This window comes from Dipodomys merriami, unplaced genomic scaffold, assembly GCF_024711535.1.
Source record: "Dipodomys merriami isolate MVZ:Mamm:240054 unplaced genomic scaffold, mDipMer1.0.p SCAF_89, whole genome shotgun sequence".
NCBI lineage: Eukaryota > Metazoa > Chordata > Mammalia > Rodentia > Heteromyidae > Dipodomys > Dipodomys merriami.
Window position 1 is genome coordinate 1,625,927 of NW_027206501.1, and position 72,089 is coordinate 1,698,015.

Sequence of the window (72,089 nt, forward strand, 5' to 3'; positions counted from 1 at the left end):
ATGACCTGTACTTCTTGTCCAGACAGAGTGACTGATGGCTAGGCTAGAGTCTGGGATTGGTTTAGGCTTGAGCAATCTGGACTCTCCTTTTGGGCAAGGCATTACCTTGTTCCTTTTGGTTTGAAGCTGCAAACTGTTAGGTTTTTAAAAAGAGGTGACCGAGTAAGAACTGAAACTGCACCACGCACGTGGTATTCAGGTAAGGGGTTTATTCAGTAGACCTGCTGGGACCAGGCAAGGTTGGCACTCCACGCGGCTGGCAAAAGAAAAAAAAAGAGGGCGGTCTGGCGGCGGTTTAGGCCTTATATAGGGTAGGGGGCGGGGAAGGGTGTGTCCAGGTAAAGGGAAGTGGGATCAGGTGGGAGAAAGGTGTGGCCACATCAGGTTAGGATGTGACCTCAGCAGATGCGGACGTGACCTCTTCCAGGTATCCCAGTTGCCTAGGTAACGCTCAGCAGATGCGGACGTGACCTCTTCCAGGTATCCCAGTTGCCTAGGTAACGCAGGTACTGGGCGAGGTCTGTTCGTCGTCCAGGAATGGACCTTACATTCCAGCCTTTTGATAATTATGAAAAAGGGCGAAGACTCTCTCTGGCTACTTCCTGCTGGCAAGGGGCGTCGTAGGGGTAAAAGGCTGGGATGTGGTCCATGCTGGGAGAAGGCAGCAGGCTGCAGCTGTCACTTGGGTGTTGATTCCTCGATGAAGTCTGGAGGAGGCGAGTCTGTTGGACGGAGTCTGGAGAAGTTTCATGAGGCATTGACGGAAACCTGAACAAATGGAAACTCTGACAATTTTTAAACCTAGAATGGCTAGCCTTTGAGAGGGAACCTAGAGGGGAGGGTCCCCGGGACCCAGCCTGCGTCACACTCTTCAGGGCACAAGCCAAAAAGTAGAGTCAGTCTGGTGAGTGAATAAGAGCTGACCAGGCAGAAGCGGCGTCCCGACTTCCCCCAGAGCCCTCTAGAGAGAAATGGCCAAGCCCCCAAAGCCAAGCGTCCTCGGCTTCAGAGGTGACCGGCCTTTCAGCTAAAGGCCGTAGGAGCTCTCTGGCGTGGCGCCACGTCTGGACAGAGACTGAGTGACAGAGAGCCGTAGAGTAGTTTCACTCACCAGAGTAGAGAAGTGGTGTGGACGTGGATGTGAAGGCCAGAAATGGTATTGGTGAAAAATCTCGCATGGTGTCAAGGCACTTTGGTTCACACAAAAGGGGTAGTTATTGGGTAGATGAAAAGAACACCATGCGCTATTCAGGCAGGAAAAGAAGTTACTGAACTGTAGTCCCACCCAGCATGGTGGAGAAGCATGGCTGAAAAAGGAAAGGGGGGGGAAGAGAGGTGACCTAGTAGGAGGTGACTGCTTCCTGGTCTGCCAGTTCCATGATGTCTGCAAGAAGTGAGTCTCTTCGATGAAGTCTGGAGGAAGTCTTCTCAGGCAGGGGGCTGAACAAAGATGAAAAGCAAATATATTACTGGAAAGAAAAGATTGGATGTCCATGGCTTGGAGGTGACCTAAGGGATGAGGTAGTGAGGTCTTTGGGGAGGAGAGCAGTTAGCTCAGTGTTACTCACCCGGATCTTCAGGGATGCGAGATAGCCTTACCTTGGTAGGCCCAAGGGGGGAACAGGTGTACCTCGAAGTCAGTGTTGGCATAGAAGGGGCAGGAGCAGGAGACCTTTTTATTCTTGACAGGTGAATCCACTGTGGCTGTCCCTTGAGCTTGACTGCTGTGGGGGTGGTCAGCAGAACCTGGTGAGGGCCTGTCCACTTAGGGTGTAAACCAGATGGATTAAGGGTCTTGAGAAACACTTGATCACCAGGCAAAATTGGGGGAGTGGGAAAGGGGCCTTGATGAGGCTGAGGGAGACACTGGTCAGCATGTTGGCGCAGCATGTGCCTAAGAAAGGTTAGGACGGGAAGGTAGTCTATTAGTGGAGTTTTGGTATTGTCAGTAGGGAAATTACCTAGGAGAAAAGGTCTTCCATACATTAACTCAAAGGGGCTGAGGAAAGTAGGGCTGCGGGGAGAAACACGTAAGCGGGTGAGCGCCAGGGGTAACAGTTCTGGCCAGGATTGTTGGAGCTCTAGAGAAAGTTTAGTAAGTTGTGTCTTAAGGAGCGCATTAGCTCTTTCAACCTTTCCAGAAGACTGAGGCCTATAAGGAATGTGAAGATTCCACTGGATGTTTAGAGAGGATGCCACCTGTTGGGTCACTTTGGAGATGAAAGCAGGTCCATTGTCAGATTGAAGTGACCTGGGTAAGCCAAACCTAGGAATAATTTCTTTAATAAGGACAGAGGCAACTGTGTCAGCTGTCTCCGACGTTGTGGGATAGGCTTCAATCCATCCTGAAAAGGTATCAACCATAGTTAGAAGGTATTTGAGCCGCTTACATCTGGGCATGTGAGTGAAGTCTATCTGCCAGTCTTCCCCTGGGGTGTGTCCCCGTGCTTGGTGTGTGGGGAATGCAGCTGGTCGGAGACCACCCTGTGAGGAAGTAAGAGAACACGTGGGGCAGGCTTGGGTAATAGCCTTTAGTCGAGTAGTTAGGCTAGGGCAATGGATTAAAGGTTTAAGAAGGTGGGAGAGAGGCTTGTATCCAATATGCAGCGCCTGGTGAACCTGGGAAAGAAAGCTGTCTGCTTGTGTCTCAGGAAGAACAACTCGTCCTTCCAGAGACCACCATCCCTGTGCTTCCTGGGAGGCTCCCTGGTGCATAAGTTCCTCGATCTCCTGTGGGGTATAAGAGGGTTGAATTGAAGGCAATACCAGAAGCAAGGGAGCTGGAAGTTGTCCCTGGAGTTGTCTCTGGGCTGCTAGCTTTGCCTCCCGGTCTGCTTTTGAATTGCCGACTGTAATGGCATCCAATCCTGTCTGGTGTCCTCTGCAGTGGATGACCGCAACCTGTTGGGGAAGGGAAGCAGCTTCTAATAGTTTAAGAATAAGTGAGGCATTAGTTATGGGAGTCCCTTTGGTGGTCAGGAAGCCACGTTCCTTCCAAATTGCTGCATGAGAATGGAGAATATGATAGGCATATTTTGAGTCTGTATAAATATTGATCTTCCGGCCCTTGGCTAGAATTAAGGCCCTAGTTAAAGCTATAAGTTCTGCCTTTTGTGAGGTAGTGCTAGGGGGCAGAGGGCTGCTTTCAAGAATGGTAGAGTTATTAACGATGGCATAGCCCGCAACTCGGCTTCCTGAAGAGGTAGATGTGGAACTGCCATCGATGTACCAGGTGTCTTCTGGGTCAGGAAGAGGAGTTTCCGAGATACCTGTAAAATGGGGTGTGAATTCCTCCAAGGTCTCTGTACAGGAATGGGAAAGAGGGTTAGAATTGGATGGAAGCAAGGTGGCTGGATTGAGCGGGGAGCAGCTTTCCAGTGAAAAGTCAGGGTTTTGAATAAAAGTAACATGAAACAGCTGTAGGCGGGAAGGGGAAAGGGAAGACAGGGATTTATGAGACAAAAGGTCCTTTAGTCTGTGGGGAGAGCGAATGGTAGTGGGTTGGCCAAAAGTGAGTTTTGTGCTCTCCTGTGCCAAGGTGGCTGCTGCGGCCAAAGCTCGGAGACATGCTGGCCAGCCTTTTACCGTTGGGTCTAGCTGCTTTGAGAGGTAGGCCACAGGTCTAAATGAGGGGCCTGACATTTGTCCAAGAACCCCAAGGCCAATTCCCCACTTCTCAGTGACATAGAGTATAAAGGGTTCCTTGAGGTTAGGTAGAGCCAGTGCTGGAGCCCGAAGAAGCGCTTGCTTCAGAACTTTAAATGGGGTGTCAATGGGCTTTGTGGGGTCTGGCGGCTCCAGTAGGGAACCTTTGGATGCCTCATAAAGAGGTTTGGCCAATGTAGCAAAACCGGGTATCCAAATACGAAGGAAGCCTGCAAGTCCCAGGAAAGACAGAATGTCCTCCTTGGTCTGTGGGACAGAGAGAGACTCAATGTAGGCTTTTCTATCAAGGGTAATTCTTCTCTCTGTAGGAGTTATGGACAAACCCAAGTATGTTACCTCTGACTTTGCTATCTGGGCCTTTGAAGGAGAGACTCTATATCCTTTTGTCAACAGGAAGTTGAGGAGGTCAGCTGTATGTTGGCGAGCCAACTCAAAGGAAGGGCTGCAAAGCAAAAGATCATCCACATACTGGAGAACAATGCTAGGAGACACCTGAAGAGAGAGGAGATCCTTTGATAAAGCCTGTCCAAAGAAATGGGGACTGTCTCGAAACCCTTGAGGGAGGACCGTCCAGGTCAGCTGTTGTGCCCTTGAAGTGTCTGGGTCCACCCAAGTAAAAGCAAAGAAATCTTGGCAGTCAGGATGCAGGGGGATTGTGAAGAATGCATCCTTGAGGTCCAGCACCGAGAAGTGGGTGGTACCAGGAGGTATCTGTGAAAGGAGAGTATATGGGTTAGGCACAACAGGATGAATGGGAAGGACTGCAGCATTAATAGTGCGCAGGTCCTGGACTAGGCGATAGGTCCCATCAGGTTTAACTACTGGCAGGATAGGGGTGTTAAAGGGGGAGTTAGTGGGTCTGAGAAGTCCTTGTTTAAGAAGGCGAAGGATGATGGGTTTTAAACCTTGCCTGTGCCTAAGGGAAATGGGGTATTGGGAAGTACCAGGGAAATGGGTAGGGTCTTTAAGTTTAATGAGGACAGGAGTATGGTGTCTAGCCATAGTAGGAGTGGAAGTATCCCAGATAAGAGGGTTGACAAGATCTGGAGGTAAAGGGAAAGGATTTAGTTGGGAAGTTACAGGTGGAGGTTCATCTAAAGACAAAAGTAGAACAGGTGTGGGCTGTTTGGGGATATGGAATGAAAGGGAGACCTGAAATTTAGAGAGCAAGTCCCTTCCTAGGAGTGGGGTAGGACAGTGAGGTAGGATTAGGAAGGAGTGTGAAAAAGGAAAGTCTTCTATTTTACATGATACTGGTCCCGTAGTTGGGGGACAGGTAGGTAGGCCATCTACACCCACCACCGAGATCTGGGAGGGAAAAGTCTTGCCTGTATATTGACATAGCACCGAGTAAGTCGCTCCCGTATCCAAGAGAAAAGATATTAACTTACCGGCTACATAGAAACACACCCTGGGCTCCGTCATTGTGATGGTCTGGTTGTTGGGAGCAGGTGGCCCTGGGCACCTTCATTCTGTAGCCAAGCAGAAAATCTCCGACCGGTCTGGCTCCGCCTGCCTGGGTGGGCGGGGTGGGGGAGGGGCTGGCCTACCTTGTGGAGGTGAGGAGGGGCAATCGACTCCCCAATGTCCTTGTTGTCCACACCTTGGGCAGGGTCCAGGTGGAGGTCGTGGTGAGGGACAGAATTTCGCCCAGTGGCCCTCTTGTCCACACTTGAAGCATGCTCCAGGTGGTGTTTGTTGGGTGCGTCTCCTCAGAGGAGGCCGGATGGCAGCAGCCAGGATTTGATAGTTTTCCCTCTCACGGGCTGTCTTATCGGCAATCTCCTGTTCCTCTCGATTATTGAAAACTTTAAATGCCATACTCACCAGATCTCGTTGAGGGGTCTGAGGACCGTTCTCAGCCTTTTTTAACTTTTTTCTAATATCGGGGGCTGATTGGGCAATAAAATGAGTATTGAGAACCACCTTAGCCTCTGGTGACTCTGGGTCCAGCCTTGTATAGCGCTGGAGCGCTACTGTAAGGCGTTCAAGAAATTCCGCCGGGTTTTCATTGGGCCTTTGAGTAATGTGGTTTAATTTGTCGTAATTAACAGGAAGATAGGCTGCCTTTTGAAGGCCAGCCACTAAGCAAGTTATCATCCTATTTCTGCTTTCCCGCCCAGGAGCATTATGTTGATAATTCCAATTGGGCTCTTCCCTAGGCACAGCTGTTGCTCCCACTGGAAAGTTAATATCTAGGCGGTGAGCTTCATCGGCATGTGCCTGGGCTGCAGTCCACACCCTTTCTTTTTCCTCAGCAGTAAGGGTAGAGGATAGCATTAGATATATGTCCTGCCAAGTAAGGTCATAGGTCTGAGCCAGGTTCTTAAACTGCTTGACATAATTATTAGAATCTTGGGCATAAGATCCCAGCCGCTTCTCAATCTGAGCAATATCAAACATTGAGAATGGCGCATGCACCCTAATTACACCTTCAGCCCCTGCCACCTCTCGCAAAGGGCACAGGGGGTCTGGTGGAGGTTGTGTGCCACCAGTGCGAGACCGGGTGTGAGCTGCAGGGGGGGAGGAGATAGAGGGTGAAGGAGAGGAGAGTGAAGAAGGTGGGGAAGGCACCAGATGCTCAGCAGGAAGAGGGGCAGAGTCAAAAAGAGGGTCAGGCACCTCAGGCTCCGGAGGGAGCCCTGCGCTAGAGTTGGGTTCTCCACGTGCCAGGAGGAGTGGAAAGGCCGGGCATGATTGGCATAGGGCCGGGTTGTCCCGGAGAGCAAAGAATGGCTGAATATGAATGACCTCAGACCATTTACCATTACGACGGCAAAAATCGTCTAAATCTCTGAGAATGACATAGTCCAAAGTCCCATCTCTGGGCCATCGAGAACGATTATCCAGTTGGTACTGTGGCCAAACTTGAGTGCAATAATAAATCAGGCGTTTCTTGTCGATGCAGTTAATAGACAAGACGTCCAGGGAACGCAGGAGGCATTTCAATGGAGTTTCCTCCTTTGGGCGTGACTTACAACAACCCATTAGAAATGCAAAAGAGAAAAACGTAGGGGGAAAAATTTAGTGAGTGAAGGAGGGCTTACTGAATGGAAGCGGTGTCCCAATTTACCACCGAGCCCTCTAGAGAGAAGTGACGAACAACCGGAGTCAAGTAAAGGCCTAGTAGGTTCTCCGGCGTGGTATCTGTAAAGAGACTGAACGACAGAGACCCCTTAGGGAGCAGGTCACTCACCAAAATGTAGAAGTGTCGAGGAAGATGCAGAGGCCAGCAATAGAATTGATGCACTGTGTCCGCAGCAGATAGACGGGTTCATAAAAGGCCGTCAGAACTGTGGGTATTCCTCAGAGCAAAAAGGGAAAAACAAAAATGAAAAAAAGAAAAAAAACAGAGAGGAATCTCGGCTGTCCTGACTTTAAGCCCTTTATCCGAGTCACGGCACCATTTATGTTAGGTTTTTAAAAAGAGGTGACCGAGTAAGAACTGAAACTGCACCACGCACGTGGTATTCAGGTAAGGGGTTTATTCAGTAGACCTGCTGGGACCAGGCAAGGTTGGCACTCCACGCGGCTGGCAAAAGAAAAAAAAAGAGGGCGGTCTGGCGGCGGTTTAGGCCTTATATAGGGTAGGGGGCGGGGAAGGGTGTGTCCAGGTAAAGGGAAGTGGGATCAGGTGGGAGAAAGGTGTGGCCACATCAGGTTAGGATGTGACCTCAGCAGATGCGGACGTGACCTCTTCCAGGTATCCCAGTTGCCTAGGTAACGCTCAGCAGATGCGGACGTGACCTCTTCCAGGTATCCCAGTTGCCTAGGTAACGCAGGTACTGGGCGAGGTCTGTTCGTCGTCCAGGAATGGACCTTACACAAACGAGTCCTAGAATAATGTGCCAGATTCCTGCCTTCTGGTTTCCCTCACTCTACAAGCTGTGTCCCAAGGCTCATGGAAACAGAACTGAGCACTGATTTTGTTTTGTTCTTATAGCAGCGTCTGTACTCTGAGTTGCCTGGGGGAAACCTGCTCCTTTAGGGTCTTTCCATATGGTAAGAAGAAGGGTAAGAATTTGGAGAAGGGTGGAAGAGAGAGTCACAAGCTCCTGGGATGTAGTGTTTTATGAATCAATTTCTTACTCAGTTATCATAGTGCTTTCAAGGACCAAGACCAAAAATTATATAATATTAATGCCAAGTGCTGATGGTTTATATCTGTATCCTAGATACTCTAGGATGAGATCTCATGGATCAAGGTTTGAAGCCAGCCTGGACAGTAAAATCTGAGAGACTCCATCTTCATAATGAACAGCAAAATTCTGGCTAGAGATGTGGCTAAAATAAAAGAGTATACTAGCAGTGCAAACAAGCTGAATGAGAGCATGAAGCCCTAAGAAAGGAAGAAAGAAAGGAAGGAAGAAAGGAAGGAAGGAAGAAAGAAAGAAAGAAAGAAAGAAAGAAAGAAAGAAAGAAAGAAAGAAAGAAAGAAAGAAAGGAAGGAAGAAAGAAAGGAAGAAAGAAAGGAAGAAAGGAAGAAAGAAAGGAAGGAAGAAAGGAAGAAGGAAGGAAGGAAGGAAGAAAGGAAGGAAGGAAGGAAGGAAGGAAGGAAGGAAGGAAGGAAGGAAGGAAGGGAAGAAGGGAAAGAGGGAGGGAGGGAGGGAGGGAGGGAGGGAGGGAAGGAGGGAGGGAGGGAGGGAAGGAGGGAAGGAGGGAGGGAGGGAGGGAGAGAGAAAGTGAATGCTAATGATTTGAAAAAACAAATCATGGGGGCTGGGAAGTTTGCTCAGTGGTAGAGCCCTTGCCTTGAATGTCTGAGGCCCTGGGTTCGATTCCTCAGCACCACATAAGCAAAAAGAACAAAGCCAGAAGTGGCGCTGTGGCTCAAGTGGTAGAGCGCTAGCCTTGAGCTGAGGAGCTGAGGGACAGCGCTCAGGCCCAGAGTTCAAGCCCCACGACAGGACCAAAAAAAAAAAAAAAAAAAGAAAAGAAAAAGAAAAAAAGAAAAAACAAATCAGGGGATATATGTTTGCTTGCATTCATGAAAAATAAGCTGTATCATTGCAGGTAATAAACCAAACTTGTTTTTGTGTTTCCTTCTTGATTTCATATATTATTGTTTCATAATGTTTATACTGTTTTTTACATTTAAAATTTCTAAATGCTGTGAATTGTACAATGAAAACTGCAAACATTGTGTTTTGAACAAAAGTTAATACTTTTTAAGTATGGCTCTACAGGTTCAATTTATTTGTTTAGTTATGAAAATAATAATTTATTACCAACTTCTTATATTAATTTCAGCTTCTACTGATAGTATGAGCAAATTTAATGTGTTAATTCTAAGAACCTCTTATCATTACTTTAGTAATGAGTTTAGTATGATTGATACAAAGATTTTTATGCTGTGAAAATATACAGTATTGGCTATGAATCTAAGCTTGACCTTTGACTTGTGAACTAATTCTTAGAAATCAATTAGCAAATTAGTTTTTGTGTGTATATCTGATACTGGGGCTTAAACTCAGGGCCTCAAGCCCATGCTTTCCTTTTGTGCTCAAGGCTGACACTTTACCACTTGAACCACACCACTGCTTCTGACTTTTTGCTGCTTTATTGGAGGTAAGAGTCTCAATGGAATTTTCTGTCCAGGTTGGCTTTGAAGAGAGATTCTCAGATAGCAGCTCAGATTATAAGTGTGAGCCATCAGAGCTTTGCATTGTATATGTGTGCTACTCAGGAGGCTGAGATCTGAGGACCATGGTTGGAAGCCAGCTGAGACTGTTATCTCCAATTAGCTAGCTCAAAGTCAGAAGTAGAGGTGTGGCTCCAGGGGTAGTACAACAGCCTTGATAAAAAAGGAAAGTAAGAGTACCAAGCCCCGAGTTTCTAGCCTCACTACCAGCACTCTACCCCCCCCAAAAAAAAAGAATTGAACACTGTACAGGCAAGCTTATTGCTCTCAATCTACCATAAATATTATAACATGATATAACATAAAGTCTATATTATAGCTTTATATAGTATAACTATAAAGTTTATGTTGCATTTATATTTATAAGATTTATATTATATAAAGTTGTAATATTTTATATAACATTGTGTTCTTTAAAAATATATTATATAGGGGCTGGGAAGGTGGCTCAGTGGTAGAGCGCTTGCCTTGCATGCCTGAGGCGCTGGGTTCGATTCCTCAGCACCACATAAGCAGAAAAAAAAGCCAAAGTGGTATTGTGGCTCAAGTGGTAGAGCGCTAGCCTTGAGCTGAAGAGCTGAGGGCCAGCGTCCAGGACCAGAGTTCAGGCCCCACGACTGGACCCAAAAAAATAAAAATAAAAAATATATTATATAAAATGACATGTAATATAATGGTGAACTGATCCATTTGCCAAAAGGTGTAATACAGGGCTGTACAATTACTACTATAAAATTGACAGGAGTCATTGTTACACTTCATTATGTTTTGGTCAGGAGTTTGAGTAGGGCTTTGCTGGGTGGCTCATTTGTTCGGTGTTGAGTCAGTGGAGGTCAGATTGAAAGCTACTTAACTGGTAAATGGGTTAGCTGGAGCAATCCATAAAAGGCACTAAAATCCATCAGAGGATACCAGAAGGAAGGCAAGGCTCAGCTGGGCTGGTGACCAGAGTCCATACCCAGTGTCCTTTCCAGTAAGGCAGTTTCAAGGTCTTTGAACTTCATACATGTCAGCTCAGGGATACTAAAAGAAATGCAAGCTTCCTTATGTCTTAATTTTGGAAATCCTAAAATATGACTTCCATGTTAAAATTGGAGCTATCTTGTAAAAGTAGCTGCCATTCAAGCATGGAGGATTAAACTCTAGACTTTCTACCTCTTTTATTTTAAATGTGTATCAGTACTGGAACTTGAACTCAGGACCTCACACTTGGATTTGGCTTTTTTTTCTTTAAAGCTGGTCCTCTACCACTTGTGCCACATCTCCACTTCTGGCTTTTGCTGGTTAATTGGAGACTAAGTCTCATCGACTTTTCCGCCCAGGTTAGTCTTGAACTGTGTACTCAGATCTCAATGTCCTGAGTAGCTAGGATTACCAGCATGAACCACCAGTGCTCAACTTGGACTCACATTTTGATGGAAAGAGAACAAAGAATGCATGGCTACCAAATAGCAGAGCCCCTGGAGCGCAGCAACTATCCCTAGACTTTCTATATCACAAGCCTGAAAGTACTTTCCCAGTGTGGTCTGTTCCTCTGCCAATGAAAGATGATGATCACAGCCTAAGCTTTCATTAGATTCATGTATTTTGCAACAGTTCCATGCTTTCTTTACTCAGACACTGTTAATCGAAGCAATACTCCTTCAAAGAATTGCATTGGGAATAGGCAAAGCAGCGTAAACAATGGGCATATTCAGGAATGTTGAGGAAAGGGAAAGTTGTAAAAGCAAAATGGGAGAAACTTAATTAGGTAGTTTGATCCAGAATTCATTGGTTTTGGAGATGGGAGGAAAGCACCAGAGGTGAGCTCACGGTGGAGGTAGTGTTCCTGGGAAAGTGTTCTGTTACATGCATTCCATTTTGACTGTTGCAGTCTTATTTGTTAAAGATAAATGGTGTTCTAGAAATCTGTGCATAGTGAGAAAATGGTGCAGAGCCCCGGGGTCCTGTAGAACAAAAAGAAATGTTATGAGCTTTTATAAAGTTTGTGAGAAAATATCCCCTAAAGGCCCACTCATTACTCTCTGCCTACTATTTTGTCTGGGTCTGCCAAAAACAATTTCAGAGTACAGAATCATGCCTGTAATCCTGGCTACTCAGGAGGCTGAGATTTTAGTATTGTGGTTCGAATCCAGTCGGAGCAGGAAAGTCCAGCAGGCTCATCTCCAATTAACTACTAAAAAAACCGGAAGTGGCGCTGTGGTTCAAAGTGGGGGAGTGCTAGCCTTGAGCAAATGAGCTCCAAGACAGGGCCCAGGCCTCAAGTTCAAGCCCCGTGCCTGGCTGGCTCAGATCTCAGCTTCCTGAGTAGCTAGGATTACAGGCTTGAGTCACTAGCACCTGCTCGAACCAAATTATCTGCTCTTAGGCTTCTGATATTTTTACTTTTTAAACACAGAACCCAAATTTGGAGTTGAGTGCTTGTACAACTATTCAGGATTTAGCTGGTTTAGCTGGTTTAGCTGATATTGCTGCTTCTGCTTTAAGAAACCTTTTGCTCTTTAGAGATGGTGAGAGACAGCTTCGATTTTTATCTAGACCACGGGTTCTATGGTGGTTGCTGCTCCCAGGCCAGGGGTAGTGGCTTAGACTTCCTGTTCATATGGTGCCCTGTCACCATTAGCTTTTGCCTTCTGCTCTCGGTAGCTGTAGCTAATTTATCTTCCTCTTGGAGAGGGGCCCAGGGTGTCGGCTAGGACCCGCCTGCTGCTCCTCCCACCATGGTCCCGGACTCTCGGAACTGGGCGGGATCGTTGGGAGGAGCCTGGGCGGAGGGGGGCGCGGGGTAGTAGCCAACCCCGACCGTCTCCAGGAGACCCCAGAGGCCCCGTGGAGGCGAAGGCCGGTCTGCCCGGGGCCACACTGCCAGCCAGGCGCGTCCCGGGGTGCCGGGGTGCGGGCGCCCGTCCTGGGGGCGGGGCGGGGCGCGCTCCCCGGAGACTTGGGCGGGCCTGGCTCGGCGCGGGGAGGGGGGACGGAGCCTGATGGGCGGGTGGGCGCGCGTGCGGCGGCGGTCCCGGGGCGGCGGGCTCCTCCCCGCCAGTGTGCCCGGCGGAGGCGCCCGGCGCTGAGTGAGCCCCAACACGGCGGGCGGGCGGGCGCGGGAGGCGTCGCCTTGCGCCCCGGCCGCACGGCCATGCCCGGGCCCTAGCGCCTGCTGCAGCCCCGCAGCCTGCGCCCCGCAGCCTCTTCAATGGGCAACCTGCTCGGCGGGGTCAGCTTCCGCGAGCCCACCACCGTGGAGGACTGTGACTCCACCTGGCAGACGGACTCGGAGCCGGAGTCCGAGCCCGAGGAGCCGGGGCCGGGTGGAGGCGGCGACGAGGGCCCGGAGCCCGATCCCGAGCCGCCCGCACAGTCTCCGGAGCGAGCCGGCGGGCGGCCGCGCGCCAGCCCCGCGCGTGCCCAGGACGCCGAGGCGGCGGGCGCCGAGCAGGTACGCGACCCCGCGGGGGCCTCGGGCGGGTCGGGGCTGTGCGGAGGGCGGGGTGCCGGACGGGCGTGGGGCCGACCCCGCGGGGGCCGGCGGGGGCCGGCCTGGGGCCTGGCGGCGGACGCCGAGCGAAGTCCCTCGAGGCCGAATCCCACGCGAATAGGTGTTTGCGTTGCCTCTGCAGCGCAGCTGGCGGGTGCAAAGAAGGGTGGGAGGAAGCGGTCTAAAAATAGGGCATTGCAAGAACTCGCCTGAGTGGGGTTCGCGGTTTAACCAAAAATCTGTCTATTCGGGATAAGCCCGCCCTGCAGTTGCCGAGCAGCTCGCGGTCTCTCCCGCGGCGAGGCTCCATCCGTGAAAAGTGTGGGAGACGGGCCCCGTCCAAAGTTACCAAGCCACGAGCCCCACCCCCACCCAAGTGAGGCCTTCCAGCCAGCTCGTTCTTCAAAAGTCTCATTTCACCCAGAAGACTTGTTGATTCAAACATCCGACCCACACAGTTGGAAGGGAGGTTAGCAGAGATAGATGGCCACCCTGCCTCTCGGAGGGACTGAAAAATAACCAGAAACTTTAAAAAAGGAAGACCGATCTAGCCCTGCCCTGAAGACTGCCCAGGATTTCCCATTTGGGCATTTGCATAAGGCCGTCTCTATCAGTTATGGGGGCTCGAGTTGGGGAAGACCGATGTACAGTGTGGCCTCAGGTTTTAGGGAAACCCCCCACATATTCCAGCGCATGCTGAGATAATCCCTCTGCTCAGGAACCATAAAGTCTCAATACAGGCCCTGGCTAAGCATGCTGTTAAAATGAACTGCAGTTTAGGGTGAAGGTTTTTTTGTTTTTAATCTCCATTTTAGAGAAAGCCAAGGCTTTGGAGAAAGAAACTTGCTCAGGTCCTAAAGGGAAAGAAATGAATCTAATGAAATCCTATTGATCCTAAAGTCCATTCACAAATCAAGTATGTCTGTCACCAAAGTCACAGCCTGGGGCCTGTTGGAATCTTGAAAACTCCTATGGCCTCTTGTCCTCTGCTTTGCTATGGTCTCACTGTTGACTGCTAAATCCACCATAAAAAAGTATTATATGCTATCTTCAGTGTTTTCCCTTACATTCTTCTAATTCACTAATCTTTGAAGCAAGTTTGTGATCTCAGAAAGCACCAGCATACAACATACAAACGTGTTTCAATTCATGTTTCATTTATTCATTTATCATTACAGTTTCAGTTAATTACAACCTTAGTAAACAGTGTCTATCTCCCACTCCTCTTTAATGGCTATTTATGTTAGCATCACCATATAACTTCTAAACAGATACACTTTTTGATTTTATTGTATGTGTGTGTGTGTGTGTGTGTGTGTGTATCTGCACATGCATGCACACACTTACTCAGGTAAGTGTACTTGGGCTTGAACTCAGGCCCTGGGCACTGTCCCTTATCTTTTTTGCTTTGGCTAGTGCTCTGTAGCTTGAGCCATAGCTTTGCTTCTGGCTATTTGTTGGTAAATTGCAGATAAGTCTCATTTTTCTGCCCAGGTTGGCTTTGAGCTATGATCCTTAGACCTCAGCCTCTGGTATATCTAGAATTTACAGGTATGAGCAGTAGGAGCCCGGCTGATTCTATGTTTTCTCTATTATTCTCATTGGTTCTGAACTCCTTAAAATCCATTTGCAAGTATTACTGGAGCTGCATTTAAAGTGTGTTTCCGATCTTCTGTGATCCTCATCCCATTGAATAACAGGCCAGTGATGATACCATTTATTGACTTGAGGATGTGTAGAGAGCAGCTTTAGAGATTAAATCCTGTTTGCCATCCAAGTAGAATTGTTGAGTAGTTGATGATGTCTATAAATAGAGGTGTAATCCAAGACTGGAATTGTCAGCTTTAAGATCCATGTTATTTAATGTCCAGGGAAGATAAGTGGTCATGAGAAGTCATGAATGGGAATTAAGTACTGGTCACTCCTCTGTTCAGATGGTGTGAAGAGGAGAAGCCAGAAATAGAGTCTTAACCACCAATGAGTCAAGAAGCAAACCAGAAGAGTGTGATATTCTGAAAGCCAAACTGTAACCATGTCTCAGCAAAGAGGCCCTAAATGGCCCTTTATTGTTGGGAGGTTACTTGTGAGGAATGTTGAGATGTGATTGTTGAGATGGAGATTTGTTGCTCATCCTCCTATGAACCTGGAATGCTTTGACCAGAATCTTACTTTGATGGATCATGGGAAAAGGGGAGAGAGGAAGAATGAGCAATTCCTTGGTGATAATTTACTATAACAAAGAGCAGAGATACAGATTTAAAACTGGGGTGGACTTTGGGCCAAGGCAGATATATACTTACTTTAAGACTGAATTTACCACTATGTATTTGTTTGCTAAGGCTCAGTAAATGGAAATTCTGGTGACTCATAGAACAAGAATGGTATTTTAAGCAACAAAATGCTTTCCTGAACAGATGAAGGAGATCAAGATAGAGTTAAAAGAAAATAATAAAGATAAGTTGAAGTAGCAAGGATAGGTGGTAGCAGGTTGCTAAGTTTGGAGGTTAGAACATACAGTTATTCCAGTTATTCCCTGGAAACAGGGAAAGGTGGAAGTCCACATCTCCATATCACAGCAAGAAAACCAAAATGCAGGTACTGCATAAGGCCTTACAAACACTAACTAAAAGAATTTAGATTCATTTTAATGTCTTGAATCTGTTTTGGACTATTGATCCTGACCTATGGAAACCAAGGTTTCTATATATCTGTCACTGTTACCGGGACTAAAATGGATTCATACTGAACTAGTTGGGCTCAGAAGCTGGCTAATTATTGTGCTGGCATTGGGCTCTCAATCTTGTTCAGCTTCTCTAAGCTTCTGTTACCTTGTTTCTGAGATGGAAACACGAATAATAAATGTGTTGTATGAATCAAGTGAAACAGTATACATGTAAGTGCTTTGTAAATGGGAAAGTGCATTTCTACATAAATGGAGGTCGATGATTCATATAGTTGTAGCTCACACTAAATAGATTCAGAGACTTGCTAGGCAGAGCTATTTTGAAACACGTGGCAAGGGCCAGAACTGAAGTGTTTGCTTGCTTATGTAACATGACGGAGTAACTAATGTTAAGCATTGGAGGAGTTGGTGCTAAAGTAAGTATCTCTGTACTTGGAGTAAGAGTGAGAATCATACCACTGCCAAAATGTGTGAAAATTGCTTCAAAGATGCCAGTCTGTCAACACAGATAAAGGGTAGAAGATGATACAAGATTCAGGGCAAATATCTTAATGAATAACACAGTCTAAACAGTGTTGTCTTAGCATGCTCACCAGTCTCATTGTCCTGCTTGGCACTGGACACAGACACTTTATAATGCATGATAAGACTACGGTTATTAGTTATATTGACTTTGTATCCAAAAAATGACATCATGGTGGTGGGAATTTGGCTTAGGATATAAACAGTGCTAGTAAACGATCACATTTAAATTATGTCAATCTGATGTTGATTCCATGTGAAAACTTTCTATTGCTTTATGTGTGTATATGAATACATATATGTACACACATATCAATGTACATATACAAATATATTTGTTGTTTTGTTTTTTGTCGTTGTGGGGCTTGAACTCATGGCCTGAGAGCTGTCCTTGAGTGCTTCAGCTCAAGGCGAGCACTCTACCACTTGAGCCACAGAGCTATTTCCAGTTTTCTGGTGGTTTTTTGGAGATAAGAGTCTCACGGACTTTCCTGCCCGGGCTGACTTTGAACCGTGATCCTCAGATCTCAGCCTACTGAGTAGCTAGGATTACAAGCATGAGCCACTGGCACCCAGCTTCATTTGTTGTTGTTGGTGGTGGTCATGGTGCTTGAACTCTGGGCCTGGGTGCTGTCGCTGAGTTCTTCAGCTCAAGGCAAGCACTCTACCGCTTTAGCCACAGCCCCACTTCCAGTTTTCTGGTGGTTAATTGGAGATAAGAGTCTCACGGACTTTCCTGCCCAGATTGGCTTTGAACCGTGATCCTCAGAGTAGCTAGGATTACAGGCATGAGCATCAGTGCCCAGCCATACATATATTTTAAACATGTACTATATATATACATATATGAATATATACACATTTTATATACATATGTATTTTAAATTGCTGATTTATATCAGTTTATATCATCATTGAATGGATAAATGAGTATTCTTTCTTTTAGAAAGTTATTTAGGTTGTTTGGGGTTTTTTTGGTCCTGGGACTTGAACTCACCTAGGTACTGCCTCTGAGTTTTTGTACTCAAGTCTAGTGCTGTACCACTTAAGCCACAGATCCATTTCTGGCTGTGCCAGGTGGGGGTGTGTGTGTAAAGGGTGTGTCTGTGGTTAATTTGAGCTAAGAATCTCACAGACATTCCTGTCCAGAGTGCCTTTGAACCAATATCCTCAGATGGCAGCCTCCTGAGTAGCTAGGAGTATTGGCGTGAGCCACTGGGGCCTGGTTATTTCATTTGTTTTAAAATCCTCTTTTTCCTTCATAAATACTCTTTGAATTCCAAGTGCAGCTAAATGTAATTTTGATCACACCTACCTTTATAGAAATTAATTTGTCATCTAAACAATGTTTAATATCACATAAAATATTCTATCTGTGTGTCTGTGTGTGCTGCTATTCTGGCTTGAACTTAGGGCTTGCGCTCTCGCTCAGCTTTATTCACTTAAGGCACTCTACTACCACCTCCATTCCAGCCTTTGCTGGTTAACTGGAGATCAGTCTCATGGTCTTTTCTACCCAGACTAGCATTGAACTGAAAGAGATCTCAGGTTCCAGGTAGCTAGAATTTCAGGTGTCAGCCACCAGTGCTCAGCTTTAAGGTATTCTAAAGGACCCATGTTTAACACCTGGTAAAATGTCTTTTGAATTCATTTTATGTTCTAGTTTTGATGGATATTGAAAGGCATTTGGTAACAGTAAAGTTGATTATTCACTAACATACTTGAAGACCAAAGTTTTTGGTGCAAATGAGAGAAATAAAATGCCAGCATATGTTGCAGTGTAACATTGTTGAAAAGACCTTTATAATATTTCCATTGATCTTGACAGGATGATGATTATTTGAGGTTTCCTTATGGATGTTCATTATTTTAGGCTTGTTCTGGAAATTCTCAGAAAAATTCTGCATGTAAACAAGAGTTTCACTTTTTATTCTAGGCTGGCGATTCCACAGAAGGGACCGCCAAACCAAAGAGAAGTTTTTATGCTGCGAGAGATTTGTATAAATACCGACATCAGTACCCAGTAAGAGTTCAGAATGCTGTTTTTTTTAAATTATAAAACCTTTTCCTTCTGTCTTACTAATTTTATGGTAACTTTTTTTCAAGTAAATATTTGTGTATATTAGAGATTTATTTATTTTTTCTTTAGCAGAACTTCAAAGATATCCGCTATCAAAATGACTTGAGCAATCTTCGTTTTTATAAGAATAAAATTCCATTTAAACCAGATGGTGAGTAATCTATGTTGATAAAAAGCAAACTTTATATAATGACATACACGAGTACTTTTTTGTCTCTTCCATGGTTAGTACATTCATACTGCATTTGTTCATTAGACTACTATTTGGTTCAGTGTGTCCCCACAGTGATAGGCTCTGGAATTGGGGATATTCATGTGATAAATTCTAGAGAAATGATTGATTAGTGATATTTCCCTACTATTCGAATACCACAACCTGAGGGTAGGAGGGACAATTTTTGTGTGTATAAGAGAGAGAGCACAGAGAAGAAAGGGAATTTATACAAGCATAAAATTTTAGATTATAAAGGACTTTAGAGAAGATAGTACTCTAGTATCTCGTTTAAAGATGAGCTCATTGGGATTTAAAGCCTGAATGACTGGCTTGCGGGGCACTCATTGAAATGTAGCCTTGGATCCAGGTCCCAAGGTCCACTGTGTTTTCTAGTATGTGACACCTAGAAATTATTTAGAATGTGAATGAAAGTGTTATGTGAATTTGGAATTGTTTTTCCTGTTACTTTTAAGAATTAGGGCTTAAGCCTATAATACTACCTGTTCAGAATGCTGAGATCTGATGATCTTGGTTCAAAGGCAGCACAGACAGAAATTCCTATCTTCAATTAACCAGCAAAAAGCAGAAGTGGAGGTATAGGTCAAGTTTTATAGTGCCAGCCTCAAGCAAAAATGCTACACAAGAGTATGAGGCCCTGAGTTCAAGACCCAGTACTCGCACAAAAACAAACAACAAATAAAAAACTAGGGTTTAGCAAGCTGTACTCATTCCCCCTGAGTGTTTAAGGACTGTGGGAAGAGGACACAGTAGATTTGTTTTTGCCATCCAAATATGTCTCTCTCAAAACTCTGTAATTTCCCTCATAGGATCTTTTCTAATGTGCAGTGAGAGGGGGCAGGTATTGTGGGAATCTTACCTCAAAAATCACATATTGTTGCAGAACACTGTCTGGGGTTCATGGTGGGCATCCTAATTCTTTCCAGGTCAAACCAGCAAAGCTGATGCTGCGGTTTTCTGTGTCATTTGACCAGGTGTTTTTTATTTTTCCTCTTCCTCTCAATAAACATAGAGGCAAATTTACAACAATGTGAGTCAGGGAATGAGGGCCATAGATTGTAAGAGCTAGCATTCTTTGGCTAATAAACTGGAAGGAGCAGTAGTAAGAACTGGAAGGAGCAATGGTAAGAGGAAATCCCAACATAGTATGTAGCCCTAGAAATGTACCAGTTGGACTTAATAACCTTGCTGAAATGTCAAATCTACAATGTTGAACTATCACAAAATTCTGCCCCGATTTAGAGGGAAGCACAAAAGTGAACTGTTATATTTTCTCGTGTGTGTATGTGTGTGTGTGTGTGTGTGTGTGAGAGAGAGAGAGAGAGAGAGAGAGAGAGAGAGAGAGAGAGAGAGAGAGAGAGAGAGAGAGAGAGAGAGAGAAAGAAATGGAGAATTAAGAGAGAGTATGATACTGAGGCTTGATCCAAGGGCCTAGGAGCTGTCTCTGAGCTTTTTGACTCAAGGCTATTGACCCACAGCTCCACTTCCAGCTTTCTTTTGATGGGTAATTAGACATAAGCTTCTTGGGAACTTTTCTACCCTGGCTGGCTTCAAATCATGATTCTAAGATCTCAGTCTCCTGAATAGCTAAGATCATAAGTGTGTACCACTGTGCCTAGGTAGAAGTACACATTTTGTTAACCAGTGGAAATATGTTAATTAAATTGCTGGAGTTTTTTTTTTAACTTGGAGGTAAAAAAAATCTTTTGAAGAAATGTAGCAATAGAGCATTCATCTAACTGATTTAAATTTCATAAAATCTAGCTAAAGGAATGCCTGCATGTATTAAAAATGTTAAACATGAATTCATGATGATATTTAATTCTATTTTTTGTGTTTCTAGTAGTGAATTAATTAATTAATTAATTGTGTCAGTCCTGAGGCTTGAACTCAGGACTTGGGCACTGTCACTCAGCTTTTTCATTCAAAGCTAGTGCTCTACTACTTGAGCCATAGAGCTACTTTAAGCTTTTTGGTGGTTAATTACCAACCTCCTGCTGAGGCTGGTTTTGAACTGTGATCCTCAAATCTCAACCTCTCTGATAGCTAGGATTACAGGAATGAGCTACTGGCTCTTGACAATGAATTTATTTTTGAAGTAATTACAATACTAAGGTCAAGCAATACATTACATTTTTATATTCTTTATTAAAGGATCTATTTTAAAATCATATGAGATTGGTAAGAGTCAGATATTTTAGATAAGGTCACATAAAATGTTACTCTAAGGCGTTATATGAATGACACCAGCTCACACCTTTTCTCTCTGGTATCTACAACACGCACATACTGCTTGGAATAGTTTCTCTTTGTATGAGCAGAGAGGATAGAAATGTTGTTCAAGTGGTAGAGTGCCAGCCGTGAGAAAGAGCATGAGGCCCTAAGTTCAAGCCTTAGTACATACTAGTACACACACACACTCAAGTGCAAGCATTCATGTGCCAAGTTCTATACATGGGCAGAGAGTAAATAGTTAATATTTTTGCATAACAGTTATTATTGCAACTATCCAACTCTGCTCTTGTAGTAAAAAGCAGCCACTGACAATATATATGTGCATGTGAATGGCTGAGTTCCAATAAAACTTTACAAAATAGCTGGCAAACAATGGTTTGCCCACTTGTGTTTTGAAGTACATTGACCAATGGAATATTCTGTGATTTGATGTGGCACTTACTATTTTTTTCTGTCGGTGGTAGGGCTTGAACTCTGGGCCTGGGTGCTGTCCCTGAGCTCTTCAGTTCAAGGCAAGCGCTCTATCACTTGAGCCACAGCACCACTTCTGGGTTTCTGGTGGTTAATTGGAGAGAAGAGTCTCATGGACTTTCCTTGCCCGGGCTGGCTTTGAACCACAATCCTTCGATCTCATCTCCTGAATATCTAGGATTACAGGTGTGAGCCACTGGCGCCCAACTTATTTTTTAATTAGGTTTATTACATAACAAGTATATGCAAAAGTAGCACTGTGGCTCAAGTAGTAGAGTGCTCATCTTGAGCTGAAGAGCTCAGGGACAGTGCCCAAGCCCAGGGTTCAAGCCCCATGACTGACCATGAGTATATGCCATGGTGTATTCATCTTTTAAGAGCATTAGTCATATGCACAATTTCAGTTCTTTTTTAAGTTTTGAGGTAAAATTTGGGTTTTAAATGTGAAAATGTTTCTTTCTTTCTTTTTTTTTTTGGGTCCGGCCAGGGGGCCTGAACTCTGGGCCTGGGCACTGTCCCTCAGCTCTTCAGCTCAAGGCTAGTGCTCTACCACTTGAGCCACAGCACCACTTCCGGCTTTTTTTCTTTTTGCTTATGTGGTGCTGAGGAATCGAACCCAGGGCCTCATGGATTGCAAAGCAAGCGCTCTACCACTGAGCCACCTTCCCAGCCCATGTGAAAAATGTTTCTATGACGTTGTTTCACTTTCTGAATATTCTCTCTTTAGGTGTTTACATTGAAGAAGTTCTAAGTAAGTGGAAAGGAGATTATGATAAACTGGAGCGCAACCACACTTACATTCAATGGTCAGTTGTACGTTCTCTTTCCGGTTTTATTGTGTGTGCCCTGTTTATTGTGTGTGTTTTCTAGACAATGTTAATAGAGAATTTTTATTTTTTTAATAAACAGGCTTTTCCCCCTGAGAGAACAAGGCTTGAACTTTTATGCTAAAGAATTAACTACATATGAAATTGAGGTAGAGTAAGCTCATTTCATTTATTCATTTTATCATTTTTTAAATCCTTAGGAGCTTTCAATATGATATGTCAGTTTATGAGTACAATGCATCTTGAATAAAATGGTCAAATAATATTATCATCTTATTGTCCTGGTAACTACTAATAATCTCAGTGGACTTTTTCTGTTTCTGTTTATTTTCATACTCAGGAATTCAAAAAAACAAAAGAAGCAATTCGAAGATTCCTTCTGGCTTACAAAATGATGTTAGAATTTTTTGGCATAAAATTGATTGATAAAACTGGAAATGTTGCTCGGGCTGTTAACTGGCAGGAAAGATTTCAGCATTTGAATGAGTAAGTCAAGCTCTGGGCATGAATCAGTCATCTTCCATTGGTCAGAGTTCTCTACAGGAAATAGGTACAGCTGGCTTTTGACCCAGGGATTTGGGTTTAAAAGCCAGTCTCCAAGGCATTTTATCATCTGTTCTACATCCAAAAACCAAACCAAGCAATAGCTAAAAAGAAGGAAATATAGGTAGAAAAATCTGATATTCAACTTCAAAGCTGTTTCTTCCTCAAATTGTTTGCCACAGTTATGTATGGCCTCTGTCTCAGAGCCATATTTCTCAGAATTTATGGTGACTGCCTATTTACAGTTTTTCCTATCCCGTCAACAAGGCTGTATGCTGCTTGGGGTAAAAAATCATTCTGTAAAAGTAAGACATGCCCATACTAAAACAAGGGAAATTGTCATTATCTTCATTGAGATTAAAAGAAAAACACATTTTGGGCTAATAAATCCTAAGACCTATAAAGAAAAAAAATACAGTTTATTTGGATTTTGTACATCATTTTTATTGTTATTATAAAAGTGGTGTACAAGGGGTTACTGTTTCATAAGTCAGGTAATGAGTACATTTTTTTTTAGGCAATGTTACCCCTTCCTTTGCTCTCCCAGTTTTTTCCTTCCATCCCCACCCACAAGTTGTACAGTTCATTTTCAACATAGTGTCTAGTGTATACCACTGCTGCATTTGTTCATCCTTTGTCCCTCCATTTCTGTACTCCCTTCACACCTTCCCCAGATATATAAATGAACAAATAAGTCAACAAATAGGAAAAAAACCCTTGTTTCCATTTCCTGGAATTCCTTTCTATAAATATTATTTTATATGATCAGATCCATTATTTAGATTCTTAAAGCTATATTTTACTTGGATATTTATAACTTTCGTTAGAACTTGTAACCAAAGTTTAGTTTTTAAAATATTTTCTTTATATGTGAACTGGCTTTTTTGATTCCTTTTTAATTATAGGGTGATTATGAGTACTAGACTCCAAAACCAACAGTTTTGAAGCACTTTTTACAGCACATTATAATTAGCTGAGCTGGGCAAGTACTAAGAGAAAAGAATTTAAAGCTAACATAAGCATTTTCTGTTTGGCCAGAATCATCTATGTTGGCATCAGCTGTTTGAGTCCCTGATATTTTTCCAGACTTTTTACCTTATTTTGGTAAAATGAGTATAAATATGAATGTCTAGCTTTTTTTTACTCTGTGATAAACAATACTACTAAAATGGTAACTTGTTCTATAAAAAATTAATGTGCATTAAATCTTTTCAATCCTAACTGGAAGATTCATTCATTTATAATTCACATAAAATATATGTACTTCTAACTAAGAAATGCCAATTACATTGCTAAACAAACTTTCTAAGCATTGTATCACACTTCCAAGGTTCTGGTCAAGAATGTCTAGGCACTAGACTGATGACTATCATCTTAGCTATTTAGGAAGCTGAGATTTAAGGATAGTGCTTGAAAGCCTTCCCAGACAGAAATGTCTGTGAGACTCTTACCTCCAATTAACCACCAAAAATCTAGAAGAGGATCTGTGATTCAAGTGGTAGAATACCAGCCTTGAGCAGAAAAAGCTAAGGGACAGCATCCAGGCTCTGAGTTTAGCCCCAATACCAACACACACACACACACACACACACACACACACACACACACACTGTATGTGTAAGGAAGAACTCTGTTCATATGAAGGATGGTTAAAGTAAACCTTAGGAAAAGCCTTCACAGCACCCAGGCTCTGAGTTTAGCACACACACACACACACACACACACACACACACACACACACACACACACACACACACACACACACACACACACACACACACACACACACACACACACACACACACACACACACACACACACACACACACACACACACACACACACACACACACACACACACACACACACACACACCCTCTCTCCCTCTCTCCCTCTCCCTCTCTCCCTCTCTCCCTCTCTCCCTCTGTCTCTCTGTCTCTCTCTCTCTCTCTCTTTCTCTCTCTCTCTCTCTCTCTCTCTCTCTCTCCCTCTCCCCCTCCCTCCCTCCCTCCCTCCCTCCCTCTGGAAGAACTCTGTTCATATGATCTATCTCTCTCTCTGGAAGAACTCTGTTCATATGATCTCTCTCTCTCTCTCTCTGGAAGAACTGTTCATATGAAGCATAGTTAAAGTAAACCTTAGGAAAAGCCTTCACAGCACCTCTATCAGTTTAGACTTCCACCTCAATTTGTTCCTTTTGATTGAAATAGTAATCTTGTGTAGGCATTTTTGTTGAATGAATAAATCATGAACGAAATATGGTTTTCAGCTTAAATCCTCCTTGGGGTTTAATTGTCAGAACCTGTGATAATTAACTAGAAGCAGCCTTTTCTGTAGGTTTTAATTAAATGAGTTCCTGGCTAGAGGGGAGCAACTAACAGCCCCCTCCCTCCTCTGCCTATCCCTCCCCACCAGCCAGTGTCTTCCATTGCCTTTCCAGCCTATGTTCGAGTCTGCCAGTAAGCATCTTTTCTCCTCTGCTTTAATTGCCAATTTTTTTTATTAACTAGATGTTAAAAAATTATGTGGGATGATGTGAACTTGTCTACTCTATTTTTTTCTTCAGCTGGATTCTTTTCTGATTTATTCTTAAATGTCACAGCATAGACATGCTTTAATCTGTATCTTGAGCTTTTTAATGTAAGCAGGGAACCAACATATTTTTGCCAGCTTAAGTGAAGTGAAATAACATTAGGGGAATAAGAGACTATGCCAAAAGAAGTGAAATATTTTCAGGCATAAAAGTAAAAATGTAGAGACCAACCAGTAGGATGGAGATCCAATTTAACTTGTAATTAGCTCGGGTTACTTATCAAATATAGCTCAAGACTGGGCCATTTCAGAGACCTGGGAATCACTTGTAGCTTTTATTTTGTAACTTCTGTCTTCTGGTTCTTGTTTTTAGTGTATTCTGTCCTCATCTTCTGACAATATCAACACTATTTATTTCCTTCATCACTGTCTAGAATCCCAGCTCCTCTCTTTAACCCATGCATTCAATTTAGACTGATTATATGAAATTGAACTGGCTGCAAATATAGTATTTGTATTTTTTTTCTTTTCCTCAAACATTCTTCTACCTTTCCATACCTCTTTCTCATATTTGTAGAGGTTGCTTAAGAATTTTTACACTGTTTTGAATACACAAACTTCCATAAACTTAAGAGTTAAGTCAATTTTGCTATTAGTGGTACATGATTATAACTTTTTCCAAATTATATTGTCTTAAAAATCTAGTAAACAGCGGGCGCCGGTGGCTCATGCCTATAATCCTACTACTCAGGAGGCTGAGATCTGAGGATCACGGTTCAAAGCCAGCCTGGGCAGGAAAGTCTGTGAGACTCTTATCTCCAATAAAGCACTAGAAAACTGAAAGTGGCACTGTAGCTCAAGCGGTAGAGGGCTCACCTTGAGTTGAAGAGCACAGGGACAGTGCCCAGGCCGAGTTCAAGCCTCATCACCCACAAAAAAAAAAAACTAGTAAACTATAGATTTATAAAACTAAAACACACCAATGTTACATTTTACCTTTGAGGCTTCAGAGTGAACTTTAAGATGATATTTTTTGGTAAACTCCAGAAGGATGGAGATGATTAAAATAAAAAGTATGTTGGGCTTGTCTTTCTCAGTATTTGGTTAGTCCAAATCCATAAGACTTTTGTTTTGTGATAACAAACCACTAAGGTACAAAACCATGGAACTATCCTTTCAAAGCTCAAAGAACTTACCATCACCTTTACCATCCTTCTGAAGTCATTTGATACTTACTTATAAGTAAAACCTGTGAGCGCTTTTAGAAGCTAGGGCGGTATGTGCAATACTTGTAGAGAATTCAGTGGATGAGATAAAAGCACAGGTTTTAGGAAGTGAAAATGTGGGGGCTGATTAGCCAGGTGCTACTAGCTAGCTACTCAGGAGGCTGAGATTTGAAGATAGCCGTTCAAAGCCAGCAGAGTTGGGGAAGTCAGTGACTCATCTCCGATTAACCAGCAAAAAGGTGAAAGTGGAGCTGTGACTCAAGTGGTAGACTGTTAGCTTTTAGTGAAAATGCTAAGGAATAGCGTCCTGCCTGAGTTCAACCACTAGTACCAGAGTGTGTGCTATGTGTGTGTGTATTGGAAAATAAATCCCTAGGCTATTGACAAACATATGATTAATATGTTTAACTGAGGATTCCTTTAGGATTTGGCTGGGCATGTGTAATAAGATGAAGTGAATTTAGTGAGTTGTGCAGAATTGATTTGGAAAGCATTACTCCAATAATTGTCTCAGTTTTGAAATAAAGAGGAAATAAAGAGAAAAGGTATCTCTGGAACCAAGGCCATAAGAAATAAGATTGATATTATCCTGATAGAATAACAAAAGAGAAAAATGGCCAAGGTGGGAGAAAATTAGGTTATTAAGTTGGAACCATTATAAATATGTAGTTCTCAATACTAAATCCCTAGATGATTATAATAATATAATAATTTTAAATATCATCTATCTCATTTTTCATGCATATGTATCATTCATTTGAATTTTTCAACAGTCCAGTAAGTTGTTGTCCACTGTTTTCATTTTATGGATGATACTGGAACTTGGGTAGATATTATAATTTCACATAGTTTCTCAATGATAGAGCTAGCTCTCTAGGGTGGGACTGATTTCCAGGGTCATGCTCAACTGTTAAGGTATGCTATTAAGTCAGTTGTACATCATTTGTCAGAGTTGTTCTAGCCAAGTAGAGTGGTTTGCTCTGTAAATTAGCTTTTATTTTCTTCTATGCTACTAGGGTTTTTACTCAGAGCCTCCTGCTTGGTAAGCAGGCATTCTACCACTTGAGCCATACCACTATCTGGCTTTTTCCTTGTTATTTTGGAGCTAGAGTCTACCTGGGATAGCTTCAAACTATGATCCTAAAGATCTCAGTTTTCTGAGTATCTAGGACTACAGCATGCCCAGCTTAAATCAGCTTTTGCAGTGCCTTTTGCTACAACTTACATCCGCTGTTACTGAGATGAGCGCTGTATACAGATAGGGTTGCACATATACAAGGTCCACCTGTGCACAAGTGGGGATCTGTGCACAAGATCCCCAGATGTATGCTGACACTTTGGATGTCGCAGAATCCTATACATAGTTTGTTCATTTATTTATATGTCCATAATAGAATTTAATTTACAAATTACTCATGGAAAAAGATTCCCAACAAAATCTACTCATAAAATTAAACAAGTATAACAATATAGTATAATAAAAGTTATGTTAATGTAGTCTTATTGGCTCTTCCTAGAAGTCCTATTGTTCTTTTGTTACCGTTATGATTATTGGAGAAGGTACAATGCAGACCACCTATCCTCAATATGTTTAGAAAACTAACCATAACTCAACATCCATGGGGAAATATTTAAATAACTTTTTTCTAATATAAGGAGTGAAGAAATGCAAATTTATTATTTATATTTAACTTCCATGTAGATTAGCATTACATTAATATATAAGAGCTTAGTATCTGATTTATTCTTAATAGTATCTGATGTGACTTTTTTTTAAAAGACACCAGTTATAAAAGTCTTTTTTTAGTAGTGTGCTTTTCCTCTACCTAAGTTCCTTCCACTCATTTTATTTAATCTTCTCTTTTCCAGGTCCCAACATAACTATTTAAGAATCACCCGTATTCTTAAAAGCCTTGGTGAGCTTGGATATGAAAGTTTTAAATCTCCTCTAGTAAAATTTATTCTTCATGAGGCTCTTGTGGAAAATACAATTCCCAATATTAAACAAAGTGCTCTGGAGTATTTTGTTTATACAATTAGAGACAGAAGAGAAAGAAGAAAGCTCCTGCGGTTTGCCCAGAAACATTATATGCCTTCAGAGAATTTTATCTGGGGACCACCTAGAAAAGAACAATCAGAGGGAAGCAAAGCCCAGAAAATGCCTCCTCCTCTAGCCTCTAGTCAAAACAGTCAAAGTTCTATGCACAAGAAATCCAAGGACTCCAAAAATTCCTCCACAGCTGTTCATTTAAATAGCAAGACAGTGGAAGAAAAAAAAGAGCCAGGGCTAGAAACAGACAGGCCCAGCCCAGAACCCAGCAACGAAGCTGCCAAGTCAGGACACACAGACAAGGACAGTAATGCTGAAAATTCATATTCTCAGCCTGAGAAAATAGCCACCAATTCTGCAGACTTAAAGGAAAATGGATCTCCTTCAGGAAAAGATGAAGAAGGCGAAAGTCATATTCTAGACTGTGACAATCCTACAGATTCCAGTAGCCAGGATGAGGTACTAGTACAGTGAATCATTAGAAAACCACAGACAGGCCCATTCAAGTTAAGGGGATAGAGAAAGCACTATCTAAAATTTATTCTAAAGAACAGAGAGGAGGTCATGTTTCAAATATTCACCTTCTGTTTGTGATTTTTGTTGTATTTTGTGTCTTTATTTAACTCTTGGATGACAGATTAAGATACTTAACAAGAAGTTTTAAGACCAGATCCAATAAAATGAATGTATTCTCTAATGGTTTTAAGGATTTAAGTTTTCAAGTTTTAAACTATTTTAAACTATTTTCCAGTATTTAGAAATACTCATGTACTGTCTGATATAGCCAATATACTTTTGAAAAATGTCAGTCTACTCTGTGAAGAAAATCAAGAGTATCATTTCATTATATAGTCATACTTTTGTCTGATATTGAGGTGAGTTCAGAAGCTAAAAGAGACAGTCTAGTCACCTCAAATGTACTTAGAAAGTAATTTGGATCCTGTGATGCCAATACCTCAGTGGGCTTACTTATAGATTCTGATAAGTGAAATGGATGTCCTTGGGAAGGTCTGGCCTCTCTGGTGTTGGTCAGCCCTGCTGTTTCCTCTCCCCGTTTCCTAAGCCCCTTCAGCCACCATCTTTGTTGGCTTCTGTCTGCATTTCTAGTACAGACTAGTAGGATCTCCTATATTGATAACTATGTGGAAGAAATGACTTTTTTTCTGTGGTGGTGTTGCTTGGGATTTGAACTCAGGGCCTTACACTTGTGAGGCTGGCACACTACCACTAAGTCATGCTTCTAATCTTGTGTATCATTGGTTATTTTTAGAACAGGATTTCCTTTCCCACCTGAGCTGTGATCTACCTACTTTTAGGCTTCCTGTAGTTGCTAGGAACATAGGCACTTACCATTGTGTACAGATTTCTTCTGTTAAAATGGAATCACACAGACTTTTCTGCCCAATCTGGCCTTGAACTGTCATCCTCTTGATCTCAGCCTCCCAAGTAGCTAGGATTATAAGTAAGAGCCAGTGGCATCTGGACTCATTTTTTTAAAAAAATGATGGTATTGTGATTTGAACTCAGGGCTTTGCACTTACTTAGCATGAGAGATTTTTTTTTAATTGTGCAATTTTAGGCATTTTCTGTGTTTAAAATAATAGAACTATTTTAAGTGCTTAAAAACAATTTTGGTGCAAAAGTCCAAAAATAAAGAATGAAAGAACAGGAAGGATAGGAAGAAAGAAAGGAAAAAGAGGACTTGGCTTCTTATGGCAATTACATGTAAGTTGGGTGGTTGATTGTGAATGAAAATGTCTGAGGAATTAAAATATGAGAAAAGAAATTACTTATTTTCAGAGGCTTGCTCCTTGCACTGCCACTAAGCAGCAGTCCCTTAAACCATTAATAACTTGGCATTATATGGATCATGAAGTTACTAATATTGCTTGGTACATAATGTCTCTTTAAATCATTTCTATAGTTTACACATCTTTTAAGTAGTCACATGTTGAAATTGAGAACAGTTTACATATATTTAGATCTAGTAAGTACTTAAGATGTTCCATAATATAACATTGATTAAAAACAATTCTGTTTCTTATAGTAGTATTACCAGTTACTATTACAACTCAGAAGCCAATCTGAAACACTGTGATGAGAATTTCCAAAGCATTCATACAAATATAGATAAAACAATAAACAAACATTTTCATTTTAGAAAAGAATTGACTTTTTCCTAGGCATAAACTCGGAGCCTTATAATCTTGTTTGGCTTTTTCACTCCAGGCTGGCACTCTGTCTGCCATGGAGCTCACTTCCATTTCTGTTTGGTTTTGTTTGTTTGTTTTTCTAGTTAACTGGACATAGATTTTCTGTTCCAACTGGCTGTGAATCTGAGATCCTCAGATCTCGGCCTTCTGAGTAGCTAAAATTGCAAACATGAACTACTTGCCTTGACCTTTTTGGAAAAAAAGTTGTTTAAGAAATCACTTTTACCCTCCAGAGAATTTTTAATATATCCTATATTATATCATATAGTAATACAGGTAGTATATTCTTTTAGTTGCTTCAGAATTTACACCAAAATATTCAATTGCTGAAGACTGATTTTTTATATGAACCTTAGTAGCATTCAAGTTATGTATCCTACTCTCATAAGTAGATAGAGAATATTATTTTTAGTTCCAATAGTTTATTATTATTTTGTGTTTTTGACTGTTTTGTGAAATACTAGAATTTTGTTTGTTAGAATCTGTGTGTGTGTGTGTGTGTGCACGTGTGTGCGTGCACATGCAGGCACACACACACACACATGTCAGTATTGGGGCTTGAACTCAAAGCCTACAGGTTGTCCTTTAGCTTTTTTGCTAAGAGCTGGTGCTCTACCATTTGAGTTACAGCTTCAATCCTGGCTTTTTGGTGGTTAATTAAAGATAAGAATCTCATGAGCATTCTGCTTGGGCTGGCTTTGAACCACGATCCTCAGTTCTTGGCTTTGGATTACAGGCATGAGCCATCAGTACCTAGCAGTATTAGGATTTTGAGGTAACAACTTAGGTTTACATTTTAGTGTCTGTTTTACATGCAAGAACCATGCACCTGTTACTGGCGTGTGTGGTAGCATGTCCTTTTAGATTTCAGTAAACGTGTTCACATGGTTGAGGGACAGTAGATTCTCAAATCAGGCTGAATTATAGGAATATGATTGATGCAATTCAAACTTTCATGACAAGTTTGTATCTATGATAATGTTTCAGACTACTTTCTGGATATTTAATTTTAAAAATATGTGACCAGATACAGAAACTGTTTCTCAGTTACCAGATACTAAAGTAAATGAATATAATCTGAATTCTATAGAACTTGTAGTATATCAGAATCCTTTTAGAAATGAAAACATTTCACTTAACAAGTTAGATTTTAGAATGTCATTCCTTACTAGGGATTTTGTTAGGTTGTGTCATTTAGGTTGAGAATACTTAATCTCCAGGGGAGAACTCCCTGGCTTCCATCTAAAATAGTGGCCTTTTCCCATTGTGGTGTTTATTTTTTTAATGCATATTTGTATGTGACAGGATGTTTCCTACTTTTAATCTGTAATTAACTACTGAGAGGATGCTGTAGTGGAGATCCAGTTAGAGGATGATACTCCTTTTGCAGATTAAAAAAATGGACTATCTAGAACTTTTTAAATTAAGAATACTTTGTACATTTAATAGTTTTTAAAAAAAAAAACAAGAGCTATAGCTATGTAAATACATATGAGTGTCTTAGATAGGAACTATCCTCTGGGTTTGACTCCACTCTCTTATATTTCTAAAATTACCATATGCTTGCAGAAATTTACTGAGAAGCTGTTACAGAAAATGCAATGAAGCATGGCCAAATAACTAGAAACATTATGAAATACTTGCAAATAGATTGCCTTTATTGTATCATGGGCTGCAATAATACTATATTAATTATTGATAAAATACCAACTTGTATTTCATGAGATATAGGTGTTATCTTGCTTGATGAGTCTAATGCATTTCTGATATTTTGTGCCTACATATATCAAAGGAGAGACTATGTGAAAATACTTTGACATACTGTAAAGTATACTGTAAATATGTATTTCTGTACAGTAGAAATGTTTCTAACTTTGATTATTGTGCCGATATACATTTTCATGTTTAATCTCATTAGACATTCAAAAGCATAGTAGTAGAAGTGAGCACACACCTGCCTTGTCCAAATCAAGGCAAGATATTAGTTCAAAATGATTTTATAGTTTTACTTTGTTTTAGGTTTTGGGAATACATGTTTTCCCATCTTTAAGGAGAGGAAAAAAAATCTACAACTCAGGAGTTACTTAAGGAAGTGCTAAGCAGTTTTTGCCAAGTATTAAAGATACAAACATGTAAACTACCATAAAACCTATTATTATCATTATATGTCTCATTTTGTCACATAAAATTACCTACTCTGCTTCTAGTTTTTATACTTTAATCTGAGTAAAAGTAGGAAACAGAAAAGTACAGTGCTACATCTGAGTATTTAAAAAACAAATTTGGTAAGTAAGCCTCCGTGTCACATGGTCAAAAATCAGTTAAACTGACAAAGGTTATTTGATTAAATGTTAAATATCATAAATTTATAATACATTTTTGATTGAGTTTATAACACCAAGTAACTAAATCAAACGTGTGTGTATGTGTGTGTGTGTGTGAATACTGAGGCTTGAACTCAGGGCCTGGGCATTATTCCTGAGCTCTTTTGCTCAAGACTATATACCACTTTGAGCCACAGCTGTATTTCCAGTTTTCTTGTGGTTAATTAGAGCTAAGAGTCTTATGGACTTTCTTGCCCAGGCTGGCTTTGAACCTCAATCTTCAGATCTCAGTCTCCTGATTAGTTAGGATTACAGGTGTGTACCACTAGCACCTGGAACTCTGTTTTATTTTTCACTGAGTAAAATTTCTTTGTGGGGGGGCGAGGGGGGATATGGTTGTTAAATATAAAGCAGGCTGGATTTAGACCTGCTGGAATCATCCAAATTATGTGTAGAAATCATCCAAATTATGTGGAGAAATGTGGCCTGAGTCAGCATTGCACCAGGAAATTAGTAACAGTGGCTATTAGCAGAGTTCCTCATTCTTTCAGTGTTGGGCTCTGTACTGCTTACTACAGGAACAGATTTGTGTGGGTTAGCTTAGGGTGACATCGAGTGCTGTCCTGCCTCTTCCTTTGTTCTAGTTATCCAACCCACCCAACAGATTGCAGTTCAGGGACACAGTCTTTTTAGAAGTCTCCTATTACTGAAATGAATAATAATACAGTGATAAGTACAAATGCCCGGAGGTGTCCAGATGTGCCTTAATGAATGCATATGGTTTTCATTCAGAAGTTTACAATTTTACTTCATTGTAAAATCTTTTCATATGAAATTTTCCATAAACATCAGTTATTTTAATGAAATTTATTTTGGTGTTTTATTGTTTTGGAGAAATTGCCATTTAGAGCTTCATAAAGCAGTATATTCACCCCAATACTTGACACATTATATTTGTCAAAAGGCTGAGGAAGTAAGATCGACCTGTGTTGTTTTCTATATTATGCTTTCTTAGGTTTGCTACATGATATTCTATTTACTTTCAAGCTCCTTTAGCTACTATAAGTAATATTTATCTGTTTTGTACTTCCTCTTCTTAGATAAAAATGGATGCAGAAAATAGATTCATATTAGAGGAATTATTAAATGTTTAATTCCAGTAGATGTTTGCAGAAATCTGGAGTGAAACTGAATTTTTTTCCATGCAGTAAGCTTACCTGAAATATTTAAAAAGCCACCCTCTTACTTTTGTTCTAAATTTAAGACCGTATTCTTTTTCATCTGCTTTTCTCTGTTCTGTTGGGAAGTTTAGAAAATAGAAATAGCTGCTGCTGTTGCTGCTGCTTTCTTCTTCCTTCTTCTCTTCCTTCCTCCTCCTTCTTCTTCTTTTTTCTTCTTTCTTCTCTCTCCTCCTTTCCCTTCACCCTCCTCCTCCCTCTCCTCCTCCCTCTCCTCCTTCTCTCTTCTTCTTCTTCTTCTTCTTCTTCTTCTTCTTCTTCTTCTTCTTCTTCTTCTTCTTCTTCTTCTTCTTCTTCTTCTTCTTCTTCTTCCTCCTCCTCCTCCTCCTCCTCCTCCTCCTCCTCCTCCTCCTCCTCCTCTTCCTCCTCCTCCTCCTCCTCCTCCTCCTCCTCCTCCTCCTCCTCCTTCTTCCTGCTCCTCCTTCCTCTTCCCCCTCCTCCTTCTTCCTCCTCCTCCTTCTTCTTGTTCTCCCTTCTTCTTTCTTCCCTCCTCCTTCTCCTCCTCGTCCTTCTTCTTTCTTATTTCTACTGTCTTCTTTCTTCTTCTCTGGGCTTGGGTGCTATTCCCTCAGCTCTTCAGCTCAAGGCAAGCATTCTACTGCTTGAGCCACGGTGCCACTTCCAGTTTTCTGAGTGGCTTATTGGAGATAAGAGTCTCACAGACATTCCTGCCTGGGCTGGCTTTGAACCACAATCCTCAGATCTCAGCCTCCTGAGTAGCTAGGATTACAGGCATGAGCCACCAGCACCCAGCAAAAAATAGCTTCTTAATATGTTTGTTTAATGGAATTAAAGTTTCTGTGTGGAGAATCTTCTGAAGTGTGTGTCCTGATAGTGGAGCCAGCCCAGGGTGCACCCCTCCACTGGCTGGATGGTCCTGAGAGGCTGAGGATTGTAATGGGTGTTGATCTTGAACATGCCCATAGTCTCTGATTTATCAGTTTGGGGATGAGAGGCACCTTCAACTCCATACACAACTTGAATTTCTATCAATTTACACCGATTTTCTGCTGAGATTTATTTATTACCATTTTATAATTGTTTAGAAAATGGAACAAATGGACATCTGCTATCTAAATTATAGATATTATCTTTTATTTGGTACTAGTACTGACCTTTGAATTCCTCACTTGGCTCACTTTACTCAAAGCCACAATTCCACTTCTGGGTATTTGCTGGTTCATTGGAAATAAGGGTCTCACAGTTTTCTGCCTAAGCTGTCTGAACTAGGAGGCTTAGGCCACCAGTGGGCAGTTTATAGGTATAATCTTTTTTTTTTCCAGTCATGGGACTTGAACTCAGGACCTAGATACTGTCCCTGAGCTTTCTCCTCAAGGCTAGCGCTCTATCAGTTTGAGCCACAGCTCCACTTCCAGTTTCCTAGTGGCAAATTGGAGGTAAGAGTCTCATGGACTTTCCTGCCCTGGCTGGCTTTGAACCAAGATCCTCAGATCTCAGCCTCCTGAGTAGCTAGGATTATGGGTGTGAGCCATTAGCACCAGTTTAGCTATTATCTTTATAACAATCTTGGGAAACATATTCATATACCATTTCACTACCTCTATTCTTTAATCAAAATTCCTTTCTGGTGGTTCTTTGATAGGAACCTATAGAAAACATCTTACAAATGATTCCAAATAAAAGCATTCCACACATTCATGCTCACTTGTTTTATTAACAGATCTTTTTAGAAACAAATCAGAATACCTTATAGAAAATATTTAAGTGATGATGATATTCCCATTTTTAAATGATAGAGGAGTTTGTAGGAAAATTTATGTAAACTAAAGAGATTAGTTATAAGCTTGGGCCTAAGAAATGTTCAAATTCTGCCCTTGTTGGTTAGTGAGCAATTGTTTTTTCAGTGCTGTTAGATTTAGTTTAATATGAAGAAGACATGCAGTAAGATGAAAGAGTGGAAACAGGTAACAAGAAGCCACAGAAATAATACAGCAATGATAAGTTTGTGTGAGGGCCAGAACAGCCTGGAGAAGCTTTGTGGTGGAGGTGTGCTTTTAAAGATCAGCTGAAGCTATTTGTGCCAAGAAAAGCAGGGACTGGTGGGGACATAGATCTTGCTTTGACCATGAATTCTGCCTGCTCCATGATAAAGCCTTTCATAGGCTGATGGAAGCACTCAGCTGAGTAGATAACAAGTTTCCTTCCTTCCTTTGTGTACACACAGTGATTTTACTAGCAAAAAGTTAGAATGAGGGACTGACTGCTTCTAGGAGACACTCAGTGGTGAGCAGTTTATAAAAGAAGGATCTTTCTCCTAGCCGGTCAAGAGCTGACAGCAAGGTAATTGTGCCATTGCAAATGAAAGAAGCAAGGGAGAGCAGTATTCATTCCTTTGGCAAGCTTGTTTTTTCTAGTTTATTTTATTTTTAAATTTTTTCTTGTGTTCTTACTATTTTTTTTTTGTTTTTGTTGTGCTTTTTTGTTTTCTGTGCCAGTACTGGGGTTTCAGCTCAGGGCCTGGGCACTGTTGCCTTAGCTTTTTGCTAAAGGCTGGTATTCTACCACTTGAGCCACAGCTTCACTTCTGGCTTTTTTTTTCTGGTTAATTGGAGATAAGAGTCTCCTGAACTTTCCTACCTGGGCTGGCTTCAAATTTTGATTCTTAGCTCTCAGCCTGCTGAATAGCTACAGTTACAGGCATGAGTTACCAGTGTCCAGCTTTTACTTGTTTCTTAAGATACTGGATTATTTTCTATATTACCTGACAAGATTATATGGAGTCTAGGCACTATTTTGAGTTGAAACCTATTGTGTCTTTTGTATTTCAGATATTTCAGGAAAAGGTATCTAATTTTTATTGTGGGGGGTGGGGGGGGAGAAGAGAGCCAGAACTGAGGCTTAAACCTGGAGCCTAACTGTCCAATGGCTTTTTCATTGGAGGCTAGATCTCTACCACATAAGCCACATGACTTCTGGGTGGCTTTTTGGTAGTTAATTAGAGATGAGTCTCATGGACTTTCCTGCCTAGGCTGGCTTTGAACAATGATCCTCCAATCTCAGCCTCCTAAATAGCTAGGATTATAGGCATGAGCCACCAGTGCCCATAGATCTGATTCTTACACAGATGTATGTTGTGAATGAGTTTCTGGTTCTCCAATGGCCACTGGGCTATCTCTATGCTCTGTGCTTATCGCAGTAGGATATACTGAATGCTATGCATGTTAGTGCCAATACCATGTGTGTGTGGTAGAAATTGTAACCAGCCTCTGGATCTGTATGGTACTAAAATGTCCTTATTTTATAATTCTGTGACTGTATGGCAGTGTTATGCCAAAAATGTAAGAGCAATAGTTTCTGTTGCTTCCTGCTGTATTTTAAAATATTGTTTCTAAAATAATATAGAGTTCTTTTAGAGCTATTATTTTTAATAACTTGCAAAATAGATACCCTGTAAGATTAGTAAAAAACCACTTGGTCTTAAGTAACATTAGCATTCTGTTAGAGGAGATTATGATGATGTTTGCATGATAACAATATTTTTAAATAGCTGGAAAAATTGACTCCCTGTTTCCCTATAATTAAGCAATTTTTATGATTAACATGTAAGATTAATCCTATTTCCTTTTATTCTCTTAAATAAATATTTTATTATGAAAGGTAAAGTCTTTATTTACATATGAAGTCATTTTTATTATGAAATTTTACAGGCTAGATCATGAATATAAATTCTTGGCTAGTTATTTTCTCTTTATTACTCTTTTCCAATACAGAGGTTGCCTTCTCTCCTTTATTAGTGTATTATAATCACATAAGGAGACTCAATTATGATATTTTCACACATGCATATGAAGTAATTTGATCAAACTCACCCCCTCTGTTATTCTTTGTACTTCCCTCCTCTCCTTTTTAATTTTAATGGGTTTTACTCTTCTGTCTTCACACATGCATATGAATGATTTCAATCATGTTCATTCTCTCCTTTCACACTCCCCCTTATCCTTGTTTACAAGTGTCTTTAATTTTTTTTTTTTTAGGTCAAGATTCCACAAATAAGAAAGAATATTCCAAGCCAGATGCTGGTGTCTCATGCCTATAATCCTAGCTACTTAGGAGGCTGAGATCTGATGATTGCTGTTTGGAAGCCCAGCCTGGGTAGGAACATCGAAGAGAATCTTATCTCCTATTAACTACCCAAAAAAGCCAGCAATGGAGCTGTGACTCAAGTGGTAAAGCACTAGCTTGGAGCAAAAAAGCTCAAGGACAGTGCCCAGGCCCTGGGTTCAAGTTCCAGAACTTGCCCAAAAAGAAAGGAAAGAGACAGACAGACAGACAGACAGACAAACAAACAGAGGAATGGGGTAGGGGGAGGGAGAGAGGAAGAAAAGAAAGAGAGGGAGGAGGAGAGGGAGAGAGAAAGAAATAGCATTCCAACACAAAGGTTTAGCAACATAATCCATGTGAATGAGTAAATATGAGTAGCTACAGAAGATGACTGTTTTTTCATTCAAGCAGGGTGTTGTTTTGTAAATCCTTTTTCCTTTATTGAGATTAAGTGATTACATAAATTTCACAAATTTCACAGTATTGTGGAATAGTGATACTTAACTAAAGTCACAAACACATTTTAACCTTCACAAGGTGTATTGTCATTGTCATGGTCTATAAAACTTATAAACTCTACAAACTTTGACACTACAACTAGTTTTTCAAATTGGGTGATAAGTACGTTTCTTTCCTTTTGCTTATGTAAGTTGTTCCTTCTTTCTCGCATTCCCTCCCTTCCATCGCTGCCCTTGAGTTGCTTAGTTCACTTTCATCAATGTCCCGTGCAGCTGATGGGCCCTTCTGTTGTATTTTTTCACCTGCTTCCCTCTGATTCTATATCCTCCTCCTAGTTTCCCTCAGATGTACAGTAAATCAAATTTTTGATTATAAAAAAATCCACTTGTGAGGTGGAAGTGGAGAGGTTGCAGAAATCATAGAACAATATAGACAAAGATGAGGAAAAGCAGAAATTGGGGTCTGGCTGTATTGACCTCTATCTAGGAATGAAAAGAAAGGATAGAAAAATCTCAGAATAAGTTGGGCTAAGAGAAGAGATGAGAAGAGAAAAGGTAACTAGCAATTGAGTGTGATTTCTAAATGTAGTTTTTTGGATGAGTTGTTTAATAGAGAGGCATGCACACAAGTAATTAATTGTCATCAAGGAAGAATAGGCATGTTCTGGAAATAGAAAATACAAGGACTGCTTTTTCCTACAGCTTGTCTGAAACAATGTAAAAACCTCATGAGAAATGGAGTCTCATGATATTGAAACATGCAAGAATGAGCCTCATTTGTGGAAAAATGTAAAATTTCCCAAAAGAGAGATTTTAAAGAAATGATTCACAGTATTTTCTTTATTTTAAGCTCCAAGTAGAAGCAAAGCTGGAGGTTGTGGAGTAGAAGGAAACGGCAGCCTGGGTAAAAGTGATAATGAGAATTTGGGTTTGTGGGTGATTCTGGCTTCTAGCACAGTAACTGAGTCAGCAGATTAATTCAGGGAACAGGGAAGGATTATCTTGCTTTTGGGATTAGCTCGAGGAATATATAGGACTAATGGAAGCAGCATTTTAAAATAGGACACTAAAGAGAGAGATTTTTTAAAAAATTCATAAAGTGCAGGTTTATAAATTTTATTGTAATAGTTTTTTCTGTGTTTCTAACCTTTCAGCATATTCAACACTACCAAGAAATATGCAAATATTTTGTTCTGGCCATAATAATAATAATTCTTATTATTATATTTAATTATAATATTATTATAATTATTATATAATTAATATTATATATTATAATTATAATATTATTATTATTAGTTGTTATGTGTGTGCTGGTACTGGGATTTGAACTCAGATCCTCCCACTCAGCTTTTTTGATCAAGACTGATGCCCTACTAGTTGAAGAACAGCTCCACTTCTGGCTTTTTGCTATTGAAGATGAGTCTCATTTACTCTTCTGTGTGAGCTGTCTTTGAATCATAACCCTCAGATCTCAGCCTACTGAGTAGTTAGAATTAGAGGAGTGAGCCACTGGCACCTGGCATCCGACACTTAAACATGGCTGTGTGGCCTTGGGCTAGTCACATAAGTTTTGTGGTTTCTTCAAAGTATTATAGAATGTAAATCTCTGGGGCCATTTTCTAAGTACTTCACAGTGGCTACTGGCATTCTTAGGAAAAATGAGCTGCTTAGTCTCAAGGGGAATGATAAAGCATTTGTTTTGGTGGAAATCAATCTAATCTATGTGAAGGAAGAATATAAATCAAAACAAACCTAGGTTTTATTTGTAATTCTAATGTCATTCTTACTGAGGAAGTTATTAGGATTGATGGTTTCCAATTAGACATACCAACATTGGCAGGACAGAAAGCTTCCCTCACTATGATTGTAATATATAAGACAGGAATTCATTACTTCCTCAGTAACTTTCTGAAACTATTCTTTCTCTACCAAGGGAAGAGGAGCTAGAGTTTGAGGCAGAGGTGAAGACCAGCAGTCATAATCAGATGATGCTAGTTTATTTGTGTGTGTGTGTGTGTGTGTGTGTGTGTGTGTGCGTGTGTGCACACGTGCGCACTACTGAGGTTTGAATCTAAGGTTCCAGTCTCTGGCATTCTAGCACTTGAGCTATACTTTCAGTTCTTTTGTAATATTTTGCTAACTTTTTCAACTAGCCCAAATTCTCAATCCTCTTGCCTCTGTTTCCCAAGTAGCTGTGATTACAGGCAGGTGCTACCACTCTCAGCTTCAGACTACAATCAATTTGGTTCTTTTTGAAAACAGAACATTTTAAATTCTGATCTTCCAGGTAGATAGTCACTTCCCATCTTAGGAAGTAATGGATAATCGACACTAATTTAAACACTTAACACAAACCTAAAATGTGCATATAATTTATTCTATGATAACATACTGACCATTGTTTTCTTTTTGCTTGGTATTGGAGCTTGAATTCAAGGCCTGAGCACTATTCCCTGGCTTTTTTGCTCAAGACTTGAGCTTTACTTCCATCTTTTTGGTGGTTAATTGAAGATAAGAGTGTCATGGAATTTTCTGTATAGGCTTGCTTCAAACCGGTCTTCAGATTTCAGTCTCATGATTACAGTCAAGAACCATAAGCAACTGGCCATTGTTTTCTTATAATTAGAACTTGAAAAATGAATAATCTTGTGCTAAAATATATATTTACTTTTCAAAAACCAAAAATTGTAGAAATCTTCATACTGTGACATCAAAATAAAGTCACTGGAAGTCTTGTTTTATGCAACCCTAAATCCCCTCAGAATACAACATATGAATTATCCACAAGATATAAAATGATTTTGCATTCCCTTGAATAGAAATTAAGTATTTGCACTTTCTTTGGAAAACAAAAATCTGGATTAATTTCAAACATGTTCCCTAATTTTCTATTTTAATGTCCAGGAATTGGAAGAGAAATTATAGACTTTTAGAGTTGGCAGAATGTAGATACTAAAATTATAGAAAATGAAACAGAGGCATGGAGAGGTGTCATAATTTCTGACTCCAGCGCTGGAAAAGACCTGTGCACTAGGCTCTCTACTCAGTGGATGGTTTGTGGCCCGTTTCTCCCTCCATCCCTCTCTCCCTTCTTTTCCTTCCTTCCTTTTTTCCTTCCTTTCTTATTACCTATCTTTTTTTCGAAATTAGACATTTTTATTTATAAAGCAAAAGATCCACAAGGACACAAAAAGAAATGTGTCATTTTTACTTGATTTAGGAATTTCATTCTGGAAATGACTGTTTTTCTCTGTCAAGCCCTGATGTATAACATTACATTGTGGCAGGGAATGGGAGAGAGGGTGAATCTTGACTTTATATCATTTTTCATTTTAATGAATGTATATTTAACTCTCACTGAATTCTCATCACTAAGGTTTGTGTGTATTCCCTCTGTCTGTACTTTCTTTTTCTTATTTTTTTATATGGCAAACTCTTGGGCATTCTGATTTATTGCATCGTATGGATCACACCTTCATCTTATCTGTTATGTATATCCACCTGAAATTAACCACATTTGGGACTTATCTCCCTCTTCTTACCCCTTATGATTAAGCATTACATCTTGGTAATATATAGGAGTTATTCAGCAGGTATTTGTTGGATGGATGATTGGTAGGTAGATAGATGAAAAATTGTTGACAACTTGTTTAACAATGTAAAGAAGCATAATCTGCTTTTGGTATATTGCATTGTACTCAAACACACCTATTTAAAAACACTTAAAATTTTAGTGAAAGTTTCCTAAGAATCATATTTGTAGGTATCACAATTAGTTTAAAGAACTTAGTTTGTGGCCCTTATAAAATGCATTTGATAACCTTTAGCAATCATCAGTGTGGGCAATGGCTGGCCTACATTGTGGGAGTAGTAAACAGGCTGTTGGACTACTGGGTGCATTTGTCAATCAGCTAGTGCTTATAATTTAGCAGATTCTGAGGAAGGTTCAAATACCCATTTAAGAAACAACCGCATGAGTCTTGAATCTGCTTGTCTCTGTACTGTGAGATCTTATCTTCCAGATCTCGTGGAGCTGGCTGTGCTGCTCTGTCTAACCCCAGCCCATCACACCTGATCCCTAGACAGCAGGAAGAACTCAAGACCAGGAAGTGATTCCTTGCTTCCCATGCATTGATAGATCCAATTTGGTAACAAATTCTATTGATGACACTGTTGAAATTGTCTCCAGTCCACTCCGTCCCTCACTGTCACATTCACTGTCCCCACAGGCCCTTGTCTACAGAAAAAAACTTCAAGTTCTTCCCTCTGCCACTCAGAGAGAATGGAGTCTTAACAATGTGCTGTAGTATATCTTTGTATCTTTGTATAGGGTATATAAACAATAAATAGCCATCAAATGAAAATAATATTTAGTAATAATATCTTGAAATAAACTGGTTTTGTATATGGGGCAGCTATTAGTAATAGAATTTTTCCCATCACAAATATTTGTGATATGGTGTCATCTTCAAGATAAATAGCCTTACAATAAATTATTTGTATGACACTACAAAGACACTGGTCAAAACATTTCATAAGAAATGTTTTGTTTTGTTAACTTAGGTTTCTTGGGTCACTTAGCAACAGGTAGCAAGTTGACTTTAAGATGATTTACCAATGGTTCCAAATCCAAGGTTAAAAGTAAAGAAGAGAAAGCCATGGTTTGATTTTTGCTGCTTGACGTGAAATATTAAATAAAATGAAGTAATTTTAAAATTATGTTTCATAGACAGTAAAGTACTTGTTTTAATGTCTGGCTAACTTACATGCATGTAAGGAGTGTGAGCATGAATTTCTCCATAAGAAAAGTTTCTCTATAAGAAAACCATCTGGAACTTTTGGCAGAATCAAGGCAATTCTCTTGGCAGTTCGTGTCAGAGCTGGCAGCAGGGGGGGGGTCTCTATTTTTATAATTTAGACAAATTCTGATTGACACTGAAGCCACATGTGAAGCAATGTTTACCTTAATGTTCAATTTTCAGATTGCAAAACTTCTTTGATTTGAGACTTTCTTTCCTCTGTATGTTGGCATCCAACTTGAAACAAAAAGCCGACTTTAAGGTTTTCTTAAATGGAAACCTCCTGGAAGTTTTAGTGGATGGAAGGAAATAAATGGTCCCTTTTATTCTTCAAACTTTTTGAGTATTTGTTATGAGCAACTCTAAGATTTGAATGTCCAATAGTCTTGCTCAGCACACATGACTCACATCTGTAATCATACCTACTTGGAAGGCTGAGAATGTGAGGGTCATGTTTTGAGGCCAGTCTGGGCAAAAGATGTTCATGAGACTCATCAGCCAATAGCTGGATATGGGGGTAAACATCTTTCCTCATAGTTTCAGGAAAAGTATGAACTGGCTGATTGTGTGTCTTTGCACACCTGAGCAGGAAACAAGACTGCACCTCAAAAATGATCAAAACAAAAAAGCTGGATATGTGGTTCAGAGGTAGAGCTCATGCCTAGAAAGCACAGTGCCCTGAGCCCAAGCTCCAGTATCAACAAGAATAAAACCTTGAGCTTAATGGGTATGTGGAACAAAAGGGGTGGATTCTCATTTTCTTTGTCCTTCTGTAGTGTATGGTAATTAAATAAAATTATAAAGTACAGTGAAAGCAAAACTTTCTTATACTAAAGTCGGGTAGTCAAAAAAGAAAAGACATTTGGGATGGTACTGAGGCTTGAACTCAGCATCTTATACTTGCTAGGTAGGGGCTCTATTCTCTTTTTATTTCTTTTAGTTTGTGCCGGGACTGGGGCTTGAACTCAGGGCCAGGGCATTGTCCCTTAACGTTCCCACTCAAGGTTGGTACCCTACTACTTGAGCCACATCTCCACTTCCAGCTTTTTGGTGGTTAGTTAGAGATAAAAAGTCTCATGGACCTTCCTGCCTGATATGGCTTGGAATCGGGATCCTCAGCATCAGCCTCTTGAGTGGCTCGGATTATAGGTGTGAGCCACAAATGCTCTACCTCTTGAATGACAGTCACAACACATTTGCTGTATTTGAATGTCAAGGTAGCATCTCCTGCTTTTGCCTCAGACTACCATCGTCCTACTCCCATCTCCCAAGGAGGTGGGTGGGATCACAGGCATGCTTCAGAGACAGATTAACATCTCTTTGGAATAACTTGGTATCTTTAACCCAGTCTCTTGGATTTTATACTTCTCTTTCTTTTCCTTCATGAGATGGCTTCTAAAAGCCATTAAGAAAAGGAGGTGTCATTAAATATCTTGACAGTAGCAAACATGTAGTTTCCTATGGATACTCTCTGAAGCACAAATGTGGAGAGAATATACTACCAGCTCCCTAGACTGGTAATTGCTAGCCTCTTTGACTGAGTGAGCCAATGGAGGAGTAGATAAACTTCAGTCTTGAAGCTCCTACCAATAGTGGACACGTGATTTAGATTCCAGGTCCCTGGAGAGCCATAGCCCTAGTGGAGGCATCTATATGATGGAGAGAAATTTGGATCTAAAATTTAAATCTCTTCTTTCAGATTTGAACATGAAACCTTGGGAAAGATTAATAATGGTTTATGGGCTTCAATTTGTAAAGTGGAAATAATTCTTACCTTGCAAAGGCCTAAGGTTTTTAGAATTATAATGGTTATTCCTGATGCATAGAAAATAATATCACTGTTACTATTGCTAGTATTTATTTAATATTTGTTGTTTCCAAATCTTATCCTGAAAAACAAAATCAAAAATAAAAGAGACAGAATATCAAGAAGAAACAGAACAAAACAAAGAACCAAGTCTTCATAAAATGTTTTAGGTCACTCATTGTTGTTCAGAGGGATTTTCTTTGCATTGTGGTGGTACAGTGGTTTGAACTGAAGGTCTCACACTTGCTAGGAAAGTGCTTTACCACCTAAGCTACTCTATTAATCTTAGGGTTTGTTTTTTATGGAATAACATCTAATCCTCCCTTATCTAATATAATTGTTATGAGAAAAATTAGGCCCACAAATAGAAGCATCATATAAGTTAATATGTGATTGTATTTAATTTAATTATATCTGAAAGATTAAAAATTGACCATTACCATTACTAACTTGCTAACTGCTGATTCTGCTTCTGTAAACTTGCTTACGCTGGCACTGACCCTTCCCTTCCCAAAAATGAGTTAAGAAGTTTCAGGGACCAGATGCCGGCCCCAGGACAAGGTCAGTGGTAGTAGATAAAAAACAGACAGTACGTGTTCCTCAGTTCCCATTTAGAAATTCCCCAGACAGGACCTTGAGATAACGACCACCTGGCAAGACCACAAGCTAAGCCAAATGTCAACCAATCATAGGCCTGTAACCATGTAAACCCCCCCTTAAACCAACCATGGGCCAGTCATTTTACAAAGAGTGTTACAAAATTTCCCGCGTGGCAAAGTGATTGTTGGTGTATATGGTGACCTTTAAATGGACCAATCATGGGATGCTTTGTGTTATGCGTTAATCTTGTGGTTTTTGCCTTTAAAAAGGGCTTGTAACCGAGGCTCGGGGCTCCCTGTCTGCTCAGGACAGAGAGTCCGTTTGCGCAAACGTCAAATAAACTCCTCTTGCTTATTGCATCTCCCGGCCTGGAGTCTGAGTTTTCTGGGGTGCCCTCCTGTTGACGAAAGTATCCTAGGGGACTAGGGTCTTTCAATATCAAGGTTTTTGGATAATCTACTTTTCAAAACAAAGAAAACCTGTGAAGTGTCATAATATGATATCTAATGCTTCAGAAAGTTAGTTTCTTCTTTATCATCACTATTTTATTTATTTTTTGTCCATACAGAGCAAAAAGATCATCAGGGTATTTAGATTTTCCTAGACTGTTTCCAGGAGAATTTTGCCCATCTAGGTAAAGCTCTGCTGATAAAACATTTCCATCTACATTCAACCCTTAGTCCTCCTATAGTCACTCTGTACTTGTACAAATACTATTTCTGGCTAAAAGTAGAGGGAACTCTACTAAAAGAAATATCCAACCCTATATATTTTCCCAATGTTCATAGATGTGATGTCAGGTAAGTTTTAAATGCTAATGATAGTAGATTTGTATGTTGAGAAATCCATGGAAAAGTTACTTTTGGTGTTAAAAAATGAGTTAATTACCTTGGTGAATAGCTTTATAATTGATAGGGAGACTCATCCAATATTCAGTTTCCCTTGTATATGTATAAACTGACCTCCTTACAAGTTGGAATTGAATGAGGTTCCATTTAAAGACTTCCCCCCTCCCCCTTTTTATTTGTTCTGATACTAGTGCTTGAACTCAGGGCCTGGACGCTGTCACTTTGTTTTGCTTTGTTTTTGCTCAAGGCTGGCATAATACCACTCAAGCAATATCTCTATTTCCAACTTTTTGGTGATTAACTGGAATTAAGAGTCATAAGGACTTTCTTGACTAGGCTGGCTTTGAACTATGATCCTCAGATCTCAGCTAGGATTACAAAGCAATCATTGTCCAGCCTATTTTTTACTATTAAAAACAAGAGGTTACTTTTACCTAGAAATGCTTCCAATTGGAAAGTATTTCTCTCTCTTTCCAACCCCTTCTTCACTGCCAGTCATTTGAAGAAGTATTTATCTTGGAATTAAACCAATAAAACTGATAAATAATGGGTAAAATCACTTTCTATAATAGTCAAATTCTGAAACAGCCATCTAAAATAATTAGGGATAAATTAAAATATGTTCGAGATCTGTACATAGAAACTACAAAATATTGTTAAATTAAAAAGGACAAAAAGGTTGGGCTCTGGTGGCTCATGTCCATAATTGTAGCTACCGAAGAGGGTGAGATCTGAGGATTACAGTTCAAAGCCAGCCCAAGCCGGAACGTCCATAAGACTCTTGTCTCCAATTAACTAGCATAACCTGGAAGTGAAGGAACAGAGCTCACAGGCTTAGGGAAGAAGCCAAGTTCAAGTCCCAGTACCGGCATAAAAAAACATAAAAAGGACAAAAAGGAAAGATACTATATTCTTGAACTAGAAAATTCATATTGCTAAGTTATCAATACTTCACAAATAGATCTATAGATTCAGTACAAGTTCAAAGTGCCAAAGGACTTCGTAGAAACTGGCAAAACAAAGGTAACCACCCAAAACTGAGAAGTGGAGCTGTGGCACAAGTGGTAGAGTACCATCTTTGAGTGAGGAATACAAAATAACCAGGCCTTGAGTTCAAGCCCCACTACTGACACCAACAAAACAAAGCAAAACAAAACAAAAATCCACCAGAAACAAACAACGAAACTATTCTAGGCTTTCATTTCACCTCAGTCTGAATGGCAATCATCAAGAAAATAAACAACAAATGCTGCTAAGGATGAAGGGGAAAGTGAACTCTAATACACTGTCACTATGAATGTACACTAGTGTAATTACTATGTAAATCAGTATGAAGGTTCTTCAAGAAACCAAAATTAGACCTACCTACCTATGACCCTTCCATGTTACTTTTGGGCATATATTCAAAAGAGTGTAAAATGACCCAAATATCCATTTACAGATGAATAGATAAACAAGTTTTGCAATATTCATATAACTTACTAAATGAAAATAATAAGCTACTTACATACCACTATAATTAACTACTATTGATAAATCCCAAAAAACATTTTTCTAAGGAAGCCATACATAAGAGTGCCTGCTTTATGCTTGCATCTGTATGAAGTTTTGAATAGGAAAAGCCAAACTAGAATGGTAAAAATCAGATAACTGGTTGCCTGAGAGCCAGTTAGAATTGCTTCAAAGATACATGAGGGAAGCTGAGCACCAGTGGCTCACACCTTTAACCCTAGTTACTCAGGAGGCTGAGATCTGAGGCTCATGGTTTGAAGCTAGCCCAAGGAGAAAAGTTCATGAAGACTGTCTTTAATTAACCATAAAAAACCAGAAATGGAGTTGCAGCTCAAGTGGTGGAATGCTATCCTTGAGCACAAAAGCTCAGGGATAACACCCAGAAGACCCAGAGTTCAAGCCCCAGAACTGGCAAAATAAAAAGAGAAAAGAAAAAGATATATGAGGGAATTGGATAGGGATCAATTAGTGGTTATATACATCATCATGGTATGGTAATATGCTCATTTCAAACTTTTGTATTTTATCACAGGCAAAATATGGTTTAATAAATTGAGAAGAAGGAAAGAGAGAAGCAGGAAAAGAAGGAAGGAAGGAAGGAAGGAACTACTTCAGTGGAGCCCAGAATATCCCTCATATTTGGGATTCATATGAAGTACCTAGAATGGAATAGTAATCTCTCTCTTACCCCTCTCTTCTGATTACAGAGGAGTCTGTTCCTCCATCCTTCTTAGAACTTTAATGTTACTGCCGTTCTTACCTAAAAATCCTTTTTTTTTTTTTTTTTTTGTCAGTTGTGGGGCCTGAACTCTGATCCTGGGTGCTGTCCCTGAGCATTCCAGCTCAAGGCTAGCGCTCTACCACTTGAGCCACAATACCACTTCTGGTTTTCTGTGGTTTATTGGAGATAAGAATCTCATAGACTTTCCTCCCTGGGCTGGCTTTTTTTTTCTTCTGTTGGTTGTGGGCCTGAACTCTGGGCCTGGGCGCTGTCCCTCAGCTCTTTAGCTCAAGGCTAGCACTCTATCACTTGAGCCAGAGGGCCACTTCCGGCTTTTTCTGTTTATATGGTGCTAAGGAATCAAACCCAGGGCCTCATGCATGCAAGGCAAGCACTCTACCACTGAGCCATCTTCCCAGCCCCTCTGGGCTGGCTTTAACCACAATCCTCAGATCTCAGCCTCCTGAGTAGGTAGGATTATAAGCGTGAGCCAATGGCACCCTGCTAAAAATCCTTATAAACATCAAATTAAAAAGTAAATGCATTTCTAGTCATTTTGCCTGTCATATTGATTTCAAGTATTACTTTTCTGTCAGTCATGTTGTATTATATTTTCTGCTTCATCTTTTTTTTGAATGACATCTCTAGAACAAACAACCAAATTATGTTCAGTACATGGAATATTATTTTGAATCTGTTCCTTGTTGATCATTTCTTCCACATTTGTCTTGTTCTTATAGCTAACTAGTGTTTTTTGTGCATATGCTGGAACTGGGATTTGAACTCAGGGCCTTCTGCTCACGCACTGAGCATCCTTGCATGCTCTAAGACTTGAGTCACATCTCCCAGCTGGCTTTTTGTTGCTCAGTTGGAGATGGAGTCTCACAGACTTTCCTGTCTGGGTTGGCTTTGAACCATGATCCTCCAGGTCTCAACTTCCTGAATTGCTAGAGCCACCAGCACTTGGATCCCAAGTTTCAAATTTTTAACTCATCTCCTTCCCCCCAATATAACCACCATATGGACATCATCACATGAACAATGCTTCTAAGACTTTCCTGGACTAATTTCCCTCTTTTTACAAAACCTTCAGCCACTTTGCTTATTAAGCAGACATCAGTGCCATTAGTTCTCTAGTTATGGTTTCATACTCCCTATTTCCTAACTAATCCCAATATTCCATGAATAACATCTGTTCTGGCTGAAATTGAGCAATTGAGCACCAGTCATTCTGTGTCTTCTTTCCTACCTTTGCCTATTTCTTTCATTTTACAGAGCTCAGCCACCTTCCAAACTGGTTTGCAAGTGCCTTCTTCATCTCTGATTCAGTCTAGAGGTTCAAGGTCCTTTTCTCAACCAAGTAAAAAGATAAGAGGCAGAGGAGCAGTGAAGTGCAATGAAACAGAAAGTATGTTGAGAGAATGTAGAGTACAGGCTCTCCAGAAAGAGAGGGCCCAGTCTTTGGGAGGGCAGTTGTAATCATGGGGGCTCCTCCCATATCTTCTTCCTTAGGTGTCCTTTCTTTCATAAGCTTTATACTGATTGCTTGATAGCTTATGTGTGATCCCAGCTCTTATCACTCATTCCTACATCTCAAGATATGAGGAAGGAATTAAATCTGATTGGTCAATCCCCGATTGCACACAGTATGAAAATAGATCTTATTGGTAACACCTAATCCTGCACAAGTCATCAACTCACTACTGATGTAGATTTTGAGCAGGGGCACAGGGCATGATGGGAGGAAAACATGCCATTTTGAGTGGGAGTTTGGGGCATTATGAGAACAAGAAGCACCATGGTGGGCCACATGTTGTCTGCCACATGTTATGTCTATCATTTTCTATCCCTGTCTCCCTAACAGTTAACCTTTCTTTCCCTCACCATCACTGATCACAGATGAGATTCCATTTATCTATGAAATTTCCATCCTTTGCAGTTACTCTTGTGTTTGATTATAACCTCCTAGAGGGCTGAAGTCTTGTTTCTCCATCAGTGCCCTTAAGTTTGGTTGGGAAGAAACATGATTTGAGTAAGTATGTGGGACAAATCATGCAAATTCATGTGGTTAAGAGGCAGAGAGTTAGGAGCAGAACCTCATTACTCACTCTATTATATTTTATACCAGAGGTGATGAGCAAACCTCCTGCAGGACTTTGAATTACCTCCATGTAAAGCAGAGAGGAGCTCATTGCTGTAGACCTTTAAAATGGAATCAAAGAAGATAGTAAAATTTGCTGCAGGTAATCATCCTAGTAGAAAGATCACCTTAGATGCCTTTTTTAACTTCAAATCTTATATAGTAGCAGAGGAAATAGACTGTAAACCTTCCTTTGGGTATTATGACTATCCATTAGCTATATATAATAACATATATTATATATATTAGCTATATAAGTGTATACATATTATATATATTAGCTATGTAAATATGTGTATATGTACATGTATCTATGTCTTCATTGTTTTTCAGTGGAGACTTATAGGAAACTTCAGTATATAATTGTGTGTGTGTTTACATGTGCACATGAACTCAGGGTCTCACATTCCCACCTTTTTACCCTCGAGGCTGATGTTCTATTACTTGAGCCAGCCACCCCCCCCTTCCTGGCTTTTTTGCTGGTTAATTGGAAATAAGAGTATCACAAACTTTTGTGTCTTGAATCCTACTCCTCAGATCTCAGTTTCTCTTTTTTTTTTTCGTTAGTCGTGGGGCCTGAACTAGGCTTGGGCGCTATCCCAGTGCTCTTCAGCTCAAGGTGAGCACTCTTCCACTTGAGCCACAGCACCACTTCCAGTTTTCTAGTGGTTAATTGGAGATAAGGGTCTCACGGACTTTTCTGCCCAGGTTGGCTTAGAACCGTGATCCTCAGATCTCAGTCTCCTCAGTAGCTAGGATTACAGGTGTGAGCCACCAGCGCCCAGCACAGATCTCAGTCTCTTGAGTAGCAAGGATTACAGGTGTGAGCCATCAGCACCCAGCTTGTTAATATTTTGTAAACAGGTCTCAAACATTGTGTATATGTGACCCACTTGTCAGTCCATGGTGTAGTAAAAATACAATCTGTCTTTGAGTGTCTTTGTGTGTATGTGTCTGTGTGTCCGTATGTCTATGTATCTGTGTGTCCATGTGTCTGTGTGTCTGTGTGTGTGCTGGTACTGGGCCTTGAACCCAGGGCCTGGGTGCTGAACTTCTTTTGCTCAAGGCTAGCATTCTACCACTTGAGCCACAGTTCTATTTCTAGTAGTTGGTTTCAAGCGTTTCCTGGACTTTCCTACCAAGATTGTCTTCAAACTGTGATCCTCATATCTCACCCTGCTGAGTAGCTAGGATTACAGGCATTAGCCACTATTACCCAGCATAACTGCATGCTTTTAACTGTGCATGCATAAGTGTAAGCTTAAGTATGTCAAAACCCAGTAACTACTTCTCAGTAAGGTCAATGACTTAGAGCAAGGATCAGCAAACTTTTCCTACAAGTAGCCAAATAATAAATATGTCCAACTCCATCTACTCAGTCCTCATCTTGTGACATGAAAAGAAAGTTGATATATAAACACATGGGCTTAGTTGTCTTCTCATAAAATGTTATAAAAAAAAACAGCAGGCTCAATTGGGTCAAGGGGCCTGTAGTTTCTCATTTCTGTCTTCACACAAAGAAAACCATGGACAGAAACTGCATTTCTAAATAATATATGAGCCCGCTACCCACTTCCCAAGTCACTTGCTTTAAGATACTCATGAGAGATACATGTATTTTTTTTTGGGGGGGGGGTCCGGTTGTTGGGCCTGATCTCTGGGCCTGGGTGCTGTCCCTCAGCTCTTCAGCTCAAGGTTAGCACTCTACCATTTGAGCCACAGCGCCACTTCCGGCTTTTTTCTTTTTGCTTATATGGTGCTGAGGAATCAAACCCAGGGCCACAGGCTTGCAAGGCAAGCGCTCTACCACTGAACCACCTTCCCAGCCCAAGAGATACATGTATTTTATTTTATTTCTATATTTTTGTGCCAGCACTGGGGCTTGAACTCAAGGCTTCTGGCTTTTCCTTGGCTTTTTCACTTGAGATTGGCATTCGTATCAATTGAGTCCCAGCTTCACTCTGGCCTTTTTGCTGGTTAATTGGGGATAGGAGGGTCTAGGGTTTATCTGCCTGGGCTGGCTTTGAACATCAATCCTCAGATCTCAGCCTCCTGAGTAGCTAGGACTATAGGCATGAACCAGTGGCTCCTAGCACATTTTATTTCCTTGAGGCACTGTGTTTAGGAGGCTGCTTGGGGAAATTTGGCCTTTCCTCTAGCCAGTGCCCATGAGCAGGTCTTGTAGCCCTCCTCAGATTCAGACTGAGAGCAGGAAGCGTTGGGTACCAGCTAACTGAAAGCCTCATTTGTTGAGTCTCCCCTTCCACTTTAGGAAAATACACTAATTTTCTTAGTAGTTACTGTCTATTTGGAAAGTTTTCTTACCTTTTCTAGACTCTGCTATCCCTTCAAGCCACTGGGGGGTGGATTAATATCTACAAACTGTGGTAGTATGCCATGTAGGAGATGAAAACCTAAGTTCATCCTCACATGACCAAACAAAAATGGTCAGATGGTCAGCGGTCCCTTTGAGAGACTTAGGCTTAGTCAACTTAAAAAAAACAACAACTGCATTTTGTTCTGAGTGTGATAGTTCATGTGTAGTCCCAGTACTCACTAGACTAAGGTAAAATAATTCTAAATTCACAGACTGGGCTACAGAAGAAGTTTAAGACCAGCCTGTACTACATAGCAAGACCTTGCCTCAAAAAAGAAGCAAGAACATAAAAACATAACCATCAACAACAGTAACAAGAACAAGCATATTAAAAATGGTAAAAATCTAGATGAGTGCTGATGACTCATGCCTGTAATCTTAACTAATCAGGAGGTTGAGATCTGAAGATCAAGGTTCAAAGCTAGTGGGGGCAGAAAAGTCCATAAAAGAGACTTTTTAACCAGCAAAGAACTAGAAGTAGAGCTGTGGCTCAAGTGGTAGAGCACTAGCCTTGAGCATAAAAAGCTAAGGGACAGTGCACAGACCCTGAGGTCAAGCCCAGTGCATGTACACACACACACACACACACACACACACACACACACACACAGAGGGTAACTGGAAGGATTTTGATCATTTCCTTGATTGGATGTCTCCTCTATGTTCTAATTTTAGAATATTGCCTATTCTTAGCTGTAAATTAAAGTGCTAGCTCATGCAACTTAATATGTCCTCCTGTCCCACTCTTTGCTTTATTTCATTTTTTATCATTAAATGTATGATTTTAAATTTGCCATCTGAAAAGTTATGCATGTCATATGCACCTCCTGATACAATCACAGCTACTACTTCTTGTATTGGCATGTATGACCACAGGGATGGGTTAAGGAAGTTCTTCTGAGTGCTTCTTGGATTAGATTTGGGAACTGATACATAATTGCCAGGCCAAACACTCATTATCACCTAAAGCTCATAGAGGCTTTGAGGGAAGAAATAATATATTATCATGGGTTGAAGTATAAAGAGCACATTGAGGGATAAAGAATAAGCAAAAATAATCCTATGATAAAAATGCATGGTTATTAAAGTGTACATACAGATTGAATGATTTAATGGTCAACTACACTCTTAAAAAATCCATTGGAATTTTGTGTTTGTTTCCTTATTGACCCACTAAATACAGTTACATGTCCTTTTTACTGTTCTAGAAAGTGATCTGTGTTAAGATAATACATTTTCAACAACTTCAAACTCTTCAGAGAAAAGGCACTAAAAAGCTTAAGATTTAAACTTATTTATTGACAGATATTTAATTAAGTAGGCAAATTCATTTACATCAAACAAAATTCAAAATGTTGCATATACATCAGAAAACAATTTAAACATTTCAGATTTAAAATTAAATCCTCTTTTCATTGGAGAGTATATCTGAACTGATTAACTAAATTAGTATCACTAAATATGAAACCAGAAAGAAAATATAACATTTTAAAGTTATAGCTTCAAAATAAATACTTTTCTCACTTCAAAAGTTACACAATTTTTTTTAAAAATTGCAAAATAGAAAGGTTAATTGCTACATGAAAAAAATACTGCATATCTTGATTTTAAAAACTAAGGGAGCAGGGAGAACTTCTTTAACTATACACAGACTTAAGATGAATTCATGAAGATTTTGAAGATTTTTACAACTATTTCTATATGTAGTTTGGTGTGACAAATCAACAGAAGCTTTCAATTTCCCTATATTTGTTTATTTTATTTCCCAGTATCAGATTTATCTTTTGTTCTTAACATTTATTATGCTTGGCACCAGTGGCTCATACCTATAATCCTAGCTACACAGGAAGCTAAGACCTAAGACCTGAGGTTCAAAACCAGCCCAGGTGGACAAATATGGGAGACTCCTTTCACTAATTAACCAGCAGAAAGCCAGAAGTAGGGGTGCAGCCCAAAGGGTAGAGTCCAGCAACATTGAGCCAAAAAAGCTAAGCAAGAACATGAGACTCTGAGTTCAAGCCCCAATACTGACACATACAGAAAAAATAATTTTATTTATTATAACAAAACTTCTTTTGATCCTTTCCCTGAAACGTTGACAGAAGAGCTATCACATGTTTTAAATTAATATTTGTTTTATCATCTAGGTCTTCCATTCACAAAGAAACACTATTAGAGAATTATAGTTATTCTAGATAGTAATGACATTAATTTAATATGAATGACATTAATGTAATTTTTGTGCTTTTGGATGTTTTTGACTAAAATATTTATTTCTTTCTCTAAATTAAAAATTTGTTTTTCAATTTAAATAATTTAATTTGGCTCTTTCAAAATCAACCTATGCAATATTCAAATACTACTTCCTATTATGATTAAAACAATCACTGCTATACGTTCACAAAATAATCGTTTCAGTTTCAGACACTTGCAGATAATTCAGAATATCTCTTAATATGACTGCAACTGCATTTCATCTATTTTTGTTTCCCCTGTATTAAAAACGAAAAGCAATGCAAGAAAGATAAGCGATTCATGTACCCATATGGAAAAATATTAGACCTTTACTATTTTAATTTTGATTCTCAGTGTTTGATATGGCAAGCCTTATTAGGTATCACATTGATAAAATTGAACAGAATCATATTACGGTTATTCTAACATTCACATGGGTTGAGTTAAAATATATTTATTTGGATCAAGTTGAATTTTATGGTTTCACTAAGCAAAAAATTGGTTTAATTTTTTAAGAGGAATTATAATTCAGATCTGACAGGTGTAGCAAATAAACTCAAGTGTATGAAAACATCTTGGATCTTATTACCTTTAAATCACATAAAATTGTGACTTCTATTTCATCAGGCTGCCAGACTACCCAATTCCATCAGCACTGGGACTGTTGATTCTCCCATTCAGGAAACCACATGGAATGAGATCACAGGGAAAAGCCTCAATTGTTTGGTCATCACAGTGCCAACTGACATATATCATATTTCAACTTAAAACAGAGTAGTAGTTCCTTAGACTCACAACTCCCTACTCCAGAGCAACTGAAAATATGGGCTGGTTGCCAAACCTGAGGTTGCAAACACTTCAGGTGCACCAGGGAGACAACCCTAAAATGTTACTACATCTTTGCAGGACCAACATGGTGTTGTACTTTGTGCACTGCACAAAGGGTTAGATTGAGTGGGCAGGAAAACATAAAGACAACTTACACTGTTCATCAGATCATCTATCTGAGGACCTACGCATGAGGCTAAGTCATTTTCTCCTGAGCAAAGCACTATCTAATCAAACTCTATGTCTGCTTGCTGGCAATTGCCCAGAAAGGTGCTACTGCAGCTGGTGAAGTCTTCAGCTACAGATTATTTGCTTTCAGCTGCCTCCTGGCACTGCTGCTAGGCCCAGCACAAGTTGCCACCCCTTGCAGAGCTCTGGGATCTCTGCTCTTAGCTTCACTGCTTCTCAGACATTGTTCTCCTCTTGCCCTTTCTAGGACTGCCAACAAAAGGCTCCTTTGAATGTCAAGAGTGCAATGGCAATTAACTCCAGGTTCTTTGGTTCTCTGCTACACCAGTATGGATGTGCATGGAAAGAAATTACCAGGACCTCTAGACACCAGCTTGGAATAGGGGATAGGTGAAAAGTAGGTACAGTAATACACCAATATCTCAGAACTACCCCCCTTTTTAAGTGATAAAATGAAAGATTCACTTATGACATTTAAGATCTACCCTTATTTCTGCCTCTAAAGTTAGGCCATTAGAAGTTATCATCATATTTTACAAAATTCTGGCTGATATATGCTGTGACGGATATAGATATAGATATAGATATATAAACTTCTGGTTTCACATATCCCCAGAAGTGAATTGTTGAGTTGAAGGGCACATATGGGTTCTGCTATAGCAGCTGCTGCCAACTAATTTTTTCAAAGTGTCACACCCATTTATAGCTGACCATCAGTGAATGAACATTCAGTTCCTCCACATCTTAAGCAGTACTTAGGATTTTTTCATTTAAAAAATTGCTAGCTGTTTCCACAACTGTGTACTATCCATAATAATACTCCTAAATCAAAGTCCTTAAAATAGTCCTTTTTCTCTGTACCAAGAAGTGTCTAAAAAGTCACAGTAGACAGTCCCATGAGGATGCAGACTAACCAAGCTTTTAAACTCTACCAGGCCACTGGAAAGGACAACCTCAGCCCAGAAACATCTTCTCCCCAAATACAATCTCATAATACAAACCCTGGAAAAAGCCATGCTGGTCTTACCATCTTTGGGAGGGATAACTTCAATGGCCCATCAATATCAGGATTCATGAGGAAACTGTAGTGTAACTTGACTAAGAATGGAGTTCTATATCATAATGATTGTGAACCATCTACAAACATACATATGTATATATATATATATATATATATATATATATATATGTTAGAGTTTATTTTCACAAACAGAATGTTGAGTGAAAGAAATCAGATACAAGGCTTTGGGCTCTGTGATCCTACATACATGGAGTGCCAATACAGGCAAGACTGACCATGAGATTAAAGCTGGAGACTCTGGTTCCCCTAGTAGAAAAAGGTTGGAGTAGGGATTTCCCTGTGGAAGGTTGGAACAATGGTTCCCCTTTTGTGGAGAGATTAGTGACATGAAGTGCAAAGTTAGCTCATTTCTGGTTTCTTCATAAAGTTCTGTTTCTATGTTTGGATGATATTTTCCCAGATGTATTCTGTTTGTATTAGGTAGCTATAAGCACTTTTTTTTTTTGGGTCCAGTCGTGGGGCCTGAACTCTGGGCCTGGGTGCTGTCCCTCAGCTCTTCAGCTCAAAGCTAGCGCTCTACCACTTGAGCCACAGCGCCACTTCTGGCTTTTTTCTTTTTGCTTATGTGGTGCTGAGGAATCGAACCCAGGGCCTCATGCATGCAAGGCAAGCGCACTACCACTGAGCCACCTTCCCAGCCCTAAGCACATTTTTTTAATTCAATAAAAATAAACCTAAAATGTATTTAAGTTTTTATAATACTTTACATACTGGATTTTAAAATATAAGACTAGTTCTATTATTAAAAAATACTGATTAGTATTTGAACCAAGGTAAATTTGTTGTACACCATGAAACAATGATAAGGAAGGACTAGCTACTCAGGAGATTGAGATCTGAGGATCACACTCCAGAGCCAGCTCAATTAGACAAATACAGACATTCTTATCTCCAATTAACCACTAAAATTCTGGAAGTGGAGGTGTGGTTCAAGTGGTAGAGTGCAAGAAAAGAAAAAGCTAAGCAAGCATGAGGCCCTAAATTCAAGCCCCACTAATGCAACAAAAAAGCCAAGAATTTAAAAAACATTTGCTGAAAAACGGGAAGTGAAATTATGTTCATAAGGATACATCCGAGATTGGGGTTTTTCATAGCAATTAAGTATTAGAAATAAAGATTAAATGAGATCATGTTAGACATTACAATATCTGACGTCCAGTGCCACTCAGTAAGTGGAGCTGTTTTTAATGGCCAGGACTGTAACTATTCATGTCAAGCCAGGGTGGGGGTGAGGCACACGTTCACCATGAGAATACATCTGCCTGTGTGTGTGTGGGACCTGGATTCAGTGCTATTCTCCTGTGTCTTTGATCTCAGGGGCGATTCCTTGAAATGAGTTTGTTTTTAAAGAATCCAGATGAGAAACTAATGTTAGCTCACTTTTTGTGCCAGGCATTGCACAAAACAAAACTATTGAGGGGAGACGAAAAGCTGCACAAACGTCCGGAAGCGAGTGGTCCGGGAAGCCAAGGATACATGGATAGAATGTCTATACAAAGCCTAGACAGAAATTTCCTTAAGTTGGAAGTGTTAGGAAAGATGGAAAAAGGAAAAGGCCAGACTCAGCCTCAGCAGGCTAGGACACAGCAGCGAGGGACAGTAACCTTCCCTCGGGATTGGAGGTTGTGCAGGGAGGTGGGTTTGGACTTGTGCTTTTATGGAGTCTGAGAAAGGAGACGGAGGTTATGAAATGGCTACTGAGGCTGGCTGCGGGCCTTCTTGAGGTTTGCCTGACATCATATGCACCTGGGATAATAGGGTGGGGGTCAATCCTTCAGGAAGATCCTGATGAAGGGGCCTTTTTTAAAAAAAAATTACTTTTTGCTCAATACCATCCCACTAATAAAGGACCTACATAGAATTTGAAGTTGGAGACTGACTCACCTGCTAAGACTACTTGCTTACATGCCGTCAAGTCCAAACAGAAGGGAAGTTAAAGGTTAATCCAGATAGCAAACAGTGTCCAGACTGAGGAGCTGTAGAGATTTCTGGTAAATGTTTTGCGACATATTTCAAACGTTTTCCAAGCTTACTTAAAAGTCTCAAATACTTTCCTGTAAATCTAAAAACAGGCGCATTCTAGGCAAACCTGATACATATATGAATGGTTAAAAAAAAATCATTGTGAACCAGGTGCTGGTGGCTCATGTCTGTAGTCCTAGCTACTAGGGAGGCTGAGATCTGAGGATCCTGGTTTGAAGCCAGCCCAGGCAGGAAAGTCTGTGAGACTCTTATATCTAATTAACTACTAGAAAACTAAGTAGAGCTGTGGTTCAAAGTGGTAGAGCAAAAAAGCTGAGACAGTACCCAGGCCCTGAGTTAAAATAAAAATAAAACAAAAATTATTGTAAGCTAGCTATTCTATCTTATTCAAATAGTTTTTCATCAGTATTTTGAGAGTATACTTAAGTTTGTTATAAAATCCCTCTCTACTTTTTTTGAGCAATATAAAAGTATTTTTCCTCCATAAAACAACATTAAAATACTTTCAAAATATATTAGTGGAATTTTATGTTTCTGTTAAATACAATGTAGAAATAATCAAGTCCCATTATGAACCCAAACCAATTCAATACCAGTTGCAAAGCAGTTTACCCATTGAATCTCAGTAGCTATATCTCCTCTCATCCACTCCCCTCCTTACCTTTCCCCTCCCTTCCTTTTCTCTCCCTTCCTTGCCAAAATGCTCTCTTCCTCTTCCCTTCCCTTGCTCTTCCTTCCCCTCATCAACTTCCCCTTCCTCTCTTTTCTTTTCCTTCCCTTTTGTCCTCCTAGTTTTACTGCTTTGGTGCTGGAGATCAAACCCAGCATCTTAGCCATGCTAGGCAATTCATTGTTTTACCACTGAGCTACATTCCCCAGCCCAGTTATACATGTTTTAACACAGACATAAACTTTTAAAACCCTCTTTGTTTACTTTCATCTCTATTTTGATAAAAACTATCTGCCTTGTCAGGACCTGGATTGTCCCAGGGCTTGGAGCTGTGGCCACCAGCACTTGCTCACCAGCTGCCAATGACATTGTCAGGTGTCTGGCAGGAAGGCCTAAGAGTTTCCTGGTAGATGACAAGCACTTTCTTTCATTCTACAGCTATCATGAGCTTTTTCAGATCACTCAGACTCAGCGTGAGGAGTTTCAGTAATTTAAAGAACTAGAGAGTCTCTAGAGAATGTCCAAGAGTATCATTCTCTTTCTGAGCCTCAGTGAGGAGTAGGTGGTTCCAGGACCATGTACGTTGAAGTTGGGCCTCATTTCAACTTCCAGCCCACTTTCTTGTCCCAGGCAAAGTGTTAAAAAAATCATGAAGTGTCTGAGGCAGGGATGGGTTACACTACTTAAAGAACAGAAATAAAAGGCAGTGTGCATGAACAGGACAAGGACTAGGTGAGGGGGCACAGGAAAGGTAAGCGAGAGCAAGATCTTGAGAGACTGTAAGCAATGATAATTATCTCCACTCAATGTAATGGTTCTTGGAGAATCAAGTAAGCAGTGCCACAATGAAAGCCATGCTGTGAAAGAGTATTTAGTTGGAAGGTGAATAATTAATTTTAGGGGAATAGAATAGATCAGTTATAATATTAGAATAAGATTTTGGAGCTGAGTAGCCCATGCCTGTGATCCTGTCTACCCTGGAGACTGAGATCTGAGGATCTTGGTTCAAAGCCAATTCAAGGAGAAAAGTTAATGAGGTTCTATGTCCAATTAACTAGCAAAAAGCCAAATGTAAAGGCATTACTGAGTCTTGAGCAAAGAAGCCAAGAAAGAACAAAAGGCCTTGAGTCCAAACTCCAGGATTGGCACGTGTGAACACACACACACACACACACACACACACACACACACACACACACACACACACACACTGACAAGAAAATAGAGATGTCTTTGTAATTCAGAGTGACTTCATTGCTAGTAGTGAAGACAAAACAAGAACGAATACAGTAGACATTTCAGAGAGAAAACTGACAGGAATTGGGATGGTTTCTATGGGAAAGATGAGGGAGACCTATGAAAAGAGAGATCAAGGAGGAACAGCTGTGTGAGTAGTGGTATTATTTACTAAGAAAAACTTCCTTTATTCTTCAAAAAACTTCCCTTTAAGGTGGGTTTTACCATTCACTTTATCCCACATTATCTCTATGTCTATCCTTATCTTGTACCTGTGAACAAGGAAGAGAGAGAGAGAGAGAGAGAGAGAGAGAGATCTGTATCTATTCCATATTATTCCTATATCTACTACAAAACAGAGAAGAAAATTAAGTTCAGATCATAAGAAACACTGAATGTAAAGAACAGAATCTTGGTCTCCTCTGCCTGAATCCAGTGATCATACTTTAATTACCAATCCAAGGTTATCTTTTCTTCACAAACCAACACCTACCATCGTGAGTGTTGTTTTGCCTTTCAGATGCACCAGGGATTTCTCCTGTGGGAACACATGGAGAAACTGCAGAAGGGGGTTGAATCTGCCTGGCGTTTTTCGATCCCTTTTTCTTTTCCAAGGATCCAAGTTGGCTCCATGGGGAACTTAACGCATCTCACATTCCCTTGTGTTAAGAGGCACTAGAAATGCTTAGAGTGGCACAGGGGAGGGCTCTGTATGCCCAGCACCTGTGTGGGCTGTCTGGCAGTTGTGGTGGTAAATAGGCCTGTGTCTGACATATCATGATTACTGTGCTTGGATTCTATTATTGAAACCTTATCAAAATCCTATGTGCTGCCAGGCACCAGAGGCTCATGCCTGTAATCCTAGCTATGCAGGAGGCTGAGGTCTGAGGACTGGTTTGAAACCAGCCCAGGTAGGAAAATCTGTGAGACTCTTATCACCAGCTAACCACCAGAAACCTGGAAGTGGAGCTGTGGCTCAAGTGGTAGAGTGCTGGTCTTCAGTATAAAAAGCTCAGGGACAGCTCCCAGTCCCTAAGTTCAAGCCCCAGACCCCACAAAATAAATGAAATAGTATGTACTGATTATTAGTGCTCTCAATTTAAAGATAGGAAATTTTTAAATAATTAGTGGTCTGAGATTTTTGTGCAGGCAGTTGAATCCTAGAACCTACACTTCAACCAGTCACTTTGACTTTGAAAACTGAACACATACAGAAGTCATATTGAAGGGGATGAATGAAATTCCAGCAAAATACATAGCAGGCTTTTCTGGGAAGCTGGGTTAGGAACTGGTTTAGGATCCAAGGCCAGCTGAGTAGTTGCAGTTGCAGGGGTTTGTACCTTCAGGGTGTGCACTCTCCCATTCCTTTCTGAAATTGCTAGACTTTCTCATATTCCATGTCAGCTATCTCAACCCCTGGATATCTTTTGTTTGTTTTTGTTCTAGCAGTGGAGCTTGAACTCAGGGCATGGGAGTGTCCCTCAACTCTTCAGCTCAAGGCTAGAGGTCTACCTCTTGAGCTCTAATGCCACTTCCAGTTTTCTGGTGGTTAATTGGAGATAAGAGGCTCATGTGTGGGGCTGGAAAGGTGGCTCAGTGGTAGAGTGCTTGCCTTGCATGCCTGAGGCCCTGGGTTCGATTCCTCAGCACCATATAAGCAAAAAGAAAAAAAGCCGGAAGTGGTGCTGTGGCTCAAGTGGTAGAGCGCTAGCCTTGAGCTGAAGAGCTGAGGGACAGCGGCCAGGCCCAGAGTTCAGGCCCCACGACCGGACCCCCCCAAAAAAAGAAAGAGTCTCATGTGTGCTCCTTACCCAGGCTGCCTTTGAACCCCTATCCTCAGATGTCAGCCTCGAGTAGCTAGGATTACAGGCATGAGCCACCAGCACAGGGCTTAGAGCTATCTTTGAGCCATGATTTTCAGATCTTAGCCTCCTATGTAGTCCTATCTCAGGTCCTCTCTGATTCTACCTTTGTAGCACACTGCATCTGTGTTCTGGTTTGCTATTCCATGCTTCTAAGGGATGCATTCTTAATTTGTAGTCATTTCGGTGCAAGATATAGAAAGTAGCTGTATTAAATCCTACTGAAAGTGAATTCTTTGGGAACCATAGGCAGATGATAAGAACTCTATTTGATGCTTATGAGTTATGGTCATCACTAGAAATGTGTACAAGCAGAGTTCTGGAATGTTCTCTGTCTTTTTCTGCTTTTGCTTCATGTAACCGGAAATTCAAAGCCCTGAAAATGAGAGTTTTATTGGCCAAATGTGAGGATCAACCTTTACCCATGCCAAGCAGTAAGAGGGAAATTAGTCAAAGGAAATTTGAGTCATTACTGGATTTACCATCCCAACAAGATGGCTCATGCTAGCACAAACAATGATATAGGAGAAAACCAGAATGCTGTAATGAATCGGGAAATGGGTGTTGAGTAGACAAGATAAAACAGATGTTTCCTCATAAACTTTCATCTTGTGTGTGTGTGTGCATATGCACGTGTGTGCGTGTGTGTGTGTGTGTGTGTGTGTGTGTGTGTGTGTGTGTGTGTGTGTATGGGCACATGCACACCAGTCTGGGGCTTGAACACAGGGCCTGACAATTGTCTCTGAGCTTTTATGCCCAAGGCTAGCTCTCTATCACTTGAGCTACAGCTCCACTTCCAGATATATATTGGAGATGAGTCTCATAGACTTTCTTCTCCAGGATAGCTTCGAATCATGGTCCTCAGATCTCAGCCTGATTAGTGACTAGGATTACAGGCATAAGCCACTAACTACCAGCCCTTTTTCATCTTTTTGCTCACAATAGCACACAACTCATGTTTCTGGCTCTTCTGCCAATAGAATGTTCTACAGAGTCATAGCGAGGCTTAATGCACTTCAAAGTAAAATATAAATGGCTTTCCAATTACCTGCCATTTTGAATTATTTATGCCACGATCTATCTCCTTCTCTTTGCCTGACCTACACTTGATGATGGAAAATGAATGCATTACAATCTTTGAACAAAGCTTTAGCATGGCATTTTTTATTTGCAAATAATTTTTAAGCAGCAGTTTTTTTATTTATCACAGTGACAGATGCTATAGGAGACAGAAACACTGGATAAGATGTGAATATTGCTTTCTAGTTAGAACTGAATATAGGAAACAGTATAAAATAATATGGATAAAGAACTATGTAATATAGAACTATATAATCAAAAATAAAAATATATATGTGTATGAGGGTATCATGGTTGGGAATATTTTTTATGCCAATATGCAAAGATCCTGGTGAAAATGTGTCATTTACATTCTGACAAGATATATTTGATGTGAGAAAGAGATAAATTTGGGATGTGGCAAGCTAGTTAATCTGCATCTAGATTGTATTCTTCTAAATGACAATGTTTGCTACTCATTTGTTCCTAAAGATAGGACAGGACTTGGTCACTAATTCTGCTTCTGTAAGTCATATAAAGATTCTGCCACAGGGTCATTCCCTTTGGGCACAGTCCTGCCTCGCTGGGGAGTTCTGCAAATGACATAGGCCTGGCTTCCCTGTCTACTTCTGTCTTCCTACTGCTAATGTCACAAAGTGCCTCTGGCAGCATAAATAACTTTATTACTAAGCTGTAAGGTAGAACAAGTTATTAATATTGTATGAATTGCATCCTATTCAACTTATTTCTTCTAATACGAAAGGACCTCGGTATAGTCTAAAAAATACATCCTTAAAACTGCTGAGTAGCATGTGTCAAATGAACTGAGTTAGAATGTCCCATTGCTGCTCAAAATTTTGATTGCAAGCTTGTTTTAATAAGTTTGGGCTTACTTCTGAGGTCCTCATTTTCTTGTGGAATTCAATTGATTAAGGCAGCCTAACTCTCAGAGGTAACTACAAGAAATTAGATTTTCCTGTGAAGTATAAACAGGCCAACAACTGATGGTATGAAGCTCTGAGCATTATCAAGGGGCTCATGGACTGATTTGTTTGGAGAGGTAATTGACACTGAAAGCTTTTGAAAATTGAGGTTTATAAAAGTAAGCCCAAGTCAAAGATGTTTTGTTTTATCCTAAGTATTTGAATAAGGCACTAGTTGGCATGCTTGAATGCCACGTTATGAAAAACAAGTTTAGGAAATATGTTAACCTCCTTTACAAAACAGAAGTTAAATTAGAGAGGATAAAAATAAAATTCCCCCCAGATCAGTGTGATTGCTGTTGAAGGGACAGAAGAAGAAAGGTCTCCACAGATATATAAGACAGCATCATTTCAAGAGTTTATTTCTCTTGGGCCATTTAATAATGACATGTTAAAACTTCTCTTTTTTGCTGATTGAAGACTTAAAAGTCCATCCTACCCTCTATTATAAATTGATTTTTTAAAGTCCTTTAAGAGCATAATTCTTTACAAATCTCAAGATACCCAGATCTAGTCCTGAATTTTTCTATTAGTTCACGTATGATTTTCAGCCTTGATGTTCCCCAGTGACAAGTGGTGCTTGACTGATGAAACTGGTTTGCATAGCCCTCTCCTGAGGGTTTTGAGGGAGTGTTTCATTTCTGACTTATTAGCAGGAATGAAAACTGTCCAGGAATAAATCCTGGAATGCAAGTGAGCATTGGGTTTCAGGAATAATCATAGATGTGATGTAATGTGTGATGGATAGTAATTATTTTTAAATACCACTATTTTGCTGCTAGTAACAAATCACTTAGGACAGATTTCCAAGGGATCATGACTTACTAGGGATTATAGCATCTGGCTCAAGTTGGCTGTGCTAGCGATCTGGCTGACCTTGATTTAGTCACTTAATAATTCTGTGCTTTACTCTCCTTAGTTGGAGACTCTCTGTAAGCACTGTCATATACCAGTTACTAAACCAAATGGTGCTATTCCCTGTTCATTTATATCTTGTTCACACAGGGTGTGTGTGTGTGTGTGTGTGTGTGTGTCTGTCTGTCTGTCTGTCTGTCTGTCTGTGTCTGTGTCTGTTTCTATGTCTGTGTGTGCCAGTCCCAGGGCTTGGGCACTGTCCCTGAGATTTTGTGCTCAAGATTAGTGCTCTACCATTTGAGCCATAGTTCACTTCTGCCTTTTTGGTAATTAATTGGAGATAAGAGTGTCCCAGATCTTTCTGCCCAGCCTGGCTTCAGACTGCTATCCTCAGATCTCCTGACTAGGGCTGGGAAGGTGGCTCAGTGGTAGAGCACTTGCCTTGCATGCCTGAGGCCCCTCAGCACCACATAAGCAAAAAGAAAAAAGCCGGAAGTGGCGCTGTGGCTCAAGTGGTAGAGCGCTCGCCTTGAGCTTAAATGCTGAGGGACAGGGCCTAGGCCCAGAGTTCAGGCTCACGACAAGACCCCCCCCCCAAAAAAAAGATCTCCTGACTAGTTAAGATTACAGGCATGAGCTGCTAGCACCTAGATAATTCTTATAGTTCTTATACTATCAAATCCTGAATTTTACAGTAGCACTGTGATATGATTTAGAGTGCATAGTTATTTGACTTAATTAGCAATTAGTACATAGTTCTTCTCATGGGCATTTCATAATGCGTTATGGTTATTCCCTGGAAAATGTTCTTTTAAAAATTCCATGTGGGCTGGGAATGTGGCTTAGTGGTAGAGTACTTATCTAACATTCATGAAGACCTGGGTTTGATTCTTCAGCACCACATAAACAAAAAAAGCCAGAAGTGGCACTGTGGCTCAAGTGGTAGAATGCTAGCCTTGATCAAAAGAAGGTCTGGGACAGTGCCCAGGCCCTGAGTTCAAGCCACAGGACTGGCAAAAAAAAAAGTCCATGTTGTACCTGTCAGTCCTTAATACAACTGTAATACAGATATAAAATAAAATTCATATTTGTAATCCATTCCATCCATTGGAACATTAATTCACAAATTCTAGGAGGGCCTGAACTATGGGCTGGTTTGTTCACTCTTTGTCCTTAGATCCTGGCACATTACTAACCAGTAATGACAATGTATGAAGTAATAGGGTTTTTTTGTTTATTTTTGTTCTCAGAATGTTTTTGTTAAATGTGATAGAAACCCAACTTGGATACATATAAGTAAAAAATAAAGTAAGCCATTAGTATAGTCCATCTTGGAATGAAAAGTGGATGGCCTTATGGACAACAGAAGGGTCAAAATCCACAGGCTTTGTATCTGACACCTCTTATTTGCTCCAGTGTCTTCTACAAGGTGAATGATGACTGTGGTATGTGGAATTTTTGGTGTTGTACTCAGGGCCTTGTACTCTCACATGGCTTTTTCACTCAGGACTGATGCTCTACCACTTGAGACACACTCCACTTCCAGCTTTCTGGTAGTTAATTGGAGATAAGAGCCTCAGATTTGTTCTCCCCAGGCTGGATTCAAAGTATAGTTCTCAACCTCCTGAGTAGCAAAGATTACAGGCATGAACTACTAACATCCAGCTTTGTGGCATGTAGTTTTACATGGTAGTTTTTCTATCAGAAAAGGATTATTCTATTCACTTACTTTCATATTGGTTTATTTTTGTTTGTTTTTAACTTGTTGCTAGTGGCAGTGCTTAGGGGCCCTGGGCAAAGTTTAGTAGATGACCTTTAATCAAGGACTGACTGGAAAATTATGTTTAGAAGTGAGTTATAGAAGGTTTCCCATGCCAGTCCTTGGGCTTGGATTTAGGCCCTGGGTGCTATACCTGAGCTCTTTTGCTCATGGCTAGCATTCTACCACTTTAGCAACAGTTCTAATTCCAGTTTTTTGGTGGTTAATTGGAGATAAGAATTTCATGGACTTTCCTGTCTGGCATGGCTTTGACCCGCAATCTTCAGATCTCAGCTTCCTGGGTAGTTAGGAACCACCGGTACCTGGCTTCAAAATGATATTCCTTTTTTTTTCATATGTTTAAAAATTATTTTTCATTAGTTTTACAAAAGAGTATCCATTTAACAAAGCACTTTATAAATACAATGCCACCCTTGAAAATGATATTCTTAAACATTTTATTGTACCTTAAATCTATTGATTTAAGACCCATAGGTTTTTGAGGGGGGGTGTTCTAGAAATGTTGGTTGGATCACTAGCTCATTCTTCTTGTAAAACAAGAAACCCTTCATGTACCATTCTTTTCTTCTGTGTTTTCTTGAAGACAGAGCAATGACTTGAAAATTCTACATCTAATCTGTGTACAGATTCTTATAGATGCTAGTGTTCTATAATGGCATTTCCTTGTAATTAATTTGTCAGGATTGTTTGTTTGTGATGTTTTCCTTTAGCTAGTTTCCCCAAGGTTTCCATCCTGTAAAAATAAAACTTTCATTTCTGTGGCACTTGTTTTATGTTTGTTTACTATTTAATGAATGACATGCTTGCAATAATTAGAAAGACTGGCATAATGATATAAGGATAGATGCCACAGACTCTTGACCACACAGCTCAAATAGGGTGATGGAAGAACACAGATCTTCTGAGATATGTCTCAGGTACAGATCTCCGCTTGTCCTGGGCTTCAGTCACCTGGTATTTCTGGGAAGGAGTGCTCTGGAAACAGGTTTAACAAGTATCACAGTCTAACTTTGCATATGCACAGATATAGTACATATAAAAACATGCGATGTTGAGGCTGGGAAGGTGGCTCAGTGGTAGAGCACTTGCCTTGCATGCCTGAGGCCCTGGGTTTGATTCCTCAGCACCACATAAGCAAAAAGAAAAAAGCCGGAAGTGGCGCTGTGGCTCAAGTGGTAGAGCGCTAGCCTTGAGCTGAAGATCTGAGGGACAGTGCCCAGGCCCAGAGTTCAGGCCCCACGACCGGACCCAAAACAAAAAACAAAAAACAAAAACATGCGATGCTTTGCAGAGAAATGTATGGAACTAGAAAAAAATCATTTTGAGCGAGGTAAGCCAAGAGCCGAGAGACAAACGTCATATGGTTTCCCCGATATGTGGATGTTAAATCCAAAATGCAAGGAGATATGACAAAGTGAACAGGACTTGAGAAACAAAGGACTTCCACTCAATTTGTCTTATCATTTCTATATGACCCATGTTCTTGACCACATATATGGTGTGTGTGTGTGTGTGTGTGTGTGTGTGTGTGTGTGTGTGTGTGTGTGTATGTGTGTGTGTGCATACATCTGAGGGACGCTAAATGACTCCATGTTCTTGACCACATATATGATATATATAGAGAGAGAGAGAGAGAGAGAGAAAGAGAGAGAGAGAGAGAGATACGTGTGTGTGTGTGTGTGTGTGTGTGTGTGTGTGTGTGTGTGTGCACATCTGAGGGAAACTAGGAGGAGGACACAGAATCATAGGGAAATAGGGGAAAATATACAACAGAGAGGAACTTCAGCTGCCCTGGACATTGATGAAACCGAACTAAGCATTTCAAGGGCAGCGATGGGAGGGAGGGAATGAGAGGGAAGGGAACAGCTAACACTAAGCAAAAGGAAAGAAATGTATATATCACCCGATGTGGAAGAAATAGTTGTATTGTCAAAGCTCATAGAATTCACAAACATTGTAGGTCATAATAATGACAATTTGCCTTGTGAAGGTTAAAATGTGTTTGTGACTAAGTATCAGTATCTCAAAATACTGTGAAATTTATGTAATCACTTAATCTCAATAAAAATTGTTTTAAAATTATTTTTTAAAAACGCAATGCATGATGTGATGAATTGTATCAAAGGTATGAACCATGACAGCAAAGCACAAGATTCTGCCCAGTGGTTTGGGAGCTAGTGGGAGGTGCTTGTTTAAGAATTTTAAGAAATGTTCAAAAGAATGTTTCTGAGCTTGGGCTATTTCTAGTTATTGAGGGTCCAGAATAAAATAAATAAATAAATAAATAAATAAATAAATAAATAAATAAATAAATAAATAAAAACAGAGGAAATGTCAAAGTTTCTGAAATGTGTGGCATATTTAAAATTGTTACACTTAGCACCATCAATACATGCAAAAAGGAATTTTTACAATAAATCACAGGAATTATGCTTAAAAGCTATCTAAGCAATATAGGCCAGCAATCGAGCACTTTGAAAACTATACACACGATGAGCATCCTGTCAGTGTATAATATCATTTGGAGTGAATGCCCAAATCCCAATGGCTCCTCACACAGGCCTGCCTTCTCCTCTGATCCTGGACCTAATATAGAGTATGACTGCAAACCAAACTTTGCAAATGGACATGGGTGATGTGCATGGTAGATTTTAAAGAACTGCAATAATAAAGCAACAATGGAAGATGAGACAAAGCATGAAGGACCTCACAGCTGTGTTCAGAAATTTAGGATAGAAGTAACTGAGGACCTGGTTATTCCCCTCTGGAAAAAAAAATATGTGGGGTTAGGTGCCAGTGGCTCATGCCTGTAATCCTAGCTACACATGAGGCTGAGATCTAAGGACTGTGGTTCAAAGCTAACCCAAGCAGACAAATCTGAGAGACTCACCTCCATTTTACCAGCAAAATAACCAGAAGTGAAGCTGTGGCTTATGTGGAAGAGCGCCAGGCCTTTAAGCAAAAGAGCAGAGCCTAGGCCTTGAGTTCAAGCCCAGGGGGAAAAAATGGTATGGGCAACCGACAAACCAAAATTTGTATTTTCCTATTTTATCCCTTTCATGTAAGACTGTAATCCTCTTCTAAAAGTATTGAGTGGACTTAGAATTATATACAAAATTATTGTGTACTCATCAAGTCAGATAATAATATCCTTAGTTGAGTAACAGGATATTGAATGCTCTAGTCTTGGAAATAGAATTTTTATTCATGTTGAATGTGAAAAATGTTCAAGAAAATACTCAACCCAGGAGGTTTGCACAAATTCTGATCTAGATAAAGCATCCTGGAATCCCACAGATTTGCTGATCTTTTACAAGGCTCCAGCATCATCACTCACTCTGACATCTTGTGCAAGGGGTTTGGGTGATGTCCTCACTCCTCTGGTGCCTGTCCTTATCCTAGCTGGTGTTGCTCACGGTGATGGATGTTATGGCATGTATAGACACTGTGAGCATGAAAAGACTGCGTGTTTGCACTGTTACAAAGGAAAAATAGTAGGAAGAGTAATGCTGGTTGTCATAAAATGTGATGATCAAGCTTATTTTCCTCATACTTGTAATGTATGACACGCTTTTTGTGTGTGTGTGCCAGTGTTTAGTCTTGAACACAGGCCTTATACTTTCACTTGATTTTTTCACTCAAGGTTAGTGCTCTACCTCTTGAGCCACACCTCTACTTCTGGCTTTCTGCCAGTTAATTAGAGATAAAAATCTCTCAGGTTTGTCTACTTAAAGTTGCTTTGAACCTTGATCCACCAGCATCTGAAATAGCTAGGATTGTAAGCATGAGCCACTGGCACCCAGAGTACTGAATACTTTAAAAAAAAGAAATAAAAGGAGTCTATGTTTGGATTCATTATTAGGGAGAATAACTTGGAAGTCAAGAAGATATGTCTGACAACAAGTTATTAATACGTTTTTAAGAGAAATGAGTATTGTTAATGAATTCACAGAGAGAGAGAGAGAGAGAGAGAGAGAGAGAGAGAGAGAGAGAGAGAGAGAGAGAGAGAGAGAGTTATGAAGTAGTTGACAGTTTTTTTCCCC

General features: G+C 40.4%; 1 protein-coding gene across 2 annotated transcripts; it reads left to right on the forward strand.

Annotated features, from left to right (window-relative positions):
* The first annotated feature begins 12,373 nt into the window (after nucleotides 1–12,373).
* Nucleotides 12,374–28,777, forward strand: Ogfrl1 (opioid growth factor receptor like 1). Of its 2 annotated transcripts, none has more exons than XM_070012150.1 (7): nucleotides 12,374–12,743; nucleotides 17,924–18,010; nucleotides 18,137–18,218; nucleotides 21,733–21,811; nucleotides 21,915–21,981; nucleotides 22,173–22,318; nucleotides 28,003–28,777. In XM_070012150.1, the coding sequence occupies exons 1-7, from the start codon at nucleotides 12,501–12,503 to the stop codon at nucleotides 28,655–28,657; spliced, it is 1,359 nt and encodes a 452-aa protein (XP_069868251.1). In that variant the 5' UTR covers nucleotides 12,374–12,500; the 3' UTR covers nucleotides 28,658–28,777. The 2 variants fall into 2 exon arrangements, with proteins under 2 accessions (XP_069868251.1, XP_069868252.1); XM_070012151.1 differs by having other exon boundaries at nucleotides 18,140–18,218.
* Nucleotides 28,778–72,089: the final 43,312 nt, after the last annotated feature.

Coding starts and splice junctions, on each gene's coding strand:
- Ogfrl1 (XM_070012150.1), top strand. CDS start 12,501: ATGGGCAACCTGCTCGGCGGGGTCAGCTTCCGCGAGCCCACCACCGTG. Junction 12,744..17,923: donor AGGCGGCGGGCGCCGAGCAG/GTACGCGACCCC, acceptor TTTTTATTCTAG/GCTGGCGATTCCACAGAAGG. Junction 18,011..18,136: donor AATACCGACATCAGTACCCA/GTAAGAGTTCAG, acceptor TTTTTTCTTTAG/CAGAACTTCAAAGATATCCG.